Source organism: Hemicordylus capensis, chromosome 2 (genome assembly GCF_027244095.1).
Source record: "Hemicordylus capensis ecotype Gifberg chromosome 2, rHemCap1.1.pri, whole genome shotgun sequence".
NCBI classification, from domain to species: Eukaryota; Metazoa; Chordata; class Lepidosauria; order Squamata; family Cordylidae; genus Hemicordylus; species Hemicordylus capensis.
In genome coordinates this window covers 156,518,366-156,590,454 of record NC_069658.1, presented here as the reverse complement: position 1 = coordinate 156,590,454, position 72,089 = coordinate 156,518,366, and the positions used below count along the sequence as shown (strand labels likewise).

The 72,089-nt window shown below is 45.4% G+C and overlaps 1 protein-coding gene and 1 long non-coding RNA gene across 4 annotated transcripts in view; both read right to left on the bottom strand.

The window, feature by feature from the left end:
• Positions 1-27,058: 27,058 nt before the first annotated feature.
• Positions 27,059-53,776, bottom strand: LOC128343691 (rap1 GTPase-activating protein 1-like; the record flags this gene model as incomplete). Its single annotated transcript, XM_053293126.1, has 9 exons — positions 27,059-27,462; positions 27,616-27,745; positions 28,589-28,705; positions 29,373-29,465; positions 34,867-34,970; positions 46,034-46,168; positions 49,400-49,555; positions 49,803-49,932; positions 53,715-53,776. Coding segments are annotated over 9 exons (1,071 nt in total), but the record flags the coding sequence as incomplete, so codon positions are not given.
• A 10,275-nt stretch (positions 53,777-64,051) lies between these two features.
• The window catches only part of LOC128345382 (uncharacterized), a 15,297-nt gene continuing 7,259 nt past the window's right edge, over positions 64,052-72,089 (bottom strand). For all 3 annotated transcript variants that reach the window (XR_008316414.1, XR_008316415.1, XR_008316413.1), the window contains one exon: positions 64,052-68,144. This is a non-coding gene — a long non-coding RNA (uncharacterized LOC128345382). The remainder of the gene's footprint in view (positions 68,145-72,089) is intronic.

Sequence of the window (72,089 nt, the reverse complement as noted above, 5' to 3'; positions counted from 1 at the left end):
CAATGAGAGTAAATGCACACTGCCCCACTAGCCAATGAGGGTAAAATTTACCCTTAAATTTGCTTAAAAGGAATAAGGAGGCAATTGCCAGCAGATCAGCCTGTGCTTTCGCTGGCCAATCTGCGGGCTGGAAGGGCCGGAAATTCAAACAGATGTCAAAACTCAAAATGGAGACTGAAGGAGAAAGACTTTCTGTGATTGCAAAATGGAGTTCCAAAACAGCCGAAACAACAAAACGTTTTGTATCCAAAACAGGGATGTTTTGTTTTGGCTACAAAATTTTCTGTTTTGAGCACTGGGTGTTTTGTTTTGGCTACAAAACAGCCAAAATGCACAAAACGTTTTGTATCCAAAACAAAACACACATCCCTAATGTTAAGCCTTTAGAACAGAAAAAAATATTGTTTTTTATAAGTTCTAACAATCTTTTGGTTTTCTACCCAACATCTTAGAACTTTTCAAATTTAGTATTGTAAAGCTCAGTAAGTATTGTCTACACCAGGGCTGCTCAATTTCGGCACTGCAGCTGTTTTTGGACCACAGCTCCCATCATCCAGCCACAGTGGCCAGTAGTGAGGGATGATAGGAGTTGTATGCCAACGTCTTCAGGAGGACCAAAGTTGAGCAGCCTTGGTCTACACTGATGGGCAGTAGCTCTCCAAGGTTTTAGGCAGGGCGATGGTGGGGGAATGTACCTGGGACCTTCTGCAGGCAAGCCTGCAGATGCTCTTCCACTCAACTATGTCCCCATCTTCTATGGGGAGTATCTTACAATGCTCACATGCAGTCACCCAAGGTGGACCTGCAGAGCAAACAGGATAATCCATGCTCACTACCACAAGACCAGCTCTCCTCCTCAGACCACCTCCCTATTACCTTTTTTCCCCTAACATGCCCTTAGTGACTATATTGACATTGATGAATATATTATGAAATCTACGCAAGCAGTACAGTAGTAGTAGCAGTCTTTGAAATAAAACCATTTTGATCAGGATGTTTTTAATAAGCAGTCAAGCCATGCTTCTTCATTGCTAAAATAGATGTCAGTAATTTTGGATCTTGATTTAAGAGCGAAACTGGTCTATCAGATCCTCCAAAGGATTCGTATCTGTTATATGGATTACAACAATCCTAGCCTCAGACCAGGAGTGAGAGAGGCTATCAGTTCTTAATATTCATTAATTAGCTGACCTAATGTAAAAAAAAAAAAAAAGTCTGCCGCACATGTGCAGATGCCTCTGCGAGGCCCTGGGCCATGCCAGGACTTGCGGAAGCCATATGTGCATGTGCGGCGGTGGACAAAATGGCCCCTGTGCCAACATACGGAGGCCTGAACAGGCCAAAAAATGCGATAGGCCACAGTGGTGCTGACCAAGGTCGGTGGGGGAAGGAGGAACTTTCATGGGTCTCCCCGTGGCCTAGAGGAAGCCCCCCGAAGGGACTAAAGATTTTTTTTTAAAATAATTTTTTTTAAAAAAATCGCGAACTCCCTGAACCATCGGTGGGGTTTGGTCCAAGGTCGGACCGAACCAGAGAGAAGGGGGGTTTGATTTGACCACGGAACCATTGGACCGAAGCCCTTTCGAACTGTTCGCACATCCCTAAACTAGATCTGGACTGGACATAACCTTCTGAAATTTGACCACGGAACCATTGGACCGAAGCCCTTTCGAACTGTTCGCACATCTCTAAACTAGATATGGACTGGACATAACCTTCTGAAACTAGATATGAAATGGACATAACCTTCTGAAATTTCTTGCAAAAATCTGATGGTAAATCATCCCTACTTTGCTAAGCTTTGTATTTGAGAGCCAGCATGGTATAGTGGTTAGAGTGCTGGACTAGGACCGGGGAGACCCGAGTTCAAATCCCCATTCAGCCATGAAACTAGCTGGGTGACTCTGGGCCAGTCACTTCTCTCTCAGCCTAACCTACTTCACAGGGATGTTGTGAAAGAGAAACTTAAGTATGTAGTACATCGCTCTGGGCTCCTTGGAGGAAGATATAAATGTAAAATAATAATAATAAGCTGATTCAGAAAAACTACTAGAAGAATATAAATGTTCATGATAGGTAGCAAATTGATTGGAAATATCATCTGACAGACAAAATATTTGATTTCATTCTTGCAATCTTGAGTCCATTTCTGTATTTAATCCTCTAACTAACTGTGATTAATTTGCGGGATTTATGTAGGAGAGCTCTTTTATATGTTTCATATGTTGTAGAACTATATATTTGTATATATATATTTGAAAAGTCAATGATTTATAAAAAAATATATAAAAACCTTCATTAGGCTCTGTTCCTATTCACCATAACATGCCATGTGCTCACAAAAGCCTCCATTGTCTGAGTGCAGAATTTGAGGTTTTCTCCTAAATGTTTGCAACATTAACAATATTTGCATGTGTTTACTGATATCAGTGTGAGTTGTTTCAAGGGGAATATTTCTCTCTTTTTCCTTGCATTTGGAAAAAGTCGATCCGATTCCCTTTGCTTTCACACCGCATATGTATGCATATGCATGGATTGTACAATGCAGGTGTCGGTTTTTAGGTCTCTGACTAAAGCCTCTTTCTCCAGCTGAGATATAGCTTGGGAGTTGTCTTGATGACCTCATCTTCTGTGCCACAGCTTTGATAACTCTCTCTGTATGAGCACAGTCTTGCAGCTTTGCCTTTTTCTTTCTCACAGTCTACTTCAAATAGGCCATTCACCCAAAGAGATTGTGAGGTGCTCCAAAAGGCTCTCTCCAGACTGAGGGAGTCGGTGACAAAATGGCCAATGTGGTTCAGTGTAAGCAAGTGAAAAGTGATGCATATTGGGGCAAAAAACCCAAACTTCACATATATGCGGACAGGGTCTGAGCATTCGGTGTCTGACCAGGATTGAGATCTGGGTTTTTGGTGGACAGCTCATTGCAAGTGTCAACTTAGTGTGCGGCAGCTGTGAAAAAGGCAAATTCCATGCTAGGGATCATTGGGAAGGGGACTAAAAATTAAAATGCTAATATTATAATGCCCTTATACAAATCTATATAATGCCCTTATACCATAGTACATACAGTTCTGGTCACTGTATCTTAAGAAGGACATTGTAGAACTGGAAAAGGTGCAGAAAAGGGCAACCAAGATGATCAGGGGCCTGGAGCATCTTCTCTCTGAGGCATGACTACAATATCTGGGGCTTTTTAGTTTGGAAAAGAGCAGCTATGGGATGATATGGTAGAGGTTTATCAAATTATGCATGGAGTAGAGAGAGTGAAAATTTTATCCCTCTCTCACAACACTAGGGGCCATCCTGTGAAACTGAGGGCCAGGAAAATGAAAGGACGTATTTTTCCGCACATAGCACATAATTAACCTATGGAATTCTCTGCCACTGGATGTAGTGACGGCCACCAGCTAGGATGGCTTTAAAAGGGACTTAGAGAAAATCATGGAGGACATGTCTATCAATGACTACTAATCTGGTGGCTATAGGCCACCTCCAGCCTCAAAGGCAGGATGCCTCCAAATATCACTCTCAGAGGAGTAACAAGAAGAGACAGGGCATGCACATACCTCTTGCCTGTGGGCTTTTTGGAGGCATCTGGTGGGCTACTGTGTGAAACAAGATGCTGGAGTAGATAGACCTTGGCCTGATCCAGCAGGGCTGTTCTTCTGGATTCCATTCATAAGCAATTCCTTTCCAGTTATAACAAAACAATGCTTTCCCTTGAACATTTCAGAGCCTTTCTCAGTGGCATAAGTACTGTCAAGTGACTGACATTAAACTGGCTTCGGGTATGGTACCATATAAGCGTCTTCAACTCTTAGTTTAATGGTTTCTCCATTTCTCCCAGTTCCCAGTGCAACGTTGCAGGCCCTCTGCCTTCTGCAAATACTTGTGTTCCCTTTTCTAGATCAGGGGTTCCGAACCAGTGGTACTTCACATGTTGCTGAACTACAGATCCCATCATCCCTAGCTGCAATTTATTGTGGCTAAGAATGATGGGAGTTGTAGTTCAGCAACATCTGGAGTATGTTGAGATATGGTGAAACTCCACCTTTCTCTGGCTCCAGCGCCTACAGAAGCAAGAGGTGGACACATCATGCCCTGGCAAGGAACTGGGCTTGGGAGTATGCCAACAGTCCAACGCAGACAGGAAGCCCATTTCCGAGCTTGTCTTGACACTTGAGCCGTTCCTTCTTGCAATGAGCAGCTTGTGTGACGAGGCGGCTGCTCTTCTCCTGGAGAAGATGATGAGTGTGCTCCAGCCCTCCCTGACCACTGGGGAAGCACCTGCCCCCCTGGCAGGTCCGTTGAGGACTGGAGTGGTGGCATGGCTCAGCAGCAAGTTGGGTCAATTGGCAGAGCATGGTTTGGCCTGCCGATGTGACCCGTGAAGGGCAACACCCAGGTGGAGGGCCCTCCGGGTTCAAGAAGTTAGGCAGGCAGAGGAGAGGAGGCTGGGTCTGAACCAGGAGGCGGGTGCTGGAGTGCCTACTTCTAGTGTGCAGTCCATACCCAGCAGCAGTGTCATCTCCACTTCCTAGTCCAGCAGCATGGTGTCCCTGACAGCGCCAATGCAGCCGGCACATCAGTGGTAGTTGGAAGTGAAAAGCGACTCCTGTTTAAGTTACTGTTCTTCACTTCATCTTGTGGCAGCATACTCCAAAAACCCATCCCAAACATGATGCACGATGGTGCACCTCTCTCATGCCCCCCATTCTTTTCTTCTTTCTAAACGAAAAGGTCCCAGTTGCCTCCACCTTTTCCCTTCTGGGAAGGAGCTACACCCCTGAGCTCTTTCATGGTCCATTGATACATTGGAATTCAGCAAGGCGGAGGCTGTTGATGCCATTTTGGTGAGTGAGATGCAGCAGAGAATGACCAAGAGCAGGCTCAGTCTAAACCTGACTTCCAAGACTGTGTGTTTGGGGCATCATCTTGTTTGTTTGTTGTTCTATTTATTTTTTCTCTAAGTAAACTTTTGTTGAAAAACAGTGTGAAAATGTTGTTGTGGGATCTGTCCCAATGAAGTCCATGGGTACTGATCAACTCTTTTCTGCTCTTTACCTTCTCCCAGGAGCTAATGGAGAACATAACAATACATCCGGACCCTGGCTCCCTCTTACGAAGAGCCATGGACACCGTCACATTGCTCAGGTAGACGCATAGTCATCAGGGATTAAATAGGAGGGGGTTGTATCAGAAAAGGGCAGTGGCAAACTAGACGAGATCTGTAACTGGATCTGCCCTTTTTAAAAAGATGGCAATTAATTCTAAGGGGTTGGGTAAAATCTTCTTAAGTTATAAGGCTAGAGGTAGATAAGGCTAGAAGTAGCCTTATCTGCATCAGGGCCTCCCCAGGCCTGGATTTGTCATTTTTGAAAAAAGAGGAGAAACCATCACAGAACAACCATTTTGATGCTTGCTTAGTTGCCCTGTTCCTCTTCTCTACATGAGCTTCCCTTGACTGAGTCACCAGCCCTGCTCACACTATGCAATCTTATATCCACCCCCCCTTCAAGCAAAATCAAGCCGGCTTTACCGCAAAAACTGAAGTTGGCAGTGCTGCACGTGGCGGTGTCCGGGGCCAACTACCTGGAGCCAGGGACCCAGGTAAATTCTCATTGAGCTTTTTCCTCCTGCGGCACAGACTCCTGCTGCTTCTACTCCTGGGGTCCTTGAAATGGTTTGACTGCCTGCAGAGGTTCTTCCTTACATTTCTGAGATATAATGTGTAAGCTCTTCTTCCGGGATAATTGTGAGTGGCCTTTCCTACTTCCAAATATCCTGGTTCTTTCTCAGCCCAACTGGAATCAAACACGATACTGCCGTAAGCATGAGTGCTTTTTCAGTATTGTGTTCTTAAGACAGGTTGTCTCTCCTACTCATGACTGATCTTCTCTTTTCCCCCTAGAATGAGATCTTTGAAAGCCTCCTGAGGATGATCCGGGGGTTTCTGGAGGAGGCCCCCACAGTCTCCAACTTAAACAGCATCTTGAAGGTAAGTGCAATTTAATGTGTAATGTGCCCTATTCGGACATTAGGCAGTACATGTGTATAGGTGTCTGGACACTTGGACGTGATTTTGTGTGCATGACTGTAGTTGCATTCCTTTAAAAAGTGAACCTGGGTAGAGGCCCCTCCAAGGCATGGTCCAGATTGGAAGTGTCTAGCAGTGCCTGTCTTCCACAGCCTGTATGTATAGCTGTCCCTGTGTACACTTCTGCACCTGTGCACTGTCCACTCGTTGTCCGAGTGTTGAACATCAGGTGTCAATGGGGCTTCTGTCTTCATCCTTTCAGACGTGGTCTGACAGAAGGAAGCACCTGGTCTGACAGAAGGAAGCAGCAGACCCCATTCTCTTTGTTGATTTAGAGTATTTCTAGGCCACTTCCCAATTAGAAGCAAACTGGCTGAGAAGAAGGAGAAAAACATCAATCCAATAAACAACCCTTCACAAATATTTAAGATCTTTTAAACTTAATTTTGGGGGATGTTTGTACAGGAATAGATCACCCTTAAACTTGTTTGGGCCATCAGTCAATGGATATTCCTGTAATGGGGCAAATTCCTTCCGGGCTTAGCTCTCAGTAGCATGGCAAGGGATTATTTAGGCCAGTGCAGTGACTGAGCTGCTCTTTCAACCCACAGGCGCTCTCGAGGTACATCAGTGCCAAGGAGCCCAAACTGAAGGCTCTGGGCCAGGAAGCCTGCAGGTGCATTCTGAGCCATGCTGCCAGCCTGCCAGGTTTTGATGTAAGTACTCCTCTGTGGACATGGCTTGGCTCTTATTCAAAATCCTCCGGGACCCCTGTCAGGTTCCAGGTTCAGAAGAAGACCTCCTATTGGTCTCTGGTCACCCTGGGGCTGCCTGGCAGCACACCTGCTGCAGAAGGGCTGTTTCCATTGGGGCTCACCCAATGCCCCTTGGGACAGCAGCAGTGGCAGGAGGAACAGCAGAGAGCTGGGTTCCCCCTGTGTCTCTTCTGTCTGCCCAGTGCCCCAAAGAGCCACACTCCAGCTTTGGTAATCCTCAACTTTGCACCCAACTGTATCATCTTTTTGGTACTCATAGACATGGAAAAAGAAGTCCACATATTTAATAAATAAAATGCATCTCGATTTCTACAGCTCAAGACACTGAAGTATCCTTTCGCCATAAAGATAAAGAGCAGCATCCAAGGTAACTTGGGCTATTTCCAGGGAAGGGGGGCGGGGCAGAACTGTCTCCCTGTAGACCCTCCTTCATTTATTCAATATGCATGAGCCCCTCCTTACCTCTTATCAAAGTCAATTCAAATAAGAAAATCAAGTCTCTTCTCTTCTCTTCAGATGACCTTGTCTTGGAAGACTTTAACGAGGAAGAGGAGTTTGGTAAATATATGAGAATCAGAAAGGAGAGAGTGGGAATGATTGAATAGCCATTGGATATAAGCCAGAGACTTCATGTTTTGTTTTCTGTTTTGTTTTGTAGGATGAGAGATATGTTTTTCAAATGAGATGTGCAGAAGAAAAAGAAATTGTGTCCACAGCACAACAGCTAAACAAAGGTTGGTGCAGGGAATTGTCCAAGATGTGTTCTCCAGTTGACTGTATCTTGTAAATGTGGTTTTTACAACTTTTACAACCCTTCCAGAGAGTTTCAAAAATCAAAATCTATCACAGAGAGGTAGAAAGAAGCAGCTTTTTAAAGGGAATCTCTTCCCCTCCAGATTCGTTTAGCCCCTTCCTTACTGATCTTCAAATCTCTATTGAAGACTTTTCTTTTTCACCAGGCTTTTGCCCTGCTTTTTGTTAGTTACTTTAGTTTTTAATTCAGGATGTAATTTTTAATGTTGTCTTGCTTGCATAGTTTTGTGCACCACCTGGAGTCTTCGGAGTGGGCGGTATATCAAATGTTTCTAATAAATAAATAAATAACAAATAGACAGAAATCTTCCCCTGTCTTTCAGATGTACCCTGATGAGGTCTCTCTCGGTGCTGCCAAATTCAAGGAAAAAGCCACGACACGGCTGCATCAAGAGATGAATATGTGTATGTGAAATAGCCTTTAAAATTGCTTGCTGTTGGGGACAGGGGGGTCGACATTTTTTTAATTGGTTCTTGCATCTCTTCAAATCCACTAGAGACTTCTCTCTCAAACTGGTACAGAGGATACATGTGCAGAGGTGACAAATTCAGATGTAGCATCTTCAAGATCTAATAATAACACCAGAATTAATAAGTGAAAGAGCAAAGAAAATTAAAAATTGGACTGCGCCAGGCGATGATGAACTGCATGGCTTTTGGCTTAAACACCTAACAAGCCTTCATAAACAACCATCAAAACAGTTCAATCACATTTTGCAGGTGGTGATATTAAACAATGGCTAACAACTGGGAAAACTCATCTCATAATGAAAGACCCAGCAAAAGGTACAGTCCCAAGTAATTATAGACCGATAACCTGCCTACCAACCATGTTCAAATTATTAACTGGAATAATAGCAGATGAAGTGATGGAACACTTATTAACTGACAAACAGCTTCCAGTTGAACAGAAAGGAAATTGCCCGAACACCAGAGGCACAAAAGACCAGCTGCTGATTGACAAAATGATTTTAGAAAATTGCAAGAGAAGAAAAACAAATCTAAGTGTTGCATAGATTGACTACAAGAAAGCCTTCGACTCCTTGCCTCACACATGGGTACTAAAATGTTTAGAAACAACTGGTGTCAGCCTAAACAATCAGATATTTATTTAAAAAGCAATGAGCATGTGGAGTACACAGTTAACAATCAGTAGAATTAGAAGAGGCATTTTCCAAGGGGATTCACTATCCCCTCTCTTGTTTGTAATCGCCATGACCTTACTTTCACAAACACTAAACAAAACAGGCCTTGGATACCAAACATCTAAAACATCAAGTCAAATCAACCATCTGCTGTACATCGATGATCTGAAGTTGTATGGAAAGTCCCAGTCAGAAATCAAATCACTGCTAAATACTGTCTGTATATTCAGTAGCAATATAGCATTGGAGTTTGGACTAGACAAGTGTGCTGCATTAATAATGAACAGAGGAAAAATAAGAAAAACAGAAGGAATAGAACTGCCCAATGGAAGCAACATCAAGAACCTGGAAGAGAAAGAACATTACAAATACTTGGGCATTTTCCAGGCTGAAAACATTGCACACACTGAAGTTAAAAGAAAAATTGGAACTGAACACATCAGGAGAGTTAGAAAAACCCTCAAGTCTAAACTCAATGGCGGGAACACCATACAAACCATACACTCCTGGGCTTTACCTGTTATCAGATACACTGCAGGAATAATAGACTGGACCCAGGCAGAGCTAGAGACGCTAGATCGTAAGACCAGGAAAATCATGACCATCAATCATGCTCTGCACCCCCGCAGTGATGTCGATAGGTTATACCTCCCTCGCAGCTCAGGTGGAAGAGGAATTCTGCAAGTCCATCAAACAGTAGAGGAGGAGAAAAGAGGCCTTGAAGAATATATCAAGGACAGTGAAGAAGATGCACTTCAAATGGTCAATAATGAGAAACTATTCAATACCAATGAAACAAAGCAGGCCTACAAGAAAGAACAAGTCAAGAACTGAGCAGAAAAATGGAGAAATAAGCCCCTGCATGGCCAATATGTGCACAATATAAGTGGAAAATCAGACATCACCAAGACCTGGCAATGGCTTAAGAATGGCAACTTGAAGAAAGAAACAGAGGGTTTAATACTGGCTGCACAGGAACAGGTACTAAGAACAAATGCAATAAGAGCAAAAGTAGAAAAATCAACAACAAACAGCAAGTGCCGCCTTTGTAAAGAAGCAGATGAAACAGTGGACCACCTAATCAGCTGTTGTAAAAAGATCACACAGACTGACTACAAACAAAGGCATGACAAGGTAGCAGGCATGATACACTGAAACATCTGCAAAAAATACAAGCTACCTGTAGCCAAAGATTGGTGGGACCATAAAATTGAAAAAGTTGTAGAAAATGAAGATGCAAAAAAAAAAAATTATGGGACTTCCGACTACAAACAGACAAACATCTGCCACACAATACACCAGATATAACTGTAGTCGAGAAGAAAGAAAAACAAGTCAAAATAATCGACATAGCTATACCAGGGGATAGCAGAATAGAAGAAAAAGAAATAGAAAAAAATCACCAAATACAAAGATCTACAAATTGAAATTGAAAGGCTGTGGCAGAAAAAGACCAAAATAATCCCAGTGGCAATTGGCACCCTGGGTGTAGTTCCAAAAGACCTTGAACAGCACCTCAACATCATAGGGGCCACAGAAATCACCATCAGCCAATTACAAAAAGCAGCTTTACTGGGAACTTGAGTATAAGCCGATCTGAATATAAGCCGAGGTACCTAATTTTACCTAAGAAACCAAAAAACGGATTGACTTGAGTATAAGTCTAGGGTGGGAAATGCAGCAGCTACTGGTGAGTTTCAATAATCAAAACAAATGCCAATAAAATTACATTAATTGAGACATCAGTGGGGTATATTGTGACCAGTATGTACTTTATTTCAGGGGGACATTTTAGCATGGACAGATAGATGACTCGAGTATAAGCCGATGCTGATTTTTTCAGCACATTTTGGGTGCTGAAAAATTCGGCTTATACTTGAGTATATACAGTATATTCTGTGACGATATCTATAAAAACAGCAACAACATTGACAATAAAATTCAGCCATCCCAGGTCCTTGGGAAGGACTCAATGTCTGGATAAAACAAACCAGTTAATAACAACTTCAAGATCTAATAATAACACCAGAATTAATAAGTGAAAGAGCAAAGAAAATTAAAAATTGGACTGTGCCAGGCGGTGATGAACTGCATGGCTTTTGGCTTAAACACCTAACAAGCCTTCATAAACAACCATCAAAACAGTTCAATCACATTTTGCAGGTGGTGATATTGAACAATGGCTAACAACTGGGAAAACTCATCTCATAATGAAAGACCCAGCAAAAGGTACAGTCCCAAGTAATTATAGACCGATAACCTGCCTGCCAACCATGTTCAAATTATTAACTGGAATAATAGCAGATGAAGTGATGCAACACTTATTAACTGACAAACAGCTTCCAGTTGAACAGAAAGGAAATTGCCCGAACACCAGAGGCACAAAAGACCAGCTGCTGATTGACAAAATGAACTGTCTGACTGTGTAAATAAATAAATAAATAAATAAATAAATAAATATTTCAGCCCTTTTATTGCACCTATTAACTGAACATTAAAATTAAAACAGGGACAGGGATCCAGGCACGGCTTTCTCACTTCCCTACTGCTATTCATCATCATTTCTAGCTCCACACTAGATCTTAAGTCAAGAAGAAGAAGAAGAAGAAGAACAGCAACAACTCTTAACTCACTGGCCAGCACTGACTTGTCACTGACAACACTGAAAAGTCAGCAACTTTTCTCTCAGCCTAACCCGCCTCACAGGCTTGTTGTGAGGATAAATAAGGTTACCATATACACTGCCCCTTGGAGGAAGAGTGGGATATAAATTTACACATCTACGAAAAGACATATCAAATCACATGTCATGAACATTGATGTTGAGTTTCATTATTAATAATATGAATATTTCATTGCTCTCCTTTTCACAAATGTTCCATCTGTGAGAATCCATCTGGCCATTTGTCTTTCAAACTACAAATTTCCACCATGGTTCTATTTCCCTGGTACACCACTGCAATGAGGATTGTATTTCTACATAAAAACATAAGAACCGCCCTGCTGGGTCAGGCCCAAGGAGGCCCATCTAGTCCAGCATCCTGTTTCACACAGTGGCCACAATCCTACAAAGCTATGTGTGGGAAATTATTTGTTTCTGCAGCTGAACACAGCTTTGAATTTCCTCCCACTTCCCCACAGCAACAACCCCCTATGCTCCACAAATCATCTTCTGAGCTGCAGGAGCAAACAGAACAGTCCACTTATTTTGCTTGGGCTAACTCTCTGCCTCCCCACATCCAACAATCCTCTTGCTTCCCTGAACACAATAGAAAAAAACAGTCCACTGGTGTTGCTGACTCCCCCCACCCACCGCTACACTCCTCCCAACTCCCCACAATATGAATATGTCACATATTTATATACTGCTTTTCAGCAAAAGTTCGCAAAGCGGTTTACATAGATATATAAATAAATAAGATGGCTCACAAAAAGACACCCCCCTTTTTGAGTAGCAGCAAACAGAAAGAAGTCCACTTAAGTTGCTTTAGCTGCCCCCCTTTCCCAAGTCCATTGCCTTTCCACTTCCCCACATCCAGCAAACCTCCCCCCCCCCCACCCCATCGCCCCTGCAACTGCCTGAGAGCAGCAGCAGAAAACATAAAGAGACAAGTCCACTGTCCAGAAGATCACTGAAAATCGGGCTGGGCTCCTCTAGCCCGGTTTTCAGTGATCGTCAGAATAGCTTCAAAGGAGTGTGCATGTAGTCATATTATATTTATAATTTAGTTGGTGCTAAAGCATTACATTCCTCTTTGAAAGCTAAGGATTAATCTGTGGCTCAAAAACTGACAGATATGAAAGCTGCTGTGATCACGTACATCCCTCAAACATACACATGAAGTGCCGTTTGAGAATGGAACCCTTAACCTGGGCTGGGGCTCCCACTCACTGAAGGTCTTTGAGCAGAGACTGGATCGTCAGCTGTGCTGGGGATTCTCTAGCTCCGGATTCCCTGCATCATGCAGGAGATTGGCCTAGGTGGCCCAGGCCGACAAGGCCCCCTCAAACTCCTCCATTCTACACTCACTCCAGACAGAATCGATGCTTCTCCTTTGGTTTCGAATATCTGAAGGCAGGTCTCCTGGTCTTCTTCTGTGTGCCTGATTGGTCTCTGTATTATGATACCTCTTCCTTTAGTAGGATGCTTTTTGAATTTTCGGTTCCAAGTCAACCTCATTGCTAAACTGCTGTTTTTTCAAAATGTACCTTCTCATTTATTCTTCAGAGGAATAGTAAACGTAGACCCAACCTTTTTCCGGCAAGCTCAGGTTTCAGGGCAGGGTGCCCCCTCTCCTCCTGTGCCAAGGACACAGCTGCTGGATGGAACAAACCCTGCTGGATGGAACTTCTGATAAAACAAATGCAGACATCGACAGGTTGACCCATGGAAGTCTACAGCATCATCAGGCCCAGATCTGTCATTTGTTTTGAGGCTCTAGGCCCCATTGTGTGCAATCCAAGGTCAGCATCAGGACCAGATCAGGCACTGGGTGGAAGAAGGAGGAGCTACCACTGAAGATTTTACCCCATTTACTGATGGGGAGGATGGAAGGAGCTCCTGGCTGCCACCCATTGGGGGCCCAGACAGCCATCAAAGTCAGTACAGGGCTTTGCCTCAGGGTCCACTCCAACCTGGCGCTGGCACTGTTGCAATCCCATTATGCTTTAGCACTTTGATGTGCTAAAGCATAATGGAACCCTGCTGGATGGAACAAACCATCCCTGCTGGATGGAACAAACATGTGGAACTGGCAGCGGCGTTGCCAGTGACATATAATACAGCTAGTACAATTATTTGATTAAAAGTGATTGTCCATGTTGTAGTTCTGTAGTATAACTGAATGAAGTATTGATGTTGATAAGGGGAATTGGTCCCACTTGAAAGGTTGTTGGTATGATTTACTTCTGTCCAAAACAAAAGGTAAAAGGAATTGGGGGGGGGTGTATGTGAAAGAATGCATGAGTGAGCAAAATACATACCAGCCCCAAAGACAGAATAAATGTTGGGGAGAAATGCAGATGACCCCAAGAAGGGCCAGGGAAGACCGGAATGAAATGCCGAAGGCAGCAGGAAAGGAGTTGCTCAAACAAGGACTATGGTCAGTCCAAGAGATAAGGACGGAGGCCAATACAGAACATCAAACAGCTTCAAGGACAGGCAACCCTTTTTAAAGCCAGGCATCAACAGATGCTTCCCCAGAGAAGCATCAAAGATCGTGGGGCCCACAGCTTCTTCCAACACCCCATTTTAAAGACTGAACACCTTTTAAATGGGGCTGGTGAGTATGTATGTATGTAAGTGTGTGTGAGTGAATGGACTATAGTTTAGCTAATGTTTAGGATGTAACAATAAACTGATGAACTAAATCCAGCTGTTGTCTGGGATCTGTTTTCTTTTTGGGACTTGTATTAGCCTTATCCGAAGCAATACTCCTAATTAAAGGTGACCCCCTTAAATATTGGTCACACCAGGGATGCCACGCTGTTGGACTGGGAAGAGGAGGGGGCGACGACCTAGCTATACTGGTGCTCGGTGTGGAACATGCACTAGATGTAGGTGCATCAGCACCCTCCCCCTGGTTATTTAGCCTCCTCTGCTTTGCTTCACTAATGCACTCAACCAGGGTTGATGGCATTGCCCTTCACAGTTGGGTCAACACAGGCAGGCCAAAGTATGGTCTTCTGAGTCACTCAGTTTGTTGCATAGCTACTCCACCCACCCAGTGCTCAGCCAACCTGCCAGGGCTTTGCCCTCCCTAATGGTCAGGGAGATCTGGAGTTCTCTCATCACGTTCTTAAGGAGAAGTGTGGTGGGCAGAGCCTGTCTAAGTGGTATTGCCTCAGTACACTCTTTGTGGCAAACAGTCAGGAGTGCCAAGACTGGCCCAGACATGAGTTTCCACTCCAAGTTGGAAAGGTCTCTCTCACACACACACCCCACGATTCTTTGCCAGGTTGTGGATGGCCACCTCTTGCTTTACCATGTGCTGGAGCAAGAGAAGGGTGGAGATCCCCCAGTTCTGAAGATCCCCAGGGATGAGGTGTCAAGGGAGGTCAAGCTCACGCTGCTGCTCACAGAGTATGTGCCTGCCCTTCTCACTCCAGTGATAATAGGTTGCAATCTTGCAGCACTTCTCCACAAGTGCAGCTGTGGAAGCAGAAGGACCACTAGGCTTGCTTCCCTGTTCCTTGGCCTCCTTGACCTCCTTGAGGCCCAGGGCATCTGATTCCACCAAGTGCGGAGTGTGGGCCATACAGTGTATGGACACAGACTGCAGCTGGGAGACTGCCTTGGAGCCACTGTGAGTGACCATGAAGACCCGCCCAAGGTTTGGCTTCCCGGTTAGCCATTCCTCAGTGTGTTGACTGATGATGGCCACCAGCTTATCAGCCCTGTGTGTCATACCCATTGCCTGCACATGCAGCACAGCCCACCTGGGCCATGCTGTATGCGAGGGGCTGGCCACAGCAGCAGCACCAGATGTCCCTAGTGAGCAGTGAGGAACAGGAAACCAGTCTGCATTCCACTGAGGCTAGTCCAGGTCAGTTGTAAAATGCACACTGGGGCTGGGCCCTCTTGCCTCCAGTAGCCCCGACAAGAGCTCCCTGCATGCTCGGTACAGGGACAGGACTGAAGATGGTTCTTGAGGGGATCTGATCATCTGGGGCGTGTAGCTAGCGTGAGCTGGCATTCTCCACAATCCTCAATGGTCTGGGTGATGAGACCTGGGTCTGGATGACCAGGAAGCTTGCCCGATCATGAGTGTGCCCACTGCTTGGCAGGCAATGTCCCCTGCTTCTCAGCAACTGGGGCACAGCCCTTGGCAGAGCTCATCAAAGGCACACAAATAGGTTGCTAGCACTGTCAGTAGCAGAAAGGACACCAGGGTGATGCCACAAGATGTGTCGCCGTGTCGAGGACGTCCCCAGATGCTTGACCACCTCCCCACTGCTGACTTGTGCCTTGTAGTGGACACAAGAAGCACGGTTTGGGGCACTTGGAGAGATGTCAAAGTGCTTCCACACAATGCTGGCAGCAGTCATCTTGAAGCCCTCTGTGATGGCAGTTTTACTGGGTTTTGCCGGCTGCCCAGAAAACTTCTTGGAAAACGTTCTGTGGTTGCAGAACTTGATCTAAATCTTCTTTATCATCACAACCCAATGAAAATAGTTGAAGGCCTCTCTGCTTGTCTTTAGAATATCAGATTTGATCCTGGAAATGGGAAAGGAATGGTGAGATGCAAATGATCTATGAGGACTTACCCTCTTTATCTTCTTGAACCATGCATCTTGAAGATGTTGATTAGAAATGATGTTATCAGTAAAAATAAGAGAGGGGGCTGTGGGGATTGGGGGCCACGCAGCCCCTGGGAGTTCCAGGATGACCCACACAAGTGTGGGAGGTTTCTTTCAGCCTCCTGGCGGGGGTCTCCTCGTGTGTTGTCGTGGCGCAGAGCCGTGCCGTGGCAACACACAATCCAATAGATGGGCTTAGCGGAGCACTTGCTCCACTAACCTCGTCTAAGGGGAGGGCTCCGTCAGCGGGTTACCCGCTTTGAGGACACTGGGCTCGCCTGGTGGTTCTCACGCTCGCCAAAAGTTGGGCTAGGCTCCCTTAGCCCACTTTTTTTGCAATCGTAAGAATCACCTCATTGTCTTAGAAGTAGAGGGTTAATCACTGGAGGTTGTGTGTTAGGTTCCCACACACCAAAAAAGACTAATAATGGGGGGGGGCATAAATAAGAGAAATAAAGTACTCTACCTTGCTCTCCAGGTCTCCAGCAATGCCCACCCAAACCCCCCATTTCCACACACAGGTCTTATCATTGTGAGGTATTCTGCAGCTGCAGTTCACAAAATGAGAGTGTAAAAGATTTTGAAGTTATTTGGGGGGTACTGAAACTAGTGGTTGACTTTCTTTTGCTATCCATGCCCCAAGTACTTCCTCAGCAGGGACACAAGCTACTTTGTGTTGGTGTTTTGGGTGATAATCAGGGATTGGGTGGTTGAGCACCTTCCTTTAGGTTTAGGAGATCACCAGCTTTATTCCTCACCTACAGTCAACCCCACAGAGGTCTGCAGACCTTATCTCAACCAATTTCTAGCTGGATTGTTCAGACTATGAAGTTAGGTTTGAGGATTTGTTCTGAGCCATTGCTTACAATGCAGAATTCTGCTAACCAGCAGAATTTACATTTTTAAATTGGATTCTTGCATCATGGATGAAGATAGGACCTGCTGTTGCCACAGGTCTTTAGGTGTTAACATGAGCCAAGGTTGGTTTGCAAGTTTGATTGCAACAATTATTGGGGTTAGAAGGTGCCTATTCTGGAAGGACGGGGGAAATTCCCCTTCAGATTCAAATGCCTGCCTCAGATTCAAATGATTGAAGTGAGCATTAGGAGCTCCCAGGGCCCATATTTCTGAAGGAAATATGAACTGCAGCAACACCTCTAGATGAAAAGCATCTTTTGGTTGTGACAACTCTGCTTTGACTGAACTCCCATATTTTGTTTGCATCTTGATGACAGTTTGAAGCAGCAGACAATCTGAATGGAATCTGTTAAATCTTTCAGACGCACAGATAATCCAGGTACTTGCTTAATTTTTATTCAATGCACAGCTTTTATTTTTATAGACAAAATCCACATACTTTTCTTCAGCAAACATCGATTGAGAAAATATCTCTCTCTCTCTCTCTCTCTCTCTCTCTCTCTCTCTCTCTCTCTCTCGGATAGGTATGTTGCTTTTAATTGTAATGGAATGTACAAACTAACAACATTTCTTAACTGACATTTTCTTCAACCTATAAAAGAATGGATTTATCGTATAAGTTGAAATTAAGTCATATGGTACATCACAAGTGTTGTTTTCCTGGTTTTCTTGCTTTTAAAATTTTATTGGTTTTTGCAATATCTTAAATATTGACTTCCCACTCACCAGTCTGTGCGATTCATTCAGTATACAAGTCAACCATTGCTATAATAATTGAAAACATATATCCTAAACATTACAAACTCAATTTTACTCTACCCGACCTGCTATTATTACTACATTTCAAACCCTGCTGAAAAATCAATATTAGAGAAATAGTTCTTTAAGTATAGTAAGAATGGTTTCCAATCTTCTTTAAAACATTCCAGGTTTTCATCCCTTATCAGTACTGTAAGTTTTGCCATCTCAGCATATTCCAAAATTTTTATCAGCCAATCTTCTTTGGAGGGCATTTCATTGTTCTTCCATTTCTGCGCATATACTATTCTAGCCGCCGTGGTTGCATACATAAAAATTGTTAAATTTCTTCTGGAAAACTCTCCTTGCGTTATTCCCAGCAGGAAGGATTTTGGTTTCTTAGGAAATGTCATTTAAAAAATTTTCTTCAACTCATTATATATCATATCCCAGAAAGCCTTTGCCTTCCCGCATGACCACCACATATGAAAAAAAGTTCTTTCACAGTGTCCACATTTCCAGCATTTGTTTGGAACATTTTTATACATTAATGCTAATTTTTTGGGTGTTAAATACCACCTGTACATCATCTTATAATAATTTTCTTTTAAAGTATAACATGCGGTAAACTTTAAATCCATTTTCCATAATTTCCCCCAAGCTGCCATATCTATATTATGACCCACATCTTGAGCCCATTTTATCATAGTCGTTTTAACCACTTCATCTCTTGTCTCCTCCAGAAGCAGCAGCTTGTACATCTTAGAAACTAATTTTTCATCATTTTCACACAGCTCTTTCTCAAATCTCGACATTTGATCCTCAAATCCAACTTTAAGATCCTTCTTATCGATTTCATTTAACTGGTGGTACTGAAACCACTTCCTAACCAGATTTTGTACTTCTGTTAGGTTTTTTTTACTTACAGCCCTTTTCTTGGAAACATAACAAATCCTTATAGGTACCCCATTCAAGTTGCATATTGATCTCTTTACATGCTAAAGCTTCAATTGGAGATAGCCATCATGGAGTTTTACATTCCAACCATTTTTTATATTTTACCCACACTCTCATTAGACTCCTTCTCACATAGTGATTAAGGAAATCTTTATGCACTTTACTTTTATCATACCACAGATATGAATGCCATCCAAACCTTCTATCAAATCCTTTGATTGAGAAAATCTCATTCATATAGCAGTCATTTGGAACACAGTCTTGAACACTGACATGGATAACATGGAATAAATAGTTAGTAGCTCAAGTTTCTCTTCTTTGGAGTAAAGACTTGGCAAACCTCTCCAAAAACATGCTAGTTATACTTTTGTTTATGCTCATGTTCCACTACATCTGTGCTTTGCTTTCTGTTTTTAAAAAGAAAAAAAACTCATTTTCTCAAAGAAAATGTTTAATTTTTCCTTCTTTATTTCTCATACTGATAGCCTGCTCTTCCTCTAAGGACTTCAGTGCAGAATACAGGGTTATTCAACTTTATCCTCACAACAATGCTGCAAGAGAAATTAGACTGCAAGGAAGAGAAATTGACCAGGGTGCTTTCCAGATGACACACTACAACAGTGTCACTACTGTCTGTTAAGTGTGCTTCCGTACTGCCTGTGTTTCAACACTGCAAACCCTGTGCTGTCAGAAAGGTGCCATTCACATTTCCCATGACATCTTTAGGATTTTATCCTTCTGTTTTAGTCCTACAATGTTGCATGCGCATCACAAATAAATAGCTGTATTTTCCTGTTGTAGGAGGGTTGCACAAGCTATTTTCATTTTTAAAATGATCCTGAAGCCGAAGCATTTTACTGCTGAACAGAGTGTCATCTGGAAAGCTCCCAGGGCATTTTCCAGATTACCCACTGAACAGCGGTAGTTGACTTCAGCTTAGCAAAATCGTTTTGAACTCGTAAATAGAGGTTGTTGTGCAAACTCAACACCAGGGGGAGCAGTCTTTTCTAGCTTGCATGAAACTTTTGCATCGGGAAAATACAGCTATCTATTTACAAGGTTGTAGCGCTGTATTGCAAAGAGAAAACCTGAAAGAAAGCATTGGAAATGTGGACAGCACCTTGCTGACAGCGCAGGGACTGCGATGCAGAAACCCAGACAGTGCGGAAGGACAATTAATGGCCATGTGGTGACACTGTTGTAGTGTCCAGTCTGGAAAGCATCCGGGAGGCTTTTTAGACAGCAGGCCTTACCACGAGGCTTTACTGCAAGTTTGGGGCATAACGGATATGCCGGTGCAAGAAGAGGAGTTTTTAACCCTGGACATAAACCGGGCTAGGTTCCAATATGGAGGGAAACCCCTGAATGGTGTGTGAAGTGCTCTCTGGAATATTTCAGGCACTTTGGGTTAATCGGGCCGATATGTGGCCGCACACTAACCCTCCCAAAGTGAAGATGCTCCCTGAAAAAGCTCTTGCTGAAGGTGACTCAGCAAGCAACTTGATAGAGCAGCAACTTAAACCAGGTCAATTTGATCCAGGCTAATCACTCTTGCCACTATACCTGACACCAACCCAATGGCATACATTCCATTAATATATATTTTAGGGGCATAATTGGATTGTCTGTCTGTGGATTGTAGCTTCATTTTCTGAATCTAGCTAACTCCATTTGTGCTGTTTGTAAATATATGGCAGTGCCAGGAGTATTTCCTGCATTCCCAAGAGTAGAATGCAGTCGTTCAGGAATGTCGGCCCAGTAATGCGATGAAATGAAGATGCAGAGACAGTCACAAGCTTTGCAGGCTCGCACGCATAGCTGGCTCAAAATTCACCAAATACTTTAAAATTGCTTCCCTTGTAAACACAAAACATTCTTATGTAGATTTAACTAAGTCTTTATTCAGAAACAACTCCATTTTCTCCTTCTCCTTTCCCTCCTTTTTGTTCCTGAGGGCCCCCCCCCAACACTCCCGCAGGATCCCCACTTGGACAAACGTCTAGTTAACAAAACATAACCATGACTAGATAGAATCCAAAAGATAGTGAGCGTTCTTATTCCACTAGATTCTAAACATCAAGTATTGGGCCATTAGGATTAGCTGGGAAGAAAACAAGAGGTACAGATTATTTTTCTTTTGCTTGTGACAGCTAGGAGTTTAGGAGCTCAATGCTGGAAACAAAAAGCAACTCCAATTATTAATAATGGGAAAAATAATGGCTAGGGTATTATTAACTTCTTGAAATTTACCTCTTATGTAGAAGGGTGGATAAGAAGGAATAACAATAATCTCAATGTGTTGAATAGATTTCTCTTGAACTGTAATATAAGCAGAAATATGATGAATTATAGATAGAAAGAAAGACTGACATATTAAGTGGGGTAGTCATATATTTCTGGTAGTAGAATATTGAGACCTATATTGTTTCAATTTTGTAATGTTTTCTATTCTTTTCTATTTCACAATAATGTAACACATGAAATTAATCAAGCTGACATACACAGCAAGGAATCAGCAGTGCTGTTGGGAATTCCCTCTGGTAGGAGAAACCCTTATTCACGATAGCAGAGTGCACAGAGGCACAACACAGCGGAATTTGCTTAGGCATGCATGTATGCTGAGAGTAAAATAACATGGAGCTAGTTCATAGTTTCAGATCAATATATGGAGTATTTATTAGTGAACTCCATTCTAGATAGTAAAGTGAAGAGATAGGATCTCTATCTCTCTAGCTGGATGCAGATGGATTCTGCATCTCTGCACACATGGTGCAGGGAGAGAGGAGTTTGCATGTTGCAAGGGAGAAGGAAGGGCGAGAAGAAGTGACAAGGCAGGCAGGTAGGAAGTGTCCCTGAGAGTAGCAATCTCCATTCCAAAGGGATAGTGTCAGAGCAGTAGAATTGAACAATATCGGACCTCTGAAAAGTATACAGTGTACTGTGCTTGATTGGCCAGCAAACTCACCTGACCTGACCCCATGGAGAATCTATGGGGCATTGCCAAGAGAAGGATGAGAGACATGAGACCAAAGAATGCAGAAGAGCTGAAGGCCACTAATGAAGCATCCTGGTCTTCCATAACACCTCATCAGTGCCACAGGCTGATAGCATCCATGCCACGCCGCATTGAGGCAGTAATTGCTGCAAAAGGGGCCCAAACCAAGTACTGAATACATATGCATGCTTATACTTTTCAGAGGTCCGATATTGTTCTGTTCTACAATCCTTGTCTTCTTGGTTCCATGTAATATTCTAATTTTCTGGGATTGTGGATTTGGGGTTTTCATGAGCTGTACGCCATGATCATCACAATTATAACAAATTAAGGCTTGACTTATCTCGCTTTGCATGTAATGCACCTGTCTCATATATCAGTTTCACCTTTTAATTTGCATTACTGAAATTAATGGACTTTTGCACGATATTCTAATTTTCCGAGTTTCACCTGTATACATGTATGTACAGTGAAATTCCATAGATCTGAGGAGTCCCATGAATTATGAAATGGAACACACACCCCTCCTGCTATCATATGCTGGGCAGTGTATGGGTGACATTGTGTGCTCTTGACCCTTGTCCTTCATGGCTAATAAAGCTGCCAGGGAGGGGGCAGGTAGATGGTAGGAGGTGATTATCAATGCCTCATTAAGGGAGGGCAAGATGCCATCATGCCTCAAGGAGACGATGGTGAGACCATTATTAAAAAAGCCCTCCCTTGATTCCTCCAACCTGAACAACTATAGACTGGTCTCTAATCTGCCCTTTTTGGGCAAGGTGATAGAGCGTGTGGTGGTGTCCCAGCTGCAGAGGTTCTTAGATGATACGGATTATCTGGACCCTTTTCAATCTGGCTTTCGCACCGGATATGGGACTGAGACTGCCTTGGTTGCTCTAGTGGATGACCTACGCCGGGAACTAGACAGGGGGAGTGCGTCCCTGTTGGTTCTGCTGGACCTCTCAGCGGCGTTCGATACCATCGACCATGGTATCCTTCTGGGCCGCCTCTCGAGTATGGGAATCAGAGGTACTGTGTTGCAGTGGTTCCGGGCCTTTCTTGGGGGGAGGGTCCAGAAGGTGGTGATGGGGGACTACTGCTCGGCCCCGTGGCCGTTGGCCTGTGGGGTCCCGCAGGGTTCAGTTTTATCCCCCATGCTGTTTAACATCTACATGAAACTGCTGGGAGAGGTCATCCGGGGACTTGGACGGAGTTGTCAGCAATATGCGGATGACACTCAGCTCTATCTCTCCTTGTCACCTGATCCTAGGGAGGCGGTGGATGTCCTGAATCAGGGTCTGGAGGCCATGATGGGTTGGATGTGGGCTAATAAACTGAAATTGAATCCAGACAAGACGGAGGTAATGTTGGTCAGTAGGAGAGCCAATCGGGATGAGGAGATTTTACCGGTTCTGGATGGAGTTGTCCTCCCCTTGAATGGAACAAGTACGCAGCTTGGGGATATTACTGGATCTGGCTCTGCTTTTGGAAGCTCAAGTGGAGGCGGTGGCCAGGGGTGCCTTTGCACGGCTTCGGCTAGTGCACTAGCTGCGTCTCTTTCTCGAGAAGGCAGATCTGGCCACAGTTACCCATGCCTTAGTCACGTCAAGGCTGGATTACTGTAACATGCTCTACGTGGGGCTGCCTTGAAGAACATCCGGAAACTGCAGCTAGTGCAAAATGCGGCAGCTAGGGTTTTATCCGGAGCTGCCCGGTGGGAGCACATCACACCCATTTTGAAAGAGCTGCCCTGGCAACCAGTTTGTTTCCGGGTCCAATTCAAGGTGCTGGTTTTGACCTTTAAAGCCCTAAATGGTTTGGGCCCGGGATACCTGAGGGACCGCCTGCTCCCAAGGGTTGCTGCCCGCTTGACGAGATCATCTGAGGGGGTTCTGCTCTGGGTGCCGACAATGAGGGAGACACTCTTGCCCTGCACGCTGGACAGGGCCTTCTCCGTTGCTGCCCCCAGACTCTGGAATGCTCTCCCGGTGGCTATTCGCTCCTCAGTTTCCATCACAGCTTTTAGGAAAAAAAGTCAAATCTTGCCTTTTTGCCCAGGCATTTATTTGATTCTCTGCTGCTGCTCCTTATAATCCTTATTGCTTTTATGCTTTTTGTTTAAATTTTTTAATTGGATTTAATATCCCCCCCCCCCACTTAATATTTTAATTGTGTCTTTCTTACCATCTTGTGTTAAAATAATTTTTGCTGTAAACTGCCTTGGGATTGCTTTAATGAAAGGCAGTATATAAATTTAACAATAACATAAAATAAATAAATATGCACATGTATTTATGCTGCATAATGCAGCACCTGTTGGAGCAGGCCTTCTTACAAATCGGGTATAATCTTTGGAGTGATAAGGTTTTCAGTACTCAGTTTTTGAGGCCTGGAGTCTGAAGAGTGAATTTGGGACACAGACATTGCCTTCCTGAGAAGGCTTAGTTGGGTACAAGAGTCCTTCCATGTTGGATCATGGACACTTACTTTAGCTGTAATAAGGTTAGACAGAAAAAGCCCTCCCCTCTTGGAGATTACACTAGACAGCACTGCAGCAGAGAAGCCAGAAAGTGACCTCTCAGTTACCAGCAGCCTCCGTAAAGAATCCAGACTTGTCAACGTGTGTGGCGGGAGTAAAAAAAAACTCAGGTGACCAGCTGAGGAAGCTATACATGAATCATTTTTAAAATTTATTTTAAGCCCAAAATAGATTCATTATTTATTCATTATTATTTATTTATTTGATTTCTATACCGCCCTTCCAAAAATGGCTCAGGGCGGTTTACACAGAGAAATAACAACCTGTCCTCAAAGGGCTCACAATCTAAAAAGAAACATAAGAGAGACAGCAGCAACAGTCACTGGAAGTACTGTGCTGGAGGGTGGATAGGGCCAGTTACTCTCCCCCTGCTAAATAAAGAGAATCACCATGTTAAAAGGTGCCTCTTTGCCAAGTAAGCAGGGGTAACAAGTGGGGCAAGTGGTTTCTGTAGAGATCTGTGTGGGCTTTTTAGCCAGGCTGAAAGAATCCCCTTCCACGGGGTTTTTCCTACAAGGAAAATGACATTGCTCAGAGGCTCCCCAGAATGCTCATCCCATTGGAGGGAACACCCTTTGGTGCTGGAGGAGGAGGAGGAAGAGACTGTGGGTAGAAAGTAAGGAAGAACAACAACATGGCACTTACTATGAATGCAGCTGGGAGACCAATTCACACACTCACTCTGGGCTGATACACAAGTCAGCAATAAACACTCAGGTCATTTGGACTGTTTGCAGGGATGCACCAATGCCATCACATGGCAAGTTTGGTCACCAGGGCCAAACTAGACGTGATTTTAAGCATCTTGTTTGCGTGGTGGTTTGTTTACTGAATAGCAGTTGCGCAAGCCTGCAACTTGGATTTGGGATCATGATAAAAGGTAAAATCCCCCTCCCTACATGCCACAGCCCCATTCTGGACACCGGCCCCTGTGACTGCTATTTACCAAATGTTATGCAGAGCCAAGCAGCATGTTAGCTGCATGTGGGCATATGAATCAATTGCTTGATATTCAGAGGGTAGAAAGATGGTGGAAGGATTTCAGAATCAACACTGTGGGTTCAATTGGGGCTGATCCTGCAAAGCAGAAAGCACTGCCTGTTAGGGCACAAGCAGCTAAGTGATGAGGTAAGTGATGGACTAAGTGATGGACCCTAAGTGATGAGGGTCCGGTGGGCTGGGTTTCCTGTATCGTCCTGATCTATGGAGCCCACACAATAGCCTGGCATCCATTGTGCTGCAAGACGCTCTGCTTGTCTCTTTCAAAGCCAGACCGAAAAATCAATATTGTGCCAGATGAGGCAGTATTCAGGGGTCAAAGAGTACATTGCCTGGAAAATGAGTTACAGATCAAAGAAGCTGCAGAGGCCATTCGAAAGCCTCCCTAGCCTTGGCTGCCCCTCTCCTGACCTCAACACCTTACACTTCCCTAAACACACTGGGAAACTGACAAAAGGGTGCAACCAACCTTAATGACAGGAGACAGAAAGCAGCAAAGGCTGACACACACAAAACTAGCCAGTGAGCAGAGAGATGATTCAGAAAAGCAGCAAGCCACAGCAACACAGAGAGACGGAGTGGGGAAGGGCATCGTAAGGAACAGAGATTTGGGGGAGAATTTAGCCAAGAGGTTCACCGAGCTTGTTAGAAGCATGCAGGAGACTCCATGAAAGAATGGTGCTGGGTAGGGAACAGAGCATATTCATCTTCGCGAAATGGCCCACATAGTGTGGCAAGAGGGTCAAGGAAAGGGGATGGGGAAGTGCTGTGGGCAAAGGAGAACACAGACCCAAAGATGTTTTACTTTAGATTCCAGCCCACATTTTCCTACCAGGTTGTGTAGGAATGGCAGAGTCCCTTTCCCTTCCGTCATCTTTTCCCCACATGCCCTTATTCCCTTACCCTAGGGCAACAAGGCCCCCTAGGGTGTGGATTACCTGTGCGTTACCCAGCATGCACTGAGACACCCCTCCAGCGATGATATCACACACAGCACAAAATGGACGCCTGTGGAACAAGGAAGTGGCAGTTTCTTAAAAATTCTTCCCCTTGCCCCTGGTTTCCTAGATATGAAGAACCCACGAATCACCTCCCTGCCTCCTGAATGTCATGGAAAAAACGGAAACATACTGGGCTGTAACGCTGAGCATCCACTTTGCCACCTTTCCCCTTCTCCATGGAGCCTGCACCGCTGCCGGAAGGGAGCAGACGAGTTACTGAAAAAGAACCAAGGGTTTAAAAAAAGCAGGTTTTTAAATCAACCTATTTTGGGAGCTTTAGATTCATCCTTTTCCCAACTGTGACACTGAATCATAATCACCTGCTAACTAAATTTGCCCAAGACAGTCCCAATCTTCTGGTACTAGTCCCTGGAAAATTGCTGACTCTATTTATCTTTTATGGGGTAATTCAAGAAGTGTTGCTATTTTAAGGTTTCAGTCGCCTCCCTAAATGTCGGAGGTTGAAGGGAGAATCGGGAATACACCATGCCAATAAGCCAGGACACCCATGGGTCTTTCCCATGCTGGTATCCTCCTTCCATCAGGGCAGCAAGGTTCCCATATGATTCAAATCTTCTTGTGCAATATAAAGATTCCTGTCATCATTGTAGTGTCATGAGGCCTGCCATGACTTTGCACATCAACAACACTGCCAGAGTAATGTATGAGTTGACCTGAACAATCTGTTGAAGTTTGTTTAAATTGAAATATCAAAATTATTCAATTAACAAATCTTAGCATTGATAACCATTCATAAGCATGTACAGAATCTTGGACTTTCCCATTCCAATGCTGGACAAACAATGTCCATTTAGACACAAAGTTATCCATTGTATCTGGATGGCTTTAAGAGGGGTTTGGATAACTTCATGGAGGAGAGGTCTATCAATGGCTACTAGTCAGAGGGCTATGGGCCACCTCCAGCCTCAAAGGCAGGATGCCTCTGAGTACCAGTTGCATGGGAGTAACAGCAAGAGAGAGGGCATGCCCTCAACTCCTGCCTCTGGCTTCCAGCGGCATCTGGTGGGCCACTGTGTGAAACAGGATGCTGGACTAGATGGGCCTTGGGCCTGATCCAGCAGGGCTGTTCTTATGTTCTTATCCTTGCCCCTGGAATGTACAGTCTGACCAAGAACACACAAGAATTCCTGCTGTCTTTACCTGGTGAGCTGGTACTGCTGGGTGTACAGACATTATCGGCCAACCATGCACTCTGAGCCAGCGTGTCCTGCTTCTGGGGACCTTCAAGGGAACACATCAACTCTTGCACAAAAGAAACGGGAAAGAGGCCCCCATCACTAGATGTTAAGAGGGAGCTTTTAGGGTTGCTGTATCTACTCAGTTGAGACAGGGGAATTACTAGAGTGAAAGGGGCTCAGAAGACCCCACACTGACCGCCTCAATCTCCTCCTCCTCAGACGTTCCATTTTCACTCACTCTTCTGCAACAGCTCCTCACATTGGATGAGGAGTGGGACAGGGGCTGCATCACACAATATTCGGATGTCTGGCTGGAGGGGATTCTGCTGAATGAACAGAAGCCCCAGTCACCCCCCTTGTAATAACACAGGATCAAAAAATGTTACATTCCCTTACAACAACGTAGGGATATGCAGAATGGATCATGGTCGGAACATTCTGACTGGGAACCAGCCATTTCAAGTGTTCCGAGCTCAGAGCAGAGTGCCTTCAAATGAGCTCAGAACAGAAGAACTCGAGCTCAAAACATTCAAGCAAAATGGCACTCTTCTGGCCTCTGCACACACATGGCAGCCATTTTTGTGGTCAGCACCACCATTTTGGAGTTGAAAATGGTGCTCGGAGCGTTCTGAATCAAAACAGGGTCATTCTGTCGGAACAACTGACACGACTGGTTGTTCTGACAGAACTTTCCAGGAATTTTGCATTCCATTCCGAGCTTGGGACAGAATGCAAAATCCGTTTCACGCACATCTCTACAACAAAGCTTTCCTGTTGTATATAGAACTTAAAGTCTATTCTGTGAGAACAGAACTGCTCAAGCCTCTAGCTACTATGCTCAATGGCTGACATGGTGCGCAGCTTACCACCTCCATAAGGAGGATCCACTGTGGGGCTCTGCAGCCTTGAGAGGAAGTGCCAACTGGGGAAACCTGTGGAAACATAGCTTCCGCAGTTGCTGCCTCAGGGCAACCTTGGAGCTTCCTTTGAAGTCTGCGACTGCAAGAGCCCACAATGCATCCTTACAGAGGTTGGTGGGCTGCACATCATGTCAGCCAATGTCTTCTGTATTGGTAGGTAGCAACACGGTAGGGATGACCAATTTTTCTATGCTCTACTGAAACCTTTTCCAGCCTCTCCCTTCACAGCAATATTTTGTTGGAACTCACTTGCACTTCCTGTTAAGGAATTCTGGGGAACTGGGACTGGAGAAACCATCTGACTTGAGGTCAAAGAAGGGTCCTGGACTCTCCAGTACCTTCTGTATTCTTTCAGCAACGTCTTTGCTAAGGAGAAATGAGAAACAGTTTACTACACAGAGCCAGGAGTCCTTCCAAAAGAGCTAACAATTTCTATAAGGCTCATCAGCAGACGCTCCTCCAGCCCAGGCTGTGTAGGGACCATTTAGATTCTCCAGAAGCTCAAGGCCAGAGAATTGACTCCCCTTTTCACTAGTTTGACTAGTGATCTCAAGGATTCTTGACCCTTTTCTGTAGCAAACAGCACAATTTTCTATCATTATTCCTTGCACTACAAACATCGCAGCACTTTCCAGTTCTCTGCTTGTGAGACACCACAATTTTGATACGGGCTAATCTGTCAGAAGAGCCACATAGTCAGACTTCCAGTTGGATAGCTAACGAGGCTACACGCTTCCCGACAGGGAAGACCGAGGAGGAGCAATTTAAGGGGGTTTTGAGGCTTCATAACCACCACCCCCATGCCACCCTGGATTAAAGGGTTTGGATCAAGGTCTCCCACAGATTCCCCCTGAGCCGGCTCCTTAATTTAGAGCTGTGTTGAAGAGCGCAGTTCTGTTTTAAGTAGAGCGGTGGGGGCTGGGAGACATCAAGCTCACTCCTCCTACATCGGAAATCCTTTCGACTGAAGCTGGTTGGCATCTAATCTCTATGGTTTGGATTTAATTAATTACTTAAAGTTCAAGAAGCTCACCTCTCAGCGTGATTAAGGATAACTTGCTGGAATCGCACCTGCTTTTGTTGGAAGGACTTCACAGAACTCAAGCCGTTGCTGTAGGTTTTCTGACTATAAATCAAGGAGGGAAATTCAATCTTCTTACTAAATGCTGGGATTCAAGAACTGAACTGATGTCTAAAAGCTTTAAAGCTTTAAAAAAACCTATATTAGTGGGAATTACTATTGCTTTTTCCCCCCACTGCTGTTTGAGAAAGTCTATGAAAGAAGCGTTTTGCTGTTTGCTATTGAATATGTCTATCATCAAGTCAGCCAATTAAAGGAAGAAGGCGTTCCACTCTACCGTGAGAAAATTAAACTGGCAGTGATAAGATATATGAGTTGTGGTGTGGAGCTTACAAGGCCCGAAAATTGGGAAACAAGAATATAAACTAAGAGCCTTTGCAGGTGATGTTGTGTTCTTTTTAGAAAATCCATTGGACAAGATTGGAAGACTCTTGGAAAAAATACAACAATTTGGCCAATTGGCTGGGTTTTATATAAATAAGACTAAAACGAAGGTCTTGACTAAAAATATGGATCAGAAATCTAAGGATAGATTCTCTGAAATAAGTGAGTTGAAATTGGAGAAGAAAATTAAATATCTGGGGGTTTGGCTGACAAATAATAATTCTTTGTTGTTCTCAAATAATTATATTAAAATATGGAATACAGTGAAAACTGATTTACAAAGATGGTCTAATATGAATTTGTCTTTAATGGGAAGAATTGCAGTGGTGAAAATGAATGTCTTGCCTAAAATGTTATTTCTTTTTCAGACTATTCCTATAATCAATACTTTAGCTTGTTTTAAGCAATGGCAGAAGGACATAACTAAATTTGTTTGGCAAGGGAAAAGACCAAGAAGTAATTTTAAGAATTTAACAGATGCAAAGGAAAGAGGTGGTCTTACCCTACCAGACATAAGGTTGTATTTTGATGCTGTTTGTTTGACCTGGTTGAAAAAATGGATAACATTAAGAAATCCTAGAATACTTGATTTGGAAGGATTTGATAGAAGGTTTGGATGGCATTCATATTTGTGGTATGAAAAAAGTAAAATACATAAAGACTTTCTGAATCACTATGTAAGAAGGAGTCTAATGAGGGTATGGGTAAAATATAGAAAATGGCTGGAACCTAAAACTCCGCTATGGGTATCTCCGATTGAAGCTTTAGCACGTAAAGAGGTAAATATCCAATCACAATGGGGTACTTAGAGGGATCTGTTATATTTTCAAGGAAAGGGCTGTAAGTTAAAAAGTATAACTGAAGTACAAAATTTGGTTAGTGATTGGTTTCAGTACCATCAGCTAAACGAAGTTTATAAGAAGGATCTTAAAGTTGGATTTGAGGATCAGATGTCGAGATTTGAGAAGGAGCTGTGTGAAAATGATGAAAAATTAGTTTCTAAAATGTATAAGCTCTTGCTTTTGGAGGAGACAAGAGATGAAGTGGTTAAAATGACTATGGTAAAATGTGCCCAAGATGTGGGGTGCAATATAGAAATGGCAGCCTGGGAAAAATTATGGAAAACTGATTTAAAGTTCACTGCATGTTATGTTTTAAAAGAAAATTATTATAAAATGATGTATAGGTGGTATTTGACACCTAAAAAAATGGCATTAATGTATAAAAATGTTTCAAACAAATGTTGGAAATGTGGACACTCTGAAGGAACCTTTTTTCATATGTGGTGGACTTGTAGAAAGGCTAAAGCATTTTGGGACATGATATATAATGAGTTAAAGAAAATATTTAAAATGACATTTCCTAAGAAGCCAGAATCCTTCCTGCTGGGAATAACACGAGGAGTGTTTTCTACAACTAACTTAACATTCTTTATGTACGCTACCACGGCGGCCAGAATAATATATGCACAGAAATGGAAGAGCAATGAACTGCCTTCAAAAGAAGATTGGCTGATAAAAATTTTAGAATATGCGGAGATGGCAAAACTTACAGTATTGGTAAGAGACCAAATTTTAGAATGTTTTAAAGAAGATTGGAAACCATTTTTATTGTATTTAAAGAACTATTTTGTAAAATATTGATTTTACAACAGGGTTTGAAATTTAGTAATAATATCAGGTTGAGCAGATCAAAATTGTGTTTGTAAAGTTTAAATCTATGTTTTGAATTATTATTATAGCAAGGGTTAACTCTATAGTTGGTGATTCACGAGGAGGTGTGAGCGGGAAGTCCATATTTGTTTAATGTGTTGTGATTGATTATTGTTAAAATTAATAAAAATTTAATTTTTTAAAAAAAGAAGAAGAAGAGCCACATAGTCACATTTCCTCTCTGCAATTATGTGTTTAGTGGTACCATAGAGAGAGGAAACCTGACTGGTAGGGAAGAGGGTTGTTGTTGTTTTGTTTAAAGGTCATTTAAATCTCTCTTGGCTTTGTCCGTTTGTTCTTTCCAATTAAGCTGAAGAAGGGCAAATGCACTCTAAGGAGTATGCCAGAAATTGTTAAATGTAGCCAGAAATTTGGCTTTGTACTTGTGTCTGCAAGAAGGTGGGCTGTTCCCCATTCTCATGGACAGTCAGACAAGACACAAGTTTGACATAATACAAGGTGGATCCGATTTAGATATTCCAGCCCTCATGACTGTAAGGAGAAGGGATGGACACACACACGCACACACACACGTACTTTCTTTGCAACTAAAACTGAGCATTACTCTTGGAGAGCAAGGCAGGCCAGCTGCAACTTTGGTTTGTAAACTCCACTGTCACAGTGGAGGGTCAAATTAGAAGTGATACAAGAGAAATCTCTTTTACTTTAATGCTGCCAAGTGGGGAAGCTGGTCTTGTGGTAGCAAGCAAGACTTCTCCCCTTAGCCAAGCAGGGTCTGCCCTGGTTGCATCTGAATGGGAGACTTGATGTGTGAGCACTGTAAGATATTCCCCTCCGGGGATGGAGCCACTCTGGGAAGAGGAGAAGGTTTCAAGTTCCCTCCCTGGCTTCTCCAAGACAGGGCTGAGAGAGATTCCTGCCTGCAACCTTGGAGGAGCCACTGCCAGTCTGTGAAGACACTACTGAGTGAGCTAGATAGACCAATGGTCTGACTCAGTATATGGCAGCTTCCTATGTTCCTAATTTAAATTTGATCAGAGCTGTAGCATTGAGGGAGCGGGGGGTGATTAACGCCTTCCCTACAGGCCCTTTGCTTGATCAAAAACATTCTATCCAGTTGCTTTTCTTCTGGCTGGGCAAGATACAGTGGCCGACATCCCCACTAATGAAGTACGCACACTTCAAGAGACTGTGGGGCCATGACGGGAGCCCTTACACAAGTCCCAGCCAGCAATGCGTTTCCAATCTTGCAGAGCCCTTCTGGAGTGCGGGGAGTGCTCTGGATTCTAAGGGCTCTGGATCAACAGGGTGCGTGCAGGAGGAAAGGGGGGAACTCTTCAAGGGCTCCCAACCTGCCCTTCAGTCCCTTGAAGCACACACACACTTTGTTAGTCAGAATGTCCGCTGCTGATCTGAGATGCTGGGAGAAAGTAAGCAGGGGCAGAATTGAGAATGGGGAAATAGCCCACGGGGAAAGGGCTAAACACCCCTTCTTCCCCCTGCTGCTGCTCTCATCAAACTTGGGAGTTTACACTTAGTTCAAAATAAAAAACTGAAACAGATGCTGCATGTGTCTTCAATGTCTTATCTAGTTTGCTCCACAGACTCTAGCTATTCTTATGTGTTGTTCACACTATGTGTTGTTCACATAATGAAAATAAATATGTGGTGGTGGTGGGACTTGGAAGGCCATATAATGCCTGAATTTTGCTATTTTGTTACTGCCCATGTAACAGGAATCTTAATTTACTTCTGTCGCTCTTGGAGCAAATGAAAAAACCTCCATTTTTGCCCATAGGTGGGGCAAAGGGATGACAACACACTTTTGGGAAGGGACTGTGAGTAAAATAAGGGTCATTCTGCCCCTGCTTACTATTACTGAGTATACTCTTAAACCCTAATCCATGAGATGACAGACGTATGACAGAGAAAGGGGGCAAGTTTCAGGAGCACAGTGTGGTGTTGAACTGCTGTACAAGTTCTTTCTAAAAACTCCTGAGACCCTTCCAAAGCTGTTTGCAGTGCAGCAAATGGGGCTATTATTAAGTCAGAATATCACTTTTCCCTGGCACACACACAAAAGACTCTTACAATCGCAGCTGCAAACTTTGGAAAAGCCTCTTTAATTAGCAGAGCGTGCTTCAATCTCACCAGAAACGTTTGTTATAGTATAATTTGAAAGTAACAATCCCATTCTGGTCAGCTGCAAAAAGGAAAGGTCAAACTTTGCCACAAATTATAATACAGATTATCTATGTCCTTCTTCCCGTCATAAAACTCAAAATCCCTTCACCATTTGAGAAAATTTGATTCTTTGGACTTATCTTCCACTTTTGCATCATTTTCCATCTCCTAGGATGAAAACATGTAATAGGCGGTTGTTTTTCATCCAAAAAGAAGGTGGTACAATCGTTATGATTGCCCATGACATGCACTGTCATTTTGCCACTGTTTGACCAGAGAAGACAGTGGGATAAAAGAGAAGAGCATGGAAGATTATGGGGAATGATCTTCTATTGGTACCACCTTCACCTCTCTTACGAACTATTCAGTGTTCCCTCTAACAGGGATTCCCAGAGGTTGTTGACTACAACTCCCATAATCCCCAAGCAGAAACTGTCACAGCTGGGGATTCTGGGAGTTGTACTCAACAACCGCTGGGAATCCCTGTTAGAAGGAACACTGGAACCATTGCCTTCTCTTCAGCCCCAGCCATTTGTTCCCCTCTCTCTCCCCCAAATCCAGACTCTCAGTTCCACCTGGTGCCATCTTATCCTATTTTATCTAGAACTGGTTTTCTAGGGGGTTTTTTTTTCATGTCATCAATTTGGAAACAAGATCACACAATACTAACAACTCTCTCCGGTTATTGCTCTATTCCCCCCCCCATTTTAATATACAGAAAAGCTAGCCAAGTCAGAGAACTCCTAAACATGTAAATAGCAAAAACCTGCACAAAAGTGCCACATGCAAGTTTTAAATAATTGACTACAGAAATTAAAACTGGACACATCACCTCCCCCAAATGCCCAGTGATTAAGATGCATACAAAGGGGGAGAGACCCGTTTCCCAGGGGTGATGTGTCGCCAGCGAGTGGCAATCGGGAGCTGGTGCCTCTTCCGGTGGGCCTGAAGCTCTTGGGGAAAAGAGGGGGCCGACAGAGCCCACAGCTCACAACAGTGAGTGAAGGTTATGACTAAAAAGGATGAAGCCCCTCAGTTTAAAAAATGTCACCTCACTTCGGGCTCTGCAATGGCAAGCGCCGATGACCACTCATTCTAGTAACAGCTCTCACAGAAAGAGGTTCGCACAACCCAGAGAGCTGCCATCATCACCCCCCGCCCAGCAGCCCCCGTTCTAGCCTTCCCTTTCCCTCGCACAGCCATACCTCTTCTCCTCTTGGATGTTCTCAATGCCAATGGCACTACTGCGTCTCCCATTGAAGCGGCTGCCCCGGTTGCGCGACGGGCTTCTCCCAGGCAGGGCAAAGGACTAGAGGGAGGAAAGGAAGGGAAGGAAACAAAGACAAGAGCTGGAAGAGGAAGACTAGGGGGAGGCCTGGAGTCCAGGCTCTGTCCTTGTACTGCTGTTCAGTGCCAACAGATCCAGCCCTGTCCAGTCTCACAAGGTACCAGGTGAGCAGGATGAGGGAGCGGCCAAGGGTTGACAGAACAGGAAAGGAGAAAGGGAAGAATCTCGAGAAAGAGGAGCACACTAATGACAGAAGGGAACAAACATCAGTAGTCAGAACTCCATAAGTATGGGGGTGGGAGAGTGACAGTAGCACAAACAAGGGGAGATATAGATCCAGGGAAGAGAACACACAGAAAGGTAGATGCACAGATCCCCAGAGGGCCAAGTGGGACACTCTGAGAGATGTGTAGTTGTGGCTGAAAATGGCACCCTGGTGTCAAGCTCCACCTTCCTGCCTAAAATTCACGAGAACTTCCTGAGACACGTTTCCTTCTCTGTCATAGCCAGAAGCCAATGAAGTGAAGCAGGGATGCGGAACGTGGGATGTCATGATGTAATGGCAGGAACAGTTCTACTCGGCAAGACTAAGGTGGGGGTGGAACTAGGTGTGTGAGGGCCAGTGTGTGTGGAGTACCTGAACATTTACTATAATCGTCTAGTTTGGTCCAGAGGATAAGAAAAAAGAAAAGGCGCAGCACATCCCATTGCCTTAAATCAATGTTAATCAAGGATGGCTGCAGACTGCTAGATGTTGGTGTAATCTGTATGAGGGTACACTTAAGCGTATGGTTTGGTTCTATCCAGTTATTGTGCCATTTTGGCTTGAAATTAATACGGTAGTTAATATGACATTGCAATTATCAATGCCTTTAAGGATGTTCACATATTGTTGGGGTACATCCCCAGCATATAGAATCTAGAACTATATCAAGAACTGTGGATTCTTTGCACTTGGGGTGTTGCCAAAAGGATTATAATACAACACTGGAAGGACAAATTCACTCCTGAATTGCTACTTTGGATTACTGGTATGTGTTCTCTGTCAGCATTTGAACGGGTCTTTCTTCATCGGCAAGGTAAAGGAGAATTTTCAGCGACCTGGCTGAACTTTAATTAACTGTTTATGCTTTGAAATATAAGATATATATTCCTGAAGAAGGCGATCCCCCCTCCCCCTCCCCCACTTTTCTCCTGCATTGGTTGTATCTTACTATGTTTAAGCTATGTTTATGGGTTTTTTCTCCCCGACCCCTTCCCCCCCCCATTATATTCACATGCATTATTATCATTGACCATGTTTATGTACTGTAATCTCATTGCAAGAAAAGAAAGGAAAAGAAAATCAACTTGCCATTTCTCCTTCGGCTACTGCCCTTCTTGCACACGTGATATCGGCAACATAGAGGTCAGATGTGATTGAATGTTCTGGAGCCCTGAGGGCAGTGGTATCATGGCTTAAGACTAACTGTAAGCCACAGCCTCCGACCTAAGGAAAAGGTATTCTACAGCATGCACTCTACTACTAAAGGGAGGGACATGGTTCAGTGACAGAACACCGGTTTTGACTACAGTTCTCGGAGTCTTCAGGGACCATGCCTTGCTCAAATTAAGCCCTGTCTGAGAACAAATCCACACAGACAGGCTTTTCACATTCTGGTTGCTACTAAAGCCTCAAGCTGACTGGACTATCTCCAGAACAGCTTTTTCTTCACATGTAATTCAAGGCCAAAGTTGCAGGAGTAATTCAAGGCCAAAGATGCAGGAGTTCTGCAACTGGAACTCCAGATGACTTTTTCTCTTTCAAAAAGCAACTGCCAAGAGAGTGATTTGGAGCAGAGCTGTGGCAAGGTGGGACAAACTGTTAGGCGACCCCTTGTGCAGTTCTGTTCCAAATCACGCCACCCACCCAATTGTGGCTTTTTGAAAAAGATGTTAGGATTCCTGTCCTTCCAAAGCCTTGCCTGTGCAAGAGAGGAAATGCTCACTTGTCTCATTAGAAACCATCCCAAACAAGCTCAGCCCAAATCTGATCAAGCAACAGTTACATGAATGCCAAGTGAAAGAACAGCTGCCAATGTAGCATCTCCAGCTATTCTAGCTTCTAGACAGACACCACTTCATCACACTTAGCAGTCAGTGAGTCATTGAACAGACTGGCCCTGCTATGCAAACCATACCCATTGCAGATACAATATCCTCAGCAAATTGCCTGCTGTAAGTGGGGAAAACCCTGAGAAATTTTGCTACTCTTATAGAAATGTTTACTTCCCTCAGAACTCCTCAGACAGTTTCTCCCAGAAAATTTCACTTTCAAGAAATACGGTGGCCAAGGTCAACTCCAGGTCTGGGGGTGGCCTCAACACGTCAGCACTGAAGGGAGTGGGGTGGGGGGAGATTGGGGGTGGCAGCAAACATCCCTATTCTTCTCAAGTTTGCTCATTGTATGGGAGACTTCTTTACCAATTCTGGACTCTTAACAGGACAATTTAATGCTGCTGAAAGGCAGCTATACCCACAACCTGATGAAGCACTGACATTACATTTTTAATGCAGGTGTTTTGTCTACCTGGATTCCGGGTGTCATTTCTTACTCAGCAGCACTAAATATTCTGAGCTATATGTTTTATGCAGGGGCCCATGTAAGAACAGATAGCCCTAAAATTCTAGAAACATTATCAAAACTCTTACTTCTCTCAAAATTCTTCAGATATTAGGTTTGGTAGGGGGGTTTTGACCAAGCGCAAGCCTCCAAATGAGTTTCAAAATTTCACTTTACTATGTAAGATATATATGGGGGCTTAATCAATTGTCAATATATATTCAGAACCACCAAGCCTACAGCAAGCATCATTAGTTAGCATGGGTAGCCCTTCATAAGCTTTAAGCATAGGATATCTTGGCTGTAGGAAAAGGGGAATTAAGCAAAGCCATTGATATCGATGTGCTACTAGTAGTTACAGGGCGTAAATGGGAGAAAGAATGACAGACCTATCAACAAAAACAATTGGTTGTCAGCACAAAAATATAGAGGGTGCTTGATTCATGTTGGGAGAGGATATATTGTAATGTTGAATAAAGGTAAAATGTGCCGTCAAGTCAATTTCGACTCCTGGCGCCCACAGAGCCCTGTGGTTTTCTTTGGTAGAATACAGAAGAGGTTTACCATTGCCACCTCCCACGCAGTATGAGATGATGCCTTTCAGCATTTTTCCTATATCGCTGCTGCCTGATATAGTGGAGATTCGAACCAGCAACCTTCGGCTTGTTAGTCAAGCATTTCCCCACTGCACCACTTAAGGTAGACGAATATCTATTTGTAATAGCCTATCACAGACTAAAATGGATTCTGTTTCCTACAGAAAGGAGGATTTTCTGAAAGTGGGTGGAGTATACAAGTACTGTCCACTGTAACCTACCACAGGCAACGGTCAATTGACTCTGGGTGTACTGTCTGTCTGAATTATGTTTGCGATTTTTATGGTTTGTCTAATCTACATTTGCAATTGCTGTTTTGAAGTTGATAAGATAGAAATAAACTTTTAAATTTGATTTCTTGAGTTTGTATTCCATTCCTGAAGCAGTGGACAATTCCAACCCAACAGCCAAGGTCTGGTCAGGCAAGGCTGAGATGGAAAATTAACTTCAATAAATATATTAAACTAAATTCCTACATCTGCATTTAGGGAAAGAATTACTTTGCATAGATTGAATGTGAAGAATCAATGCCCCCAAAGGTTCCCAAGCAGCCGAGAGAGTCCTTGAGTCCAAATCAAGGCTTGCCATGCTCAAGGAGGGAGGGGTCTCTAAAGTTTACAATATTCAACCCCATAGAAGTGAAGCATTCCCCATTCCTCAAGTTGTGTGTCAAAGTCAGAATCAGCACATAAATGATTCGGGTCCAGACAGAGGGGAAATAAGATGGGGAAATGAACACAGAGATGAAAAAGAAATGGCAACCCTGCTGCACTTAACGCAAACATGGAGCAACCAAGAGCTGATAATGTCAACAGAGTAGCAGGTCCAGGGGAGTGAGGGGAGGGGACACTGAAGACCTGGTACTCTCCACACTGTGACCCCCACCTCCCCAATACCTTACCGCAGCAATGGCCTTGGGGCCCTCAGCGACACTCTGGTTGAGAGCAAGACCAGCAGTAGCCGGGCGGCTGGGCAGAGTGGATGGCGGCTGCTGCAGCTGCTGCTTCCTCATGGCTATCCCCATAGTATCCAGGCTCTGGCCCCGGATCACCCGCTGGAGAGAGGGCAACAGGGAGACAGACACAGACAGGTTCACAGACACACAGAAGGACATCATGAAGAGCACCAGAAGACAGTGGAGGGTAGTGGGGAGGGAGGCCGAGGGAACTAAGGTTACATCGCCGAGGGAACTAAGGTTACATCGCCAAGACTCAGGCAGAGAAGGTACTGCTTTCTGAACCTCCTTGGACAGAAGCTACTTGGACTGATCTAATCCAGATCATCCTTAGCAGTGTTGCCAAAGTCTTTGCTCTCAGTCTCCTGCAAATAAGAGATACTCACCAACATAATTCCAATTCTCCAAAAACCCAACATCTTCCACTGCTATCTAGAGCCACCAGCACCAGTTGAGAGAGTAGGCTCTCATTACTGTAATGAAGATATTCCATCAAAAATAGAATCAAGGTTTTCCATCTAGAGTCAAAAAGGTGATGACTTCCCAGGGCATCCTTCACACAGCAAGCTTGACTGCAAACTCCAAGTTGTTCCAAAAAACTGATACAAAAAGTGGATTTTTTAACCTGGGATATAAATTGGGCTACACTCTAATACACAGTGAAACCCACGAATTGTGTGTGAAGTGCTCCCTGATAGCTTGTAGGGACTTCGGGATAAATCTGCCCGATATGTGAACGCACACCCTCCATTCCGGAGGAGATGTGTGTTCAGCTACAGGGCTTTAAAAGCCCTGTGTGAAAAATGCCCTGGCCCCTCAGAATCGTTCTACATGACCTGGTCTGCACATAAAGCAGAATGAGGTAGTGGGCTGCAGATGGAGCAATCACATTGTTGAATGCGCAGTGTGGCAGAGAGTGCTTTTTACTTGCAGAAAGTTTGTTTAAGGTGAAGGAGGATTCAAAAATCGCATCTTGCAGCCTCAAGTTGTACAGGCCCAAGTCTTTCAGCCTTTTAAGTAGAGAGAACCCCTACCTTCTGAGAAATTTAAGTAGAACCTCAATTTTCTAGTTGATTTTATATTCACAATAACGGGTGCCATATGATGAAAGAAGGGTTGCGTGTATAAGGCTGTGATATAACAGATGTCTCGTCTAATATGGGCAGGGTTGCCAGTTTTTACACTGGGCTGCAAAACTGGAATATGAACCAGGCTAGAGACGATGTTGGTCAATGCTAGGAGGGCTGAACCCAGCACTGTGCAAAGCACAGTGTGCCAGATTATTGCTGGGAAATATGAAGTGTTGTGTATGGCATGGTGTGCCAGTTTTTCTGCCCTCTAAGAGAAGGAAGGTGCACAACAGGAAGAGAGCAAAAGATAGGAGAAGAGAAAGCGAGACTAATTCTAGGCAAAAAACAGCAGCAAAGACTGAGCAGCAAAGGCAACTCGGCCCTCTCCTCTCTACCCTCCTTCTTGAGCTTCTTCCCCGCTCTCCTCGTCCCATACCCCTGCCTGTGTTTTGCGTACCTCCAGGGGTGTTGAGAAACAGGCAACTCTGTCATCTCAGGATTCTATATTCTGCTGGTTGTGGAAACCAGGCCCACACCATGCAAAATAAGGTGACAGAACTGATGTGGCAGAATTATGCCACTTTAAACTGCAGGTGGAGGATTGCATGTCTGAATGCGGCCCACCCCACAGCAAACAAAACAAAACCCGAACCATGCATGCGCACTTATAGGATATAGGGCAGTAAAAGTAAAGTTCAGCACAACCCTTGCCCTGTGACTCTAGTATACTAGATAGAGGGAGGTGGTTCTGTTTTGTTAAGTGAAAAGTCATTCAAATGTTCACCTGCCACAGAAGTCATGCAGTCCAGAATCTTACCAGCTCTAGAGCCCATTCCTGCTTGTACCCCAGTTCTAAGCACATTTGTGGTTCAGTCTCCTTGCTTTGAATGGAATCTGCTTTCAAGTGAAAATGCCCTTAAGACTGAAACTTTAGCCATGGACTATCATGTACAGCACAAGCAGAAAGCAGAGTCAGTGATTATCCATAAGGGCCATCAATAAGCACCAGACCTGAGTGGGACAGATCTTCTACAAAGGAGAGAAGAATTCAGGATGTGTCTATATTGCAAAAAGCCCCAAGACGGAGAGCACTAAACAGAGGCAGGTTACAGGATGTGCTGTCGACTGCAGCACCTGTATCACAAGAGCAGATGTCACGAAGAGCTTGTGGCCAGCCTCCTTGGTTTTTGTCAGCCCTGAGTTTCGCTAAACAGGGTGGCCAGCTTGGGAACTAATTTGGTGCCATTGGGAAGAGGTGCCTCTTTCCTCATATAGACATTTCACATGTTACAGGATCAATAATCTCATGCACTGGACAGGTTCCATTCTCACTCCAGGGGGGAAACAATTACATTTCTAAGGGTTCCCTGGGGAAATGAATATCAAACCCATTTAAGTCAGTGGCGTTGATATGGTCTGCCATTAGATTCAGTGCCCCCGCATTCCCCACACTCTACAGTGGTGCATCACAACAACTGATACTCTGAATGAGGGTATTGATTATTCTTTTTTTCTCTCCAGATCAGAGGCAGGGAAAGAGTCCATCATAGAAAGAGACCCTTTGCCCTGAGCTGCTTCCCATCCTCATTTTCTTAGTGAAAAGCCAGTAATGCAGATTGCCTCATTGATTCTTGCCTGATCCATTTCCCTAGCTAGAGCTAAGCGGAAATATCAGCATCTCCTGCAGAAGTACCACAGGGTCTGATGGAGCTTGTTGAGGGGTTTAAAATGCACTCTCTAGATTAGGGCTGCAGCCTTCCAGCTGTTGGAGTACAACACTCATCATCCCTGACTACTGGCCACTGTGGCTAGGGATGATGGGAATTGTAGTCCAACAGCAGCTGGAGGGCAGGAAGTTGTCTGGCCCTGGTCTAGATATGTGCTATGGACACGCCTGCAGTAGGAGGGCCTACTCAGAGCGCCACAGTTCTGTGCAAGTACAGACAAGCTGCTAAGATCTGGTACTGGCAGGAATTCAGCATCCTGATCATCTCTGTGAACAGAAAAGCAGGTTTCTGAGCCTTATAGCTGATGAGATCAGTCAAGCAGGCAACGCCTACTCATGAGATACCCAAAGCCAGGCTAGCTAGAGGGAACGGGGGCAGAGTTGTCAGTAGAATGCTCGTGGGCTAGGAAAGGGGGCTCCAATGCCTTGCATGGCTCAGTGCTTCTAGCAAAATCAGAACAAAATTGTGCAGAATATGGGAATACATACTTCACTTTTGTAATGTACACATATTGCATAATATGAGTTTCCTTAGGATAGGACATTTTTTGGCTTTTCTATTGCAAAGTATCTGCATTCCTTCCTACATCACTGTTTTTGGGATGATTATAACATTGTGGGAAACATCGCCATTGGGTGACTGGGCTACAAGTCTTGCTGTAAGTTTGGTCATCTTGATTACTGTGTATGGGTCTATCCTCATAAGAACATAAGAACAGCCCTGCTGGATCAAGCACAAGGCCCCTATCTAGTCCAGCATCCTATTTCACAGAGTGGCCCACGAAACACCTCTGAGAGGTCCACAGGCAAGAGATGAAGGCATGCCCTTTCTCCTTCTGTTGCTCCCCTGCAACTGGTATTTAGGTATTTATTTTGCCTCTGAGGCTAGAGGTGGCTTATAGCCCTCAGACCAGTAGCCGTCGATAGCCCTCACCTCCCTGGATTTATCTAAGCCCCTTTTAAAGCCATCTAAGCTAGTGGCCATCACCACGTCCCATGGCAGAGGATTCCATAGATTAATTATGCGCTGTGTAAAAAAAAGTACCTCCTTTTGTTGGTCCTAAATTTATCAGCATTCAGTTTCATGGGATGACCCCTCATTCTAGTGCAGTGAGAGAGGGATAATTATTATTGTGTCTAACCAAGGAGTCAGGGATCTAAACAGCAGAAGGATGTTTAATGTTCCATCTGTAAGTCTCTCTCCAGTCCATGGGATGCAATAGCCATCAGAACTGGAAAGGCGATACCTTCTAACTGTTGGCAGGACACAGGGAAAACAAATTGGAACCAGTTTACAGTTTGAATCCCGGGCACTTTCCAGATTAGACCCTGCAACGGGGTCACGGCGTATCTCTGAAGTGTGCTTCCACACTTCCTGCGTCGTGACACTGCAGTCCCTTTGCAGACAGCAGGGTGCCTGCCGTTCACATTTCCAGTGGCTTGTTTTGAATTTAATCACTGCGATATAGTGCTATGACGTCGCATATCCAGTTTAAGAAAGTTGCTGTTTTTTCAGGTTGTTAATTTCTGCAAGACTGCTCTCCCTGCTGTTTACATTTCGAATACAACTTGCTGAACAGAGGCATTTTGCTGCTGTTGAGCAGCTAGTTTGGAAAGCACCCAGGAGAAACAGAACGATAAATTGGCTGAAGCATCTTTGGGACACACAGGCTCTCTCTGAGGTTCTGACTGAGGGTTATTGGATCTGCTGTTGCTATAAGAACATTCGTTTGCTTTCATAATACTCTGCTTGAGTTTAGTTCAACATCATCTGGAGGAACCCAGATTGGGAACCACTGATCTAGTTCCTAATTTTGTGTGTTGGTCTTGCAAAACCATTGTGTCCCTCCCTGTGCTGGGGCAGCTGGGCCCTCCAAAATGTGGGGGTGCTACAAGCCACTCCCACACCTCCATCCACTTCTCTCTCCCTACTCAAAGCTCCTCCTGCCTGTTCCACCAACAGTACTGACAGCTAAATCAAGCCTCCATGGGCAGAGGCAGTATGCTGCTGAATACCAAATGCTGGGGACAAACAAGAAGGGAGGGCTGTTTCCCCACCTGCCTGTCTGTGTGCAATTGGCTGGTCACTGCTGGTAACAGCTGGAGGCTCAGAGTCTTTAAAAAAAAACACTTAAGGGCAGAGAGAATGATATTAGGTGTCCCCCCACCCCGCACCCCTTTAAGGTGATAGTTCTGTGGTATTTGGTATTCAGCAGTTGGTATAAGAATACTGTCTCTGCCCATGGAGGCTTGATTTAGCTGCCATTGCTGGTGGGTGGAACAGGAGCTTTCTGCAGGAAAAGCTGCAACTGCCACGAGGGGCTTGTAAGTATGAAAAAATCATCTCTCTTCTTCAAGGTTGCTTTTGACTTCCTCTTACCAGGCTTCTCTTTTTGGATGAAAAAGAAGCTTGGAATATAGAGGAATATCTACAACTACCGGGAGGGACTAGAAACCTCTCTTTCTTGCTGAAGTAAAGATTACTCGCAGAGTCTGCCCAGAAGCATCTGGAGAGAAGGAACTCGGTCCCCACAGACCTTTGTCCTCAGATCTTCGGCCAGTGGAAGGAAGCCCCACAAGCATTTCTCCAGTCCTGGGCAGGGGCAGCTCCATCAAAGCCTGGGAAAGCAAGATGGAAACTGCCCAGGGGATGTCAAGGAAAGTCAGGTGGTGCCGTCGAGTCAGTGTCAACTCCAGGAGACCACAGAGCCCTGTGGTTGTCTTGGGTAGAATACAGGGGGGGATTTAACCATTGTCATCTCCCGTGCAGTGTGAGATGATGCCTTTCAGCACCTTCCTATATCTCTGCTGCCCAATACAGGTGTTTCCCATACTAGTCTTGGAAACATACCAGTGGGGATTCGAAACAGCAACCTCATGCTCCCTAGGAACGTTACTTCCCTGCTGCGCCATTAGGTGGCTGCAAGGTGATGTGACAAGTTACAAACTTGGATGTACCCAAAGGCTGTGGATGTGCCCAGCTCCAGGACACAACACTTTAGTAGACAACTGCGGCTGATGCAAAGGTTCTTCTTGTGGACTCCCCCAGCATTGTACAAAACAGGGTATGAAATCCTCCAGCCTTGATCCCATTCACACTTCCAACAAGTTCCATGCAAATCCTCCCGCTCCCAATGAGGCACTTTGCCTGGGGTTATCATGGCATTTCCGTGTCATGATAGGCAAGGGCTGGGGTCCTGCTTCCCAGACCATGCACCCCAAAAACCTGTTCTGCCTGCTCCTGGACTGTAGTGGGAGACAGCAACCAATGAAACCGGACTAAGTTGCTTACATCATGGCATGTCAGACCTCCCTCACTCTTCATTTCTAATATTAGCAATAGCAATAGCAATAGCAATAGCGCTTACATTTATATACCGCTCTCTAGCCGGAGCTCTCTAAGCGGTTTACAATGATTTAGCATATTGCCCCCAACATTCTGGGTACTCATTTTACCAACCTCGGAAGGATGGAAGGCTGAGTCAACCTTGAGCCCCTGGTCAGGATCGAACTTGTAACCTTCTGGTTACAGGGCGGCAGTTTTACCACTGCGCCAGCAGGGGCTCATTATTCGACAGAATATGCATCCCCTCCATTCATTGTAATTTTTTTATAGTAAGACAGGGAGAGTGCAAGTTGTACAAGTTAGGAGGACTGTAAAGTGTGCAGGCATTGGGGAGCACAACAAAGAGTGAGCTGGAAGGGGAAGGAAGAGACCTCTCGGAGAACTTGCACTGGGGCCCCAGAACTTGCACTGGGACCCCAGAACTTCCCCAGTCTTAACAACTTGCCCGCAAAAAGCAGCTAGACATGTGGAAGTATTTTCTTTGGAAATCAGGTACTGCAAAATTGTAGCAGTGTGGTGGCTGGAAAGCCTGAACTCTGAGCCAGGGAAGTCCTTTGCCTTCGGTAAGCCCCGTCTCTTGGCCTTGGCCTCAGCCCTCCTCCTCCTTACACCGACAACTTGGAGGAAGTGTTGCAAACCTACCTTGCAGAGGAAATAACCAAGAGGACTTCTGTGAAGTGCTTTCAATACTCCCAGGCCTGCCGTTGTTACTGCATATATTCTCCAGAACAACAAGAAATCGATAAACACTCCATTACACTAAAAGGAACGAAGTGTCTGTTCTCTCACCTTGAAATTCTCAAAGAAGCCACCACCCCCATTCTCTATCTTGTCATCATCTCCAGAGGCCAAGCCCATCATACTGCGTCTCCGGATCTGCAGCTCCTCATAAAGACTCTCGAGAAGAGCACTGCGGGTCCGCTCCTGATCCAGAAAGAGAAGGCACCCAGGTCGGAGAACAAAGAGGACACAAGCACAGACAGACAGCCAAGTCAGAATAACAGAAAACAAGGCAAGTATATATATATACAGTATATAGGAGGGCCAGTTTACACAATCAGTCAATTCACAGAGGAACCTTTTTCCTGGGCTGCAGGTTACGAGCTGCATGCATGTTTGAATGCTCCCCCCACACAAAAACAGCCTCTGCACACAGAAAACGAGGTCCTGCCATGCTAGCAAACTCTGACTCTAAGACTGAGAAGCAAGGTGAAAGCGGAGACAAGGGGCTTTTCCAGAGAGCAGTAAAATGAAGGCTTTTCAAAGCTTCCACACAACTTCCTAATGCCATCTCGCCCACTGTCCAGATGCAAGCATCGGCTTGTGTGGGCTCCATTGACTCTCTGGCTACATGCTGAGCACAGACCTTGCCCCATTTTCACAGCACCACCTCCCAGCCAGCACTTGGCATAGCGTATGTCCCTTCAGCAGTAATGAAAAAGGGATAGATTCTTCTCAGAACCCAAGAGCTGGGTGGCAGGGAGCACTGTGAAAAATCACACAAAGTCCATGCTCAACATGTGGCCAGAGAGTCAAACCATGATAGGAAGGAGCATGGATGCCCACATAAGCATCTGAACAGTGGGTAAAATGGCGGCTTAGGAAGTTGCGCAGAAGCTTTTAAAAAAAAATCACACCTCTGCCATCTAGAAAAGTCCAAGGATGTCCACCTTCAACTGCAAACTCCTACCAAGTTCTATTATAAATACTTCTCTTCTTTGGTCTTTGACCAGTTAGAAACTGTGTGGAGGAGACCCAGAAGTGTGAGGAGATGCAGCTCCTGATGGCATCGACTCTTAGCCCAGTAACCCTTTTGACCATTAGGGGCACGAGGGGTAGAGATCATGAGCAAAGGAGCCCCATATCTGACTACACTTTTTCTACTCTACTTTCCCTTCCTTAGGCTGATAGAATGAAACCTGAGACTCTCACCTGAGAGACAGACTTCCTCTTCCTCCTTTTCCTTCCTGATGTAGCAAGAAGCTAGGAAAGGCCTTGGCATGAAGGCCTTTCCTAGCTCTCTGAGGCATTTCCTAAATAAACTACTTCACTTAGCCCGCTTAAGTTCACCCCACGTTAGCACTCTGCTAACCCTGTTTTACTGGGCACAGCAACACATGAGTAGACCCCTGACCAGAAGACTACATACAAGCAGCCTCCGGGGTCTCCCCAGAATGCCCCGTGCACTTGCACGAGGCATCCTGGGACTTCCAGGAGCCGGGCGGCCCTCGATCCCCACCGCCCCTCCTGGCTTCGTGACAGAGCCCATAGTTGTGTGGGCAGGCAATCTGGCCTCCCAGGGTCGGCTCCTGGCTCCTTGCTCAGCCCACTCTCCCCCCACAGAGCCCGGTAAGGCTCTCCACACTGCTTGTGTGGAAAGGCTCTTTGTGTAGGGCAGGGTCTGGAGCCTCAGAGCAGCAGGAAACGGATCCATTTTGCATGCAGAGTGACTTTGAGGAGAGCTTGCCCTCTCTCCATTCCCCTCCAAAATGGCAACTCACATGCAAAAAACCCCAAGCAAGCCTAAAAACACCCTGTGCTATTCAGCACTGTGCTATTCAAGAACAACACTGTAGGCTATTTAATTCCAACTTGAAAGTTTTCCTTTGCACATAATCCTTGCCTTTGTCAATTCTTTCTCCCACCTCACTGTAATATCTTTGCATTGATTCCCAGCTAACCGGCAAATTTACTACCACCACAACAAATACTTATATACCACTTTTCAACAAAAGTTTCCAAAGCGGTTTACACAGAGAAATAATAATAATATAAGATGGCTTATTTGTGGTTTACTAGGCAATGTTCTAAAAATGCCTTGATAACTCTAAAGAGATCAGATCAGCTGCATTTCTCTTCACCAGGGAACTCCTTCAGGTCATTCTCACAACCTGTGAGCAGGGCAGGGAGGGTGCGGTCGGGGGAAGGCAGGATCGATCTGACCTTTTCCCCAGATGATCTTTACTGTTTCCGGGACTGCACGACTCACAGGCCCATAAATGCCATGCTCCTCATGGCAGCACAGCCATCTGGAGGCCTGGGGAACACAGCCTGGCCTCCAGAAACCCCTCAATGCATTGCGCAAGGAGCCAGGCGCATTGGGGGCATTTCCACTCCAGGCAGCCCCAGCAGACACATGACCAGGGTACCAGTCTACCCCGAGAATAGCCCCAGGACAGAAATTCGGCTACCCGGCAGGGCAGCGCCAAGATCGGCTCTGACCGCCGGTGCTCCATTCAAGCAGCTCTGTCCAGGCTGCTCGTGTGAACAGCCTCCTTAGCTTTTTCGAAGAGATCGCAGACCAGAGTGGCAAAACACCTCGGCAACCTTCGCCTCCCACTCCTGTTCCTTCCAGGATTTGTGCTGGGTGCTTCTGCAGCACTAAGAAACTAACCGGCCTGCCATTATCCAGGTTCTTGTCCCCAAACAAGAATGGGTCACATTATCACCAATCAGAGTCAGCGTTACCAGTGTGATCACAGAAGTCAATTCAGTACTTATTTAAGGATACCAGAGGACAACAAGCAGCACCCTCTGCATTGGTGGAGAATGGCACACACATGATACACTGGCCATTCTTAACAAAATACACAGAACCAGTGAGCACGAAAGGCTTCACTTCCACATCTTTTAAGCAATGACAAAGCAATCTGATCCCTGCCTCTTGTTCCTCTGGGCAGAGGGACAAAGTGCAACTTAGATTAAGACCCTGTTATAGAGGCACATGAATGCCGCTCCCTGCTGCTAATACAGCAGAAGAGCCCCACCGTGGCCAGTAGGTGCCCTGGTGAGCTGCAGCAATGTCTGGGAAGTGGAATCCTTCCCGTGCTTTCCCATGGACTCCTCACTTTCCAGTGCTCCCTGCGTGCCTTCCCAGATGCCACTGGAGTTTGCCAGAGCATCCAGCAGCATCTTTAAGGGTCTCCACCACTGCGGGGAACAGCGCAACATTGTGAGCAGGTGGGCAATGGGGATAGTCACTTCGGAAGGGTGATTTGACTTTGGCCCGGAGGATTATCTGACTTTGGCTACTTGGAGCCAAATATTTACACAGGCCTAATGGCCAGGAGCAAGGAGCTTAGGCAACGGAAAAAGTTCAGAGATGCAGCAGGTGCTACTTTTGAAGTGTTTATGGCTCCCAGGTGTGCATTTTACCTTGTAGAGAGTCTCCCCAAGGGCATGGTGATGAAGCTGCACTACCACATAGGCATGCAGGAAATTGGAGGCAATCATTTCAGGGACAAAGGGAGTATTTTCATCCTGGAAGACAATGGCCACAATATCGTTCCTAATGTGGCGCTTCCGCTGAAGCTGGAAGGAAGCACACAAGAGAGGGAGTTATCCTTCCAAACAGCAAATAGCCCAACATGGCCTACTTAACCCCACCGGCCTCCCATCTCAGTTGAAAACCTGAATCTATTCTAAACCCCACTCCCAACTTGCTCCATCAACACTAAAATATCTATATGTCGCTACCAGTCTAGATGCTCATACATCACTCTCTCTTCCACCCCGTCCACAGTTTGCAGCTCCCTAAGCGCCACGAAGCACCAGGTACCTGCTGGGCATCTCCCTCTGTGAAGGGTAGCTTTGTAGAGACATGGAACATGATCTCCTTGCCCCGGAAATTGGTGCAGACAGACTCTGTTCCTGTCTGACCTCTCGTAACATCCAAGCCACCTCGGAATCTGAGCAGATCAGTCCCACATATTTCAGGAAAGGTGGGGGGTGGGGCGAGGCAGAGCGGGGGAAGAGGAGAAAAAGAAGAGAAGAGTAAAAAGAAACACTTTATTCAGAGATGGAAATACAAGTCAAGTGAGGGCACATTTTGTAAAATGCACGTCTACCAATTCTTCATAATGCTTCTGCAAGATTAAAGTTCTTGTTGGAAGTGAAGGACTTTGCGCTGTCTCATGTCTCAATGACATAGGAGGACAGACTAGTGGGTCAGAGGGCTAGAGAGGTCAAGACATTGGTCATCCTTTCTCTACTGCTCTGACATTATCCCTTTGGTATGTAGATTGCTACTCTCAGGGATTGACTTCCTGCCTGCCTGGCTGGCCACTTCCTCTTCCTTCTCTTTCCTTTCTTTTTCCTTGCAACATGCAATGCAAGCTCCTCTCTCCCTGCATTATGTATGCAGAGATGTAGAATCCATCTGCATCCAGCTATCTAGATAGAGTAGAGATACTATTTCTCCACTTTACTATCTAGAATGGAGTTCACTAATAAATGCTCCATATATTGATCTGAAACGATGAACTGGCTCCAGGTTATTTTACTCTTAGCATACACGCATGCCTGGGCAGACTCCGCTGTGTTGTGCCTCTGTGCACTCTGCTATATTAGGAGAGTATCTCTTACCAGAGAGAATTCCCAACAGTTCTTTCATTCTGAGGTATAACTGGGAATGCATTTGAGCACCCAGGTAAGTTGTGGGAGAGCATAATTCAGAATAACATGCCCTCATAATGGCAAATAAAAGGGATGGCTCTCTAAATCCAGAGTTGGGAAATAAAATGTGATCCAAGTTGCCATTTAAGATATAGATGAAAACTTGATAGTCCACTGTGCTGCAGAGGGCAGTGGACTATGGTTTTCATCTATATGTTAGATTCCAGAGCATTTAGCCAAGAAGGCGATAGCAATACAAAATGGAGCCCCTAAAGAAATATGGTTCTAAACAGCATAAGGAGAAGCAAGGATGGCATGTCTAGACTCCCATTCAGACACGTCTTGGGAAGACAGAATTGCACATCCAGTCTGTAGTGCTCTGGCAGGGCAGGGATACTGACCAAAAAAACCCCAAAACGGGTTTTTCTCACAGCAGGGATTTCTCTGCCATTGTCCAGGAGGGGAGGTTCCATTTGGGTCAGCAGCATGTCTACATCTTCTCCCTTTTCATTTGAAAATCAATCTGGCTAAGGCACAAGAGGGCAGGTGTGTGTGCATCCACCTAGACCAGGCCTGCACAACATAAGGCCCGGGGGCCGGATTCGGCCTGCAGGGACTATTTTACTGGCCCCCAGGTATCCTGCAGCAACATAGGAGCTGAAAACTGCCTTATAGCGCCATCCTATGCATGGTTTCTCAGAAATATGTTCCATGGTGTACCCAGTGAGGCTTACTCCCTCCCATGTAAGCATGCCTAGCATTGCAGCCTGAAAGCAATGACAATTTAGGGAGAGGAGAGGACTTGGCATTTATTTTGGGCTGGTTTGCACTCCAGGGGCCCCACTGACTGAGCAGGGACAGGACCTATTTTCTGGCCACTATTTCTTGGTTAAAACTATGGGTCTGTTGATAGGGGGAATAGGTCCACAAGTAACTAACGATATTTTTAATTTTAATGTAATGTGCTAAAAATTGACAGCGGCCCTTTCACGCCTAGTTGTGTGTGGTTCTGGCCCACTAGGGCATTTGAGTTGTGCAGCCCTGACCTAGACTCTTACGACTTGCAGCATCTTCCAACTTCTTCCTTCCCCCCTAGTTCATCCACATACACGCTCCTGCACGCAGAGTGTTGCATATTTGTTTTTGGAAATATTTACAAGCTAACTACTCAGTACCCTGAGCAGGGCTGGCCCTATCATACACAGCACCTTTGAGGAGTGAGGAGTGCTTTTGGCATGCACACGCACACACATATACACACACACACAACCCAGGTTGGTCTTTCAGTGTTGCCAAGTTGTGTGGCTTGTGCAAACTCAGCTCTTTGCACTAGCTTAAAGTTGACACTCTGGGCAACCAGTTGCCTTGCCCACCCCTAAGGCCGGTCCTGGTTCCAGTTCAGAAAGGTCTGGACCAGGCCTTCTAGTGCCTACACATGGTAGCACTAAGCCCATCACATCTAGCAGCTGCTGAGAGCTGGAGGTTCTCCAAGCTGATGATTAATAAATCAATTGAGAATGAATGGTCATTTAGTTTTGTGTCACTTGTTACATAGGAACATAGGAAGCTGCTATATACTGAGTCAGACCATTGACCTGTCTAGCTTCAGTATTGTCTTCACAGACTGGCAGCAGCTTCTCCAAGGTTGCAGGCAGGAATCTCTCTTTCAGCCCTATCTTGAAGAATCCAGGGAGGGAACTTGGAAGTTGGAACCTTGTGCTCTTCCCAGAGTACCTCCATCCCCTGAGGGGAATATCTCACAGTGCTCACACTTCTAGTCTGCCATTCATATGCAACCAGGGCAGACCCTGCTTAGCTAACGGGATAAGTCATGCTTGCTACCACAAGACCAGCTCTCCTCTCCTCTCACCTTGTTCTTTCACACTTCTCTGCTTCACGATTTAAGATTTAAGCAATCTTACTGAAAAAACAAGCAGAGTTCTGAGAATGATGATCTGTCGTAGAACATGGTTTTGTTTGCTCCACTTGAGACTACAAGTATGCTTGTGACAATAAAAGATCTTCCTGTGCTACCTTTCTTCTTTTATTTTGCCTGATCAACAGAGATGGATTTTGGGACGTTATTTCACTTTAACGAGTATTGTTATAACACTTTGACCAGTTTTAAAGAATATCTCCCAGTGACGCTACAACAACCACCCTCCGTCAGATTCCTGTTATTAAAGCAGAACTTTAAAAGAACCGCTCTTTGTCCGGTTTCTGTGTCAAACTGCGGGTGGCATTTGCAAGCAGAGGAAGTGTGTGATATTCGGCCCTGAGCAGTCTCTGAAATCCAAAGCACAGTTTGGATTATAATCTGCATTATTATTTAATACCCTTGATATTGCAGATGGAGACTGGAAGCTAAAAGAGTCTAAACTACTATCTTAGGAGGCCAACTAGTAAGTCCATATCTCAACTTATCTATGACTGAGAATTTCTGAGTTCACAGCCCATGCTTTTAGGGCCATGTTTGTGTGCGCGTCAATGTAATGCGCCGTATGGCCCCGCAATTGTTGTTGTTGTTTTAAAAGTTAAAACAGTATCTGACAGGGTGCCCAGAATCAGGACAGTCATGTCCAGCAAGGGGATACGTAACCATTTCCCTTCACGCTACAGTCCCAGTGAAGATCATCCACCTGAAGTCAATGGGAACTTCTTTCCCAGGGCAAAGAGCAGCCTTAGGGAGGGCCTGATCTGGATGGGAACTGTGGCAGCGGAAAAGAGTTCAGCCCTGTCTCACACACCATGGCCCCAGGCCAGACTGCCCTTCCCTGCTGTACAGCTGGCACACAAGGGCTAATCGCATGCTTGTTCTCACATTCATTTATTTACCATACTTATATACCACCCAAAACTCACGCCGCTACACATAGTTCGGCCCTTAGTTCACTGCCAGCAATGCCCCCTTCCCTCAGCCTCCTTGCCTGCGGGCTGCCTGTCCTTTAGCTTCCTTATCTCCTCAGCCCTGTCCCCTGTTTTTAGCCATCCCCCAGGTGAGGCTTTAATTTTTCTGGGCTGGGCTGAAAATTGCTCAGACAGACAGTGCTGGAGGCATCAATGCAAAAGTAGTGACCCGCGGAAGTCCTGCAGCTGGATTCTGTCCCCAAGGAGATCTAAGAACTCTAAGATGCCTAGAGACCAACAGATTGGAAGAGGTCAGTCTACATACCCCTACTAAAGAAAAGAGACTTAACAGATTGCGAAGACCATCGCGCAATATCCTTAATAGCACATGCTAACAAAATAATGCTCAGGATCATCCAATGCAGAATAGAGCCCTACGTAGAAAGGGAAATGCCGGATGTTCAAGCTGGTTTCAGAAAAGGCTGAGGAACAAGAGACATCATTGCTGAAGCACCCTGGATAACTGAGAAAGCCAAAGAATACCAGAAAGAACTCAATATGTGCTTTATTGACTACAGAAAAGCCTTTGATTGCATCGACTGAGAGAAGCTGGATTGGAAGAAGATGAGTGTGGTTATTTATTTATTTATTTGATTTATATACCACCCTTCCAAAATGGCTCAGGGCAGTTCACAACATGATAAAAACAATTAAAACAAATTAACAATTAAAATCAAACTATTAAAACACAATAAAACCAATAAAACAGCTAAAAGCCCTGAAAATCAGGGCAACAGTTTAAAACAGTTTAAAACAGTTAATCCTTTAAAACTCTGGAAGGCCAAGCCAAACAGGTAGGTTTTAAGGGCTCTCTTGAAGGACAGCAAAGATCTCAAATTACAAATTTCTGCTGGGAGTGCATTCCATAGCCCAGGAGCGGCTACAGAGAAGGCCCGCCTCTGCGTCGCCACCAGACAACTGGAGACGGCAACTTCAGACGGACCTCCTCAGATGACCTTAATGTGCGGTGGGGATCATGTAGAAGAAGGCGCTCTCTTAGATAACTTGGACCTAAGCCATTCAGGGCTTTAAAGGTAATAACCAGCACTTTGTATTTTGCCCGGAAACATATCGGCAGCCAGTGTAGCTGTTTCAAAACAGGCATCATATGGTCTCTCCGGGTTGCCCCAGAGACCAATCTGTTTTAAAGTTGGAGGAAGAAACATCAATAACCTGCACTACGCTGATGACACCACCCTGATAGCTGAGAATGATCTGCAAGCTCTAGTAATGGAAGTCAAGGAGCACAGTGGAAAAAATGGGACTGCAACTAAATGTAAAGAAGACTAAACTAATGACAACAGGTACAGCAACCAACCTCAGAATTGACAATGAAGACATTGAAGTGGTAGATAGCTTCTGCCTTTTAGGATCGACCGTCAACAGTAAAGGATCCAGCAGTCAAGAAATATGCCGCAGACTAGCACTTGGTAGGGTTGCAATGAAGCCCTTGGAAAGGATATTTAGATGCCATGACGTGTCTACACCTACAAAGATTAGAATTGCTCGGACCGTGGTTTTTCCCGTGACACTCTATGGATGTGAAAGCTGGACTTTGAAGAAGCAAGACAGAAAAAGCATTGATGCTTTTGAACTTTGGTGCTGGAGAAGATATTTGAGGATACCATGGACAGCCAGGAAAACAAACAAATGGATCATAGAATCAATCAATCCAGAATTTCCACTCGAGGCACAAATGACCAGGCTCAAACTATCATACTTTGGACACATTGTGCAAAGACCCAGCTCCCTGGAGAAGTACATAATGCTGGGGAAAGTTGAAGGAAAGAGAAGAGGACGACTAGCAGCAAGGCGGATGGACTCGATGACAACAGCAATGAATGTGTTGGAAATTCTGTGGTGAGAGAATCCCTTTCTCATTATAGCAGAGTGCACAGAGGCACAGCACAGCGGAATTTAGTTAGGCATGCGTGTATGCTGAGAGTAAAGTAACTTGGAGCCAATTCATAGTTTCAAATCAATATATAAGGCATTTATTAAGGAACTCTATTCTAGATAGGAAAATGAGGAGTTAGGATCTCTAATCTATCTATCTAGCTGGATGCAGATGGATTCTGCATCTTCTCTGCACACATGGTGCAGGGAGAGAGGCTTGCCATGTTGCAAGGTAGAAGGGCTGTTAGGGGAGAGAGAGAGAGAGAGAGAGAGAGAGAGAGAGAGAGAGAGAGGAAGCTAGTCCCTGAGATTAGCAATCTACATATCCAAAGGAATAGTGTCAGAGCAGTAGAGAAGGGATGACCAATGTCTTGACCCTCTAGTCCTCTGACTCACTAGTCTATCCTCCACTGTCTGAGACAAGAGACAGTGCAAAGTCCTTAACTTCCAACAGAATGCACCACTGAGAGACCTTAAAGGCCAAGTTGAAGACAGATCATCCTGGAGAGAACTATCTATGTCATCACTAAGAGTCGACACTGACTTGATGGCACTTAATCAATCAATCACCATATATTAATCAGAGGAATCGAAGCTAAGTTTCCAAAACTTACAGATGCAATAAGGAGAAGTGAAATTGCAAAACTTGCTGTGTTCCCTACAATCTTTGCACCCAGGGCTTCAATGTTAGCAATGCAGCATCTCCATCTCTATATAAACATATCAGCTGAAAAGAAGCAATGAATGTTAGCCACTGGCTAACATCAGGGGCTCAAGGAACACTTGGGCGGCCAGAGGATATAGTCCTGCCAGTGGCTCCTCAGCCCCTGTGAGGCAGGGAAAGGAGCTCATTGTCAGGAAATCAAGGAAACTAGCCAACCCGCACAGAGCATCTGTGTGCTCTTTGGGGCTGGCTGTTCCTCCCTCCCTCCTGCCCCACTCTCCCTCTCCCTCCCCCCTATGTCCCACACTCTTGCCTCCTCCCCTCCCTCCTACCCCTCCCCTCCCTCCTGCCCCACTCTCTTGCCCCTCCCTCTCACACCACTCTCTTGCCCCCTGCCTCCCCCTCCCACCCCTCTCACTCACCCTCCTGCCCGCCCTCCCTCCCTCCCTCCCACTCTCTCTTGTCCTCCGTCCCCCTCCCACCCATCTCCCCTGCCCTCCCACCCCTCTCTCCTTCTCCTGCCCCAGTCTCTCCTGCTCTCCCTCCCCTCCCACCCCCTCTCCCCCTCCTGCCCCAGTCTCTCCTGCCAAAGTCTCTCCTGCCCTCCCTCCCCTCCCCCTGCTCTTCTCTCCTGCCCCACTCTCCTCCCTGCTCCAACCTCTCCTGCCCTCCCTTCTGCCCTCCTCCCTCCTCATCCTACCCTCCCTCCTGCCCTTCCCCTCTCCCCCTGCCCCACCCTCTCCTGCCCTCCATCCCTCTCCCCCCTGCTCCCCTCTCCTGCCCTCCCCCTCTCCCCCTGCCCCTCTCCCCCTGCCCCACCCTCTCCTGCCCTCCCCCTTCTTTCTGGATTGCCTGTAGGAGTTGGCGATAGAGGGCACTGCTTTGCAGTGGTTTTGCTCCTGCCATTCCAGATGGTGGAGCTTGGTGGTGGTTGCTCTTTGAAATGGGAAGTATTGTATGGAGCCCCTCAGGGCTTCATTCTGTCACCTATGCTTTCTAACATCTACATGAAACTGCTGGGTGAGGTCTTCAGGAGATTTGGTGCAGGGTGTTATCAGTATGCTGATGACACCCAAATCTATTTCTCCTTATCAGTCGTCGTCATCATCATCATCATCATCATCATCATCAGGGAATGGCATTAACTCCCTAAATGGGTACCTATGGGCAGTAATGGGGTGGGTGAGAGATAACAAATTGAAGCTGAATCCAAGCAAGATGGAGGTGCTCATTGTGGGGGATTGGAATCTGAGAGATGAGTTAGATCTTCCTGTGCTGGATGGGGTTACCCTCCCCTAGAAAGGACAGGTATGCAGCTTGGGAGTGCTCTTGGATCCAGGCCTCATCCTGGTATCTCAGGCGGAGGCTACGGCCAGGAGTGCTGTCCATCAACTTGGGCTGATTCGACAGCTGCGTCCATTCCTTGAAGAGAATGATCTCAAAACAGTGATGTACCTAGTGTAAGGCCCAATCCGGTCAATTTTATATTGAATTAGCGCATAGATAGGTTAGCCATATTGTATTAGATAGATGCTTAACTTGAGTCTGTTTGCTCGACACAGTTTAGGCCTTGATCTTGGCATGAACCCGTGAGTGAACGCCAAGTTCCCCTGTTCCAGCAAATTTTCCATGCTGTCAAGAGCAGCCCCCATCTAGAGCTTCTGTCTAAAATTGGAGAAAACCGGCCTGTCGGCTCGGGCACACTTCCTCATTTTTCAGTACCTCAGATCGAAAGTACGCCAAGGCTCGGTGTTCCATTTGAAGGGGGGTCACTTGGCCCACGCCTTGTTCCTTTTCCACATCTCCCCTAGACAATGATATTAAATGTCAAATGGAACAGGTTAGCCGAGGGTCATGAATGGTCAAGACCCCTTCTTCGTCCAATCACTATTAGATGCGTAGGTGGGAAAGGAGAGGATACTTAAAACCCTAATTTGAGGATAGAAAAAAGGGGCTCTCTCCCTCAGGGAGGGTGGCTCAGGCATGGCACACAGGAGGAGGAAAGGAGGAAGTTGATCCGATCAATCAATTTGACGGCACCAAGCATCTAGCAAAAAGAGGAACAAGTCGAGGTTCCCTTGGGGTATAGTATATTGTGACCGCAAGGGTCTGGCGGATCTGTCAGTGTCTCTAGGCTGTTAGTTTTGTGACTGCTTTGTGTGAGAGAAGTAATTTTACTGCATGCTGTATGCTGTGATTCATCTGAATATTGGTAAGAAAATAAATCTGTTTTGATTAAATATAATCTCTTCACTTCTCCTCGTGTCTTCTTGGGTCTTGGGATTCTTGGCAGCCAGTACCATCAGAAAGGACCCACGTCTATGAATGTGGGGATTTTTGGAGCCCTCATTTATTCCTGGTTGCAGGAGTTTTGGGGGAGTCAAAAATCTCTTACACTCGTACGAAAAATTCAGTTAGTTCAAAATGCGGCAGCCAGACTGGTCTCTGGGGTAACCTGGAGAGACCAGATTATGCCTGTTTTTAAAGAGTTGCACTGGTTGCTGATATGTTTCCAGGCAAAATACAAAGTGCCAGTTATTACCTTTAAAGCCCTGAAGGGCTTGGGTCTGGGTTACATTAGAGAGTGCTTTCTTCTGTACGATCCCTATCTCACGATGAGGTCATCTGGAAAGTTCCATCTCCTGTTGCCACCGGTACGTCTGGTGGCGACTCAGAACCGGGCCTTCTCTGCAGCTGCTCCTGGCCTATTGAATGCACTCCCAGCAGATAGCCACAATTTAGGCTCGCTGTTGGCCTTTAAGAGGGCCCTGAAAACTTGTTTGGCCTGGTCTTCCAAGGTTTTTAAATTGTTTGGGCGTGTTTTAATTGATTTTAAATGCTTTTGAATTGTTTTTATATTGTTTTAAGTACTGTGTTTTAGATGGTGTTTTATGTCTTTTTAAATTGGTTGTGCACCACCCAGAGCCTTTGGATGGGGTGGTCTATAAATGTAGTGTATAATACAAAATTAAAAAAGCATTGATCCAGTTTTCTCCATGTGCAGATTCTTTGCTGTTTAAGAAGATATGATTGATCAGAAAAGCTCTTTCCACATTCCAGACATTTATACGGCTTTTCTGTGTGTACACATTGATTGATAATTAAAATAATTAAAATGTTCACATTCCATGCATTTATACTGCCTCTTGTGTGCATTCTCCAATGGGCATTAAAGTCTGGTGTGCCATTCAAGCTTTTCTCACACACTGGGTAGACACTCCTTTTCATTCCTATTTGTTTTGCTTGCTGAACTGGAATTTCATGAAAGTTGTCCCCCTGGCAAGCCATGGATTTCCCCCTTCACATCTCTGGTTTCCTTCTGGCTTTTGGAGTTTCTCTTGATTGCTGAATTGCCTTCCACCTTTTGAAGCTGGTTTCTGTCTGACGATATTGCGTGCAATCTGTTATCATTCTTGCTGTCCCACCCACTGGTTGCCAGAGAAGCTACATTCCCCCAATTCTCCTCTCTGTGCAGGACTTCTTGGCCTGGTTTTAGCAAAGCTGGGTCCACCTCAGTGAAATGCAAAACCATCTACTTCAAGGGTATTGGATCCTGAGCTGGCTGCACAGCAGCTGTTTTTGTGCACCTCCAAAGAAGAGATGTCATTCCATTACCCAGTGAGGTCTGGTCTGCTGAGAATGAAGAGACCCCAGATTTTGATTCCAATTTTAAAAGGCCTGCTGCACAGGAGCAATGGTATCCTTTTAAACATTATTCTAATGACTTCCATCTGCTGGACTTTGAAAAAATGGAACAGGAGTCATTCCATGAAACTGATTGGCATACGATTTAGGACAGACAAAAGGACTTACAGGTGAACCCCATTATCCACAGATAGCGGCGTATTGCGGCAATGGGAATCCGGGGCTTAGGTTCCTGGAGGCTGGGGAAAGGGCAAAAATGGCAGGAAATGAGGGGAAATAGCAAAAGTAAGTGCCCTATCAAAGTCTCCAGCCTTCCAGGAAAACCGCCACCCCCACCCTCTGCTAGTCCCAAATTGGCCATTTGTCTTCTTTTTTAAAAAGAGCCACAAAATGGCTCCTACTCGCAAAATGGCAGCCGGAAATGACTTTGGGGATCATTTCCAGCCACCCTGGACATGCAAAATAAACCCGTTCTTCACCTTTTTTCCCTGCGTAAGCCGAGGTCGGCTGTCAATGACTTGACAGCAGAGACACGAAAGCATGGGTGTTGGATCTGCAGATAGAGAGGTTTCCCTGTATTCATGCACACAGCAGCACTTAATCAGTCTTTGGAATTTGCTGCCACAAGGTGTATTGATGGTCTCTAGTTTAGATGGCTTTAAAACAGGATTAGACAAATTCATGGAGGACACATCTATCCGTGGATATTGGTCTTGAAGGCATACCTCCCTTCTTCCACTGTTTCTCCCCACAACTGGCATTCAGCACCCTACTGAGCCTAGAGATAGCATATAGCCTCTCCCTCCTGCTTGTAGACTTCTGGTTGGTCATGGTGGGCAACAGGATGCTGGGCTAGATAGCAGGGCCAAATAAATCAGCACTGATTTGATTTGGGGATCACCTTGGTGCTTCAGATGTGTTCTCAATTCAGTTTGATGCTTCAGGGGAGCAATCCAATTTACTTTGGCCCTGTTTGATGGAATCACTTCAACTCGAGCCTAAGCTTTGGCCTGCCTCCCTTCGCCCTCACTACTCCCCAAAGCCCTGCACATTCCACAGGACTTCTTTCATCCTGTGCTTGCTACGTGGCGTCTTCTTTCAGTCTTGAATGAATACCAAAACAGACCACCTCTTCAGAGCTTGGAGCAACATGTATGGGCTTCTCAGATGATCCAGGTACTAATCAGGACCCAAGCAGAAGAATTGGTGCAGCGTCGTGGTTCCAACCACAAGCTAAAAACCCTTGGCTGCAGTGTTCCCTCTAAGAGAGATTTCCAGATGTTGACAGCTCCCAGAATCCTCAGCTGCAATGGCTTTTGCTTGGGGATTCTGGGAGTTGTAGTCAACAACATCTGGGAATCCCTCTTCTAGGGAACACTGCTTGGTTCCAATCTCCACTCAGTCATGAAGCAGACCTTTGGCAGCGCATTGTCCACTAGCCATGGCTCCCCCAACTGGCAATATACTAAACTATCTTACAGGGCTATTGTAGGTATACAACATTAGATGGATAAGATGGGCAAATATTTTTACTTTTATTCCCCCACCCCCACCTCCGGCTTTCCTCCAAGGATCCCAGAGCAGAGTACATGTTATGTCTGTCCTCACAACGAGCCTGGAAGGTACACCCACTGAATTTCACAGCTGCACAGGAATTTAAACTTTGTCTCCCTATTCCTAGTCCAAAACCCTAAGACCTACACCACACTGGCTCTCAACACTGAAAAATATGCACAATATCACATCTGAAGGTGCCTCCGTACTTTTATGGGCCTGGAGAGAGTGCAGAATTGGAGACACTGAAGTCTGAAGCTACCTCGCACATGAAAATGTGTGCTCTACCACCCAACTAACTTTCAAGAGCTTCTTCACTAATTGTGGTATTAAATTTAGGCTTACAGGTACGAATGTCATTATGTGCACTTGCTCTGGAGTAAGTTATTAGTCAGTAGTAATTGCCATAGAGACAAAACCATCTCCACTAATGGTGGAATGAAATGAGTGAGTGGATGTGTTTTTCCTTTCCACCTATTGAAGGCACTCTCCAGACTAGAGCCATAAATGCTCCCTGATGGCAGACACACACCATCTATGGAAACCATGTGCTATTTTATACCAATAGACCTCGCCCATTCTGGTCTTCCGTTTTTGAAAGAGAGAATTGTTACAGAAAGCGGCAAGTAATTCTCAGGGAAGCTTTAGAGGGGATTTTGCTGCACTCTGATTTATCCAGAGAATCCAGTATAATTGTAGAAGCAGCAGCAGGCAAAGGCTAGTTAGGTTAAATAGATCAGATTATGAGAGAGATTGTCACGGTCTGGTCTCAACCAGCCCCATGATTTGACCAGCTTTACTGCTGCTGACCCCAAATGGAATTCCTTATGTTTCCTGGCTGTCTCCACTTGGCAGCCCATCAGCCTTCCGTCTCTCACTCAATCTAGGCAGGGTGGTGTGGCATTTAAGCCTGGGGTGGAGAACACAGACAGAGACGACACCAGAATTTAATCAAGAGGTGAAATCTTTACTTGAGAGGGAAAAATACCAATTTGAACATAGCTTTTGCAATGTTTAACAACCATAAGAGCAAAAAAGAAGAAGAAGAAGAAAATGAGATAAGCCCATCCAGCAATTATCGGACACTCCACGCTGGCCCTAACAGGCACCTCACCAGCAGCTCTTCGTCAGCCCACTTGGCTTCCCTGCAAGCCTGGCTCTCTCTCTCTCTGCTCAGCGCTGCCTTGTCTGGTTCTGCTGCTATCTGTTCCTCCAGCTGCTCCAAGAGCAATCCAGCTCCTCTGTGTGATCTTCAGCTCTTCTTTGCGATTCAGCTCCTCCAACTGCTCTCCTGCTCCCTAAACTGCTCCAACCTCCCCTTTGAATCCCTGGAACTCTGCCCACCTCCTGAGGGCACTTTCCAGATTAAACCCTACAACAATGTCTGATCTACTCAGTGTGCTTCCATACTTCCTGTGTTGTGACACCGCAATCCCTGCATAATTTCAGAGTGTAATCTGGAAAGCGCCCTGGATTAGCCAATCAGGGCAAACACAAACCAGAACTTAGGGGTGGGGGTGGGGCAGGGATGAACACCAGCCAGAAAAACAACCCTGGGGTAGAGAAAAGGTCAAGGTTTCATCTACTCCAGCAACGCAAGTGGTGAATGGACAGCCATTTTAAATATAAATCAAAATAAAGACCAAGCAAACCTACAACATGGAGTTTTTGGCCCCATTCTCCACAGAGGTCAAGGAGGATATTGTGGGGACTGTGTCAAAATGCTTTGCAGAAATCAAGGCACACTTTGTCCACAGCATCCCTGTCCTCTACCAAACTAGTAACTCTGTTAAAAGATGAGGAGAGATTACTCCAGTGTGACAAATTCATGCTGGCACCTACTAAACACCAGATTCTCTTTTTGCTGTGCTCACAGACAGACTGCTGACAACACTTGAAACATTCAGCAAAATCACTGAGTAACCTTTTCCTGGATTGTATCACTTCAAGCTGCAGATGTGTGATTTGTGCATCCCTCCCCACAGAAGATCCCTGCACATCGAAAAATAGCTCTGAAGGGAAAGGGTTAGACTGAACCAAGAGTGCACATCACCCTTAACCAATTGAGCAGTTTCCCCTGCATTTTATCACACCACCTGCCAACTCCTGGCAACCACAGAGCCATGTGGTTGTCTTTGGTAGAATTGGGAAGGGGTTGACCATTGCCATCTCCTGGTAGTATGAGATGATGCCTTTCAGCATCTTCCTATATCACTGCTGCCCGATATCGGTGTTTCCCATAGACTGGGAAATAGCGGGGATTTGAACCAGCAGCCTCTTGCTCCCTAGGCAAGTTACTTCCCCACTGTGCCTCTAATAGCCCATACCGATCCACAAAATAAAATTAATGAGGTGCTCCTTAAGCTTTTTCTCTGTTTGCACCCCTGAGTTGAACACTTGTTCCCAACATGCTATTTTTTTAAAAAAAAAACTATTATGAGGGAGAGCATTTAAAAACCCTACCTTCCACTTGCAGCCTGAAGTGATACAGTCTATGTAGAGCTTTGCCACTTGATTGTGTGAGTATGAACCAGACTCCCATTTGTGGAGTTGGAGGAGCAGAAGACCTGGCTAGAGCAGAAGGAGCAACTCATGCTTCTCCTGAATTTCGGATTCTGCCTCTTTGTAAAGCTTGCCTTTGTGGATCTATAGCTCACACTCAATGCTACTTGAGACTGTCTTGCAAGCGTTCTGCCATGAAGTCCCTTTGCACCCACACCCAGAAATAAACGACAGCACACAGGAAATGGGTTGAAACTAGGGCCATCACTTTATTGACTCATTTTAGCAGAGAACTAGAGTGTAGCTGGGGGAAATCGCACCTGCCACCAATGGGGTGGGGCACTACATCCCCTCCTCGGACCTGCCATGGTGACCAAGGGGCTACACTATTTAGCGGCACCACTCCTAACATCCGCCAGATCAGAAATCCCGTCCAGTGCAACAGTGCAGAGTAGGCAAAAAACCAGCCACCTCCAGGCCAATCTGGGTGGATGGGGAAAATTCCTACTCGGCCCCAAATGGCGACCGGCTAATCCCACACTGTCACTTGAGGGGGGTGAGTGGATGCCGAGGTGTCCCTGCAGAAGGCCAAGAGAGGGCGGGGATCGCTTTCACTAGCGCACCCTCTGCCCCCCTGCTTGGCCTTACAGAATGGTTCACTGTGGGGTCCAGCCTTGTTTCTTGCACCCTGCCAGGACTGGACGTGACATTTGCACCCCGCACTGGATGCAGAGCCAGGGGAAGGGAGGGGGGTTGGGGACCCAGACTCGGAATCAAGAGATGGGACAGAGGGAACGGGTGCAAACCTGGGCTGCAACTTCAGTAACTAGTTTGAAGGGAGCTCTGTAAACTAAGGTGTGGATTCCACTCCTGGGGTGAAGTCGTTTCCCGGGAAACTATGCCCCCTCTTTGCAAAAGCCTCATGACCTTGAGTGTACACGAGGCTTTTGCAAACCTAGTCAAAAAGGGAATGGGCATCTGTTGTGGGGTTGCTCTCCTCAGCCTCTTCCTGCCTTCTCTAGGGCCCACCATTCCGCTCAGCCACCGGAGAGATTTGTCATTGTGTCAATGCATATTTACCCGGCCGAGGCAACCCTCAGCACTCGCGTTGATAACAGTGCATCAGAAGCAGGATGGGATCCTTTCTTAGATGTTGAAAGGGAAGCTCTTCTTTGCTGGTATAGCGGAGAGAGAAGAAAAAGGAAACAAATGTGAGCTACTTAAGTGGTGTTTTCTTCACGACCCTCTGTTTCAACTGCCTGGTTTTCATGTTGATTTATTTATCCGCCCCCCCAACAAGCCATTGCTCAAAACGTGATGGTTCTCTTCATAAGAAGATCTGGATTTACATCAGGGGACTGTATTTGTTATTGCAGGTGTGGCCAGCCTGAGGTTTTCTAGCTGTTGTTGAACTCCCATCAACTCATGCCACAATACAAGGTGGCTGGGGGTGATTGGAGGACAGCTTCTATCATCCCCAGCCAAGCTTTATGGCAGGGGGTGATGGGAGCTGTAGTCCTGAACAAGAGAAGCTGGGGATGATGGGAGTTGTAATCCAACAAGAGCTGGGAAGCGTCGGGCAATCTCTAGCCTCTCGGCTTCCTCTGTGCCATTTCTCTTGCTTTTGGATGTCTGCTCTGTAGAGAATCAGTTTGCTGCCCTGCCCCCTCTTAACACCACAACTCCACCCGGCCAGAGCCTAAATGCTGTGAATAGATAGCCCCACCCGCTGCCCCACCCGCTGGGGTCCGGCAAGAGGAGGGAACGCCAAGCCTTGTGGGGTCCGGCAAGAGGAGGGAACGCCAAGCCTTGTGGGGTCCGGCAAGAGGAGGGAACGCCAAGCCTTGTGGGGTCCGGCAAGAGGAGGGAACGCCAAGCCTTGTGGGGTCCGGCAAGAGGAGGGAACGCCAAGCCTTGTGGGGTCCGGCAAGAGGAGGGAACGCCAAGCCTTGTGGGGTCCGGCAAGAGGAGGGAACGCCAAGCCTTGTGGGGTCCGGCAAGAGGAGGGAACGCCAAGCCTTGTGGGGTCCGGCAAGAGGAGGGAACGCCAAGCCTTGTGGGGTCCGGCAAGAGGAGGGAACGCCAAGCCTTGTGGGGTCCGGCAAGAGGAGGGAACGCCAAGCCTTGTGGGGTCCGGCAAGAGGAGGGAACGCCAAGCCTTGTGGGGTCCGGCAAGAGGAGGGAACGCCAAGCCTTGTGGGGTCCGGCAAGAGGAGGGAACGCCAAGCCTTGTGGGGTCCGGCAAGAGGAGGGAACGCCAAGCCTTGTGGGGTCCGGCAAGAGGAGGGAACAAACGGGCGAATGGCCCTCCAGGAATGGGTGGCAGTTTAATGTATGTTAAAACATTTACTTACCTAAAACAGCAGGATTCTGAATTTATGTCATGAACCTGAATTTTAACATCAAGTCATTTGGGAGGCAGGAGGAAAGAACCAACGGGCAGCCGGCCCTCCAGGAATGGGTGGCAGTTTAATATATGTTAAACATTTACTTACCTAAAACAGCAGGATTCTGAATTTACGTCGTGACCCTGAGTTTTAACATCAAATCATTTGGGGTAATAGCATCTTAAATTCAGATCAATGTGTTACTTTAATGGCCTTCCCTTATTCGCCCTTAGTTTCAACCTTCCTATTTTCATGTTGATTTCTTTATCCAGCCCTCTTATACAAGCTGTTGCCCAAACCCTGATGCTTTCTTTCACGATGCTTTTCACCATGGATTTGCATCAGGGGACTATATTTGTTATCACTGTGTTGGATTACAACTCCCACCATACTACAACTTCTACCATCCCCAGCCACCTGTTTTGATGGGTGTGATCATCTGTAGTCTCAACACAGCAGCTGGGGATGATGCGGGTTCTAGTCCAACAGCAGCTGCTGTGCTACAGGTGGGTCATCCCTAGCTTCTTGGCTAATTGCTGTGAATAGCTATCCCTCCCCACCCCTCTAGTGCTTCAAGTGGCAGCTATTGCAAGGATTCAGAAGCAAGATGAAAGTGTAATGTCTGTGCAAGCAGATCTCTATGGAAATCTCTCTTGAGCACGTCTTGGGAGAAACCAAGAGGTAGTAGAGGGATCCGATGGGCTGTACACAACCCTGCGTTGTTTTAACCAAGAGTCTTTTCAATATGAAATATATAAATATTTTTAAAATAAAGCATAAGCATCAACTTTAAAATATTTGTAACTTCTAATATAACTTCTGTGTAATCTAACTTCTGACTTTTCAGGGCTCTTACAAGGACCCTTCCATTCCAAACATGCATGATTCCCTTTTGATCAACAAGACATGCAATACTCCTGCAAGGTTTTGTAGCTGAGGATGATGGGAATTCTAGTCCCAAAACATCTGGGGACCCAATTTTAAGAACCCTTGGCTTCTGGAATTTATATCTGCCCTTACTGCCGGGACCTCCAAATATGCAATTCTTCTATCCTCACAATAGTCCTGTAAAGTAGGTCAGGCTGAAGAGAATGACTGGAAATAGAAGTTGGACTACAACTCCCATCATACCTGACTGTTAAGAACCTAACAGCCCTGCTGGATCAGACCCAAGGCCTATCTAATCCAGCATGCTGTTTCCCCATAGGGGCTCACTGGATGCCTCTGGGAAGCCAACAGACAAGAGATTCTCAAACTTGGTCCCAGATGTTGTTGGGCTGCAACTCCCATCAAAGGAAGGGATTCAATCAGAAAAATAAATCCATGCATCACTGGTCCCTCTTTACCAATTATTGACATTAAAAAAGTGTTCACAAGTATATGTGCGAGTGTACCTCTATACTATCTATATCTGTACTTGGGATGGTTGTGTGTGCCTCTGCAGACATCTCTCCCGTGGGAAATTATTCTCAAGGCTTAGCTTAAATCTGCTTCCTCATAACTGCAGTCAACTTGGGGGGCAAATAGAATCAGTCTGGGTGTCGGGGGGGCGGGACTTGCAGATCCCTTGCAGACTCAATGTGACGATCACAGCAGAATCTTTGCATTTTAGAGTGGGAAGGCTCCTTGGAGATCATCGTTATCTGGCTTCTGTCTGAAAACCATCAGCAAAGAGGAGCCCAGGACTCCATGAGGTGACCTTGGCAACCCTTCTCCCATTTGGGAAAGCATTCCTACTGCCTAGCCTAAACCTGCATTCTCGTATTGGCAGCGTTCAGTGCTGCGCTCAGTAGCAACAGAGAGGAAGTACGCTCCTTTTTCAACACCTTTGATATCTGTGGACTGCTGTCTTTTCCTATGTAGCTCTCTGACAGTCTGGCCTCTGGAGGTGGTAGGAGTCAGACTTACCTCTCCATCTTCTGGGAAGACAAATTCAAGAGGTTCTTCAACACTGTGAAATAGAGAAAGATTTTTTATGCTTTGCTAATCTCTTAGGAGCTACTCAATGGCACAGCAGGGAAATGACATGACTGCCAGAGGTTGCCGGTTCAAATCCCTGGTGGTATGTTTCCCAGACTATGGGGAACACCTATATGGGGCAGCAGCAGGAAGGTGCTGAAAGGCATCATCTCGTACTGCATGGGAGATGGTAATGGTAAACCACTCCTGGTCACTAGGAGTCGATACCGACTCGACGGCACAGTCTACCTTTACCTTTGATCTCTTCGGATTTGCTACAATCTCCATATACACAGAGGAGTGCTAGACAAGGCAGGGGAGTTTTATGAAAGCAAGTAGTTTTAAGAAAATAAAGTTTAGCAATTAGCTACTTAACTTGACTCAATTAGCAGCTACCCCAGCTAACTGAGCAAAGAGACACCTTTTTAAGAGCTGATGCTCTGATATTTATATACCGATGGCATTTGTAAGGTAAAGTGTGCCGTCAAGTCAGTTTTGACTCCTGGCGCCCACAGAGCCCTGTGGTTTTCTTTGGGTTGACCACTGCAGGGGGCAAGCAACAGGTCCCATCCAACCCCAGCACAGCATCCCTCCAGTGGCTGTTGCTGGCTTCTGTCTTAGGGTTCTTTTTCGATTGTGAGCCCTTTGGGACAGGGATCCATCTTTATTTTTATTTCTCTGTGTAAATCGCTTGGGGAACTTCTGTTGAAAAGCAGTATATGAATATCCATTGTCATTTGGTGAGGCTTGATGTTTAGCAAATTTGAGACGGCTTTTGTATGTTTTCTTTATCTGAAAAATAGATTGGTGGGAGTGTTCTGAGCCCGATCTATACTGTCTGTAAATACTCTTCAATTGTTTACTTAGTGTCCTACAGCATGAGTCAAACCAATGATTAGTTGCTCTCTTACAATGAGCATATGAAGACTGTAACTTGCTCAGACATGATAACTTTTGTATAAGAGCATCTTCTCATACTCTGGATATCAATCAGGCTGCACTCTAACGAGCAGTGGAAAAACCTGAATTGCGTGTGAACTGCTCCCCAATAACTTGTAGGGACTTCAGGATAAATCTGGCCAACATGTGAATGCAGCACCTCCATTCCAGAGGAGGTGTGTGTTAAAGGGCTTTAAAAGCCTCATGTGAAAAACCTCCTGGAATCAAACTTGACTGAATTTGTTCAAGAATTCTGAGAAAACAAACATAGGCTCACCCTGCATGGTTGAAAGTCTCCTTTGCTAATCTGCAGCGAGGAGGCCATTTTAATAATTAGTGTTTCTGGTGTGTTCTAGGCATTAAAAGTAGCACAAATATATAGTACTCAATGTCTATCACTATATACTGTGAAGTGTGCGTGTGTGTATTCAGTGAAATGTATTTCCAGGCAGCATACTTATTTTGAAATATCAGACTTAATCCTTGGGGGCCTGGGATGTGTGGAGGCCCTGGACTTTGAGGGGCTGGGGGCCCATTTTAAAATCTCATCTCTGGGCCCATTCCAACCTTGCTATGCCCCTGGTGGTCACTACACAAAACTTTCTGCACAACACCTGCACAGAAGAAACTTCCATGTAGAAAATGTGTCTCTTGTAAATTGACCCTGAATTTTCCATCCATGACTGGGATATCTGAGAGTTAGAGTCAATAATAAAAGAACAGCACACTGCTTGTGACAGGAAGGGGCAAATGACAATGATTTCTTAGTCTGGCAGGGGCTGGTTTTGGCCCTGCCAGAACTTGGCTGTCTGCTCCTGTTGCAAATGCAAATTCCTCTGTCTCGTGTGGCAAACTAATGTATCCTCCTCCCTCCTGGTGCCAAAGTAAGCACTAGTGTGGTGAATGCACATATACCCCATCATGAGCCAACAGTCATCACAAGACAAAGGCTGGCAGGAATCATTCACTGGTTTATAGACACACACACACCCCACCACCTTCTTCTTCCCCTATTTTGCTAGTGGCTATTTGGGCAGGTGATCCTCTAGGACAAAGTCACGGTTTTGTTTTTTGTTTTTTTAAAGCATGAGATGAGACCGAAAATGAAACTTGGAATCCTCACATAACTCCTGACTGCTGTTCTAAGTCTTTTACAGAGATGGCTCATGTTTTCAGGTTTTGATCAACAACCATGTCTAGATGGTACAGTGTTCTACTCTAGATGGTACAGTGTTCCTTTTAACAGGCATTTCCAGATATTGTTGACTACAAGTCCCATCATCCCTGTTTGGACAGGAGTGCAATTTCAGTGCTTGCCCTAGGCACTATTTCCCCTAGATATGCCCCTAGTTCTAGGCCCCTGATTGTCTTGGTTGCCCTCTTCTGCACCTTTTCCAGTTCGACAATGTCCTTCTTAAAAGACGGTGACCAGAACTGTGCGCAGTACTCCAAATCTGGCCACACCATAGATTTGTATAAGGGCATTATAATACTAACATTTTTATTTTCCGTCCCCTTCCTTATGGTCCCTAGCACAGAATTGGCCTTTTTTCACAGCTGTCGCACACTGAGGACACTTTCAATGAGCTGTCCACCATGACCTCAAGCTCTCTCTCCTGGTCAGCCACTGACAGCTCAGACCCCATCAGTGTATATGTCAAGTTGGGGTTTTTAAAATACCAATATGCATCACTTTACATTTGCTTACATTGAACCACATTTGACATTTTGACACCCACTCACCCAGTTTGGAGAGATCCTTTTGGAGCTCTTCACAATCTGTTTTGCATTTCACTACACTAAATCGTTGAGTGTCATCTGAAAATTTGGCCACTTAGCTGCTTACCCCAATTTCTAAATCATTTATGAACAAGTTGAATAACACTGGTCCCAGTACAGATCTCTGGGGGACCCCACTTCACACTTCCCTCCATTGTGAAAACTGCCCATTTATTCCTGCCTTCTGTTACCAGACCACATATGAACCTGTTCTCATTCAGCAAGGCCTATTCTTCTATTTGTTTAACAATTTTGTCCTTAAGTATGCTTTCCATCAATTTACCTGGCACAGAAGTTAAGCTAAGCAGCCTGTAGTTTCAGAGCCTGATTGTAGGGAGAAATTATGTATTTTTGCTAGGACCAAAGACTTTCTTTATACCTTGAATCTCAAGACAGGATAAATACTCAATGGGTGGGGTGTATTTGAACATAGAGGGACTGTATTTCAGGATCTCTATGGAACTCCTAATGCCCTCTCCTCCCTCCAATAAAGCAAGCCACAAAGGGAGGGGCTGATTTGGATGACGTTTGTAGTGTGCAGGAGGGGTATAATGCTTCCCCTCAAATCCATAGCCCTAATGCTAATTGCTACCAGAATTTGTTAGCTGTTGAAGGGGAAATGCCCATAAGCTTTCCTTTCCGTGATGAATACTGAGATCTAAGCTGGTAATTGGCACAAGAGCAGAAGACTGGATCCCCATCCCTCTGCACCCTGGCCCCTATCCATATCCACACATCCTGCAGCTACAGAGAGGTGGGCTGGTCATGTGGTAGCAAGCATGACTTGTCCCCTTAGCTAAGCAGGGTCCACCCTAGTTGCATATGAATGGGAGACTTGATGTGTGAGCACTGCAAGATATTCCCCTCAGGGGATGAAGCTGCTCTGGGAAGAGCAGAAGGTTTCAAGTTCCCTCCCTGGCTTCTCCAAGATAGGGCTGAGAGAGAGTCCTGCCTGCAACCTTGGAGAAGCCACTGCCAGTCTGTGTAGACCATAGTGAGAGAGATGGATCTATGGTCTGACTCAGTATATGGCAGCTTCTTCTGTTCCTACATTAAAAAAAGAAAAGAAAATGATGCTGGGAGTTCTAGTCACTATTGCACTGTTTTGCTAAAATGGAAATAAAAGTGGGGAAATAATGAAGACACTGGCTAAATAAGAGACAATCGAGCACTAATCATCCACCATGATGACTAGACGAGCAACAAAATTGGCTGAACT